Source organism: Miscanthus floridulus, chromosome 6 (assembly GCF_019320115.1).
Source record: "Miscanthus floridulus cultivar M001 chromosome 6, ASM1932011v1, whole genome shotgun sequence".
Taxonomy (NCBI): domain Eukaryota; kingdom Viridiplantae; phylum Streptophyta; class Magnoliopsida; order Poales; family Poaceae; genus Miscanthus; species Miscanthus floridulus.
Genome location: NC_089585.1, coordinates 73,991,982 through 74,064,070, shown reverse-complemented (window position 1 = coordinate 74,064,070; position 72,089 = coordinate 73,991,982). Strand labels below are relative to the sequence as shown.

The following is a 72,089-nucleotide window of genomic DNA, read 5'->3' as shown; positions in this document are numbered from 1 at the left end:
ATCAGGCCTAGTACTGCTACTGCTAGCACCATCATTTCTAGGGGCAAGTTGGTGACGAGGAACTCCTTTGGGTCCGGTGGACTTATGGGGCGTCATCTTGGCACGAGCCATACTGTAGGAAACCAATTTAATCCAAGTAAGACCATTTGATCAAAATCCAAAGAGTAGCTAAGATGGATTACATTCCCAAACCAGTCTCACTACTTAACTCCAGACTAAGAGGTGAAGGAAGTAACGAGTGAATTATTCATGATGCATGAATCGTTCTTACGAACAAAAACATCAAAGTTTATAATGCACATAAACAACATTTATTTTTATATAGGGCATAGCATAATTACTACTCCACCACACAAAACATTTTAATCAAATAGGGAATGGTGAGAAAGAATTAAGATAAGTCAGAAGCAATTTGGACCAAATTATCAAGTTAAATTTAGTCATCCCAATTCATTTTGAAGTTTTCGTAAAACAATACAGCAAAACCTTGTAACAAACGCTCTGATACCATTCTGTGGCAGAACCTCCTAAGTTATAGGGCCCACATGCACCTGTCACTGTCCGACGACCTTTGACATTTATGCATATGTTTCCAATAACTTAAAAAGACTGTCGGGTGTCCTCGGGGAACCCCGAATCATCCACGATTTCCGAGCAGGATCACGTTACAGAGTCAATGCAGTATTACAACATTTATTCAAATATCAAAACCAGAGTAAAAACAGCGGAAGTCTTACAATAACATAGTTTACAAACCAGTTGTTTCAAACCTTACAAACTAAGTTCCATAATTATTACAAACCATAGTAGTAGTGGAGTGGCATAATTAACATATACTTAACACACAAAATAAATATCCTGCCCAAGGATCACACATTTAATTCTCATCGTCAGAACGAACGATAGTCATGCAGCACGATCCAAAATAGATCTGCTCATGAGGCTCACCTGCAACAAGGGGTCAACGAACCCTGAGTACAAAGGTACTCAACAAGACTTATCCGAAATCTAAACTGATAAACTCAGTAATGCAGGCTCAGGGATTCAAGGTATAGCTTTAATAATGATCAAAGTTCTTTTGCGTGAAAGGTCTTTTAACAACATTCTTTATATAGAAAACTTCTCTAGAATTATATACAAAGCTGACACGATCCGCACTGAGATCATGAAACTTCATATCCAACATCTTCACAAGCCTTATTTAAGTTCTGGTTATTAATTCTACGATGATGAACAGTGAGTTGAGTCTCCATAACCGAGGAGCAATGACGATTCGAACCGATTAAGCCCAGCTGGGGATTCTAGACCACACGACATATGCAGGTCCCCGACTCACATATATCAACCTACCCTCGGATCCTCTAAAACAAGAATGGGTTCGCGCCACCCGAGAATACAGCACACCTCAAATCCGGCCACATTCCAGCCACGAGGGTACACGCTATTCCCGCCATCTCTCCACTCCCAGTGCACGAGTAGCCATTCTCGTAATAGAATTGCCAAGTTCAGGCTTACCGGAGTATGTGGTTAGTACTACAAATTCTCATCTCATGCAATTCAACAACGGACGTGCCTTAATCGACACAGGCGGAAAGAACCCGCTCACAAGACCTCCATGTCTTGTGGCTCACACTCACCGAGTCCGCCCGGTCTAGATTTATTACTCCACATTCCCATATCACATGTTAACATAGTTAACCAGTGTTCCATTTGTAACTTGCAGGTGGCAGGTAGTTACCCGACCTTCATCGTTCTACGCATGGCTAAGCAAAACTAGGCATATACGAGTTTAAAACTGGTAATATGGTAAATCTGGAATAACAAGGGTGGTAATGCAACAATTAGGCTTTTACTTAACTCCTAATCACTTAATGCAGTAACGGAAAGCAAAAGCGAAATTAATTTATAAAACACAAGGTAGGGTTGTATGCATCCGGGGCTTGCCTTCGTTGACGGAAAAGTCCGATTCCTGCGACGTTACACAAGTATTTGACCCGACCTCAACAGACGGATTAACCTCTTCAACAGCTTGATTAACTACCACGTTTTCACCTTCGTTCACTATACGTAATAACAATGCCATGTTTAATATGATGCAGAATTCGAAACATGATGCTCGATGAGGGATGAAAAATTAATAATTTGAATATAACTTTCCTTCGCGGTACAGTTGCAAGTCAAACAACTAATTCTTTTTCGTAAACACATACATCAACTGCCAAGGATCATTAACAACAAATGACCCAAGGTCATCACTCAATCCAAAATTTCAAACAAAACCTAAATCACTAAAGGTTACTATTTGCTTTTATGAATTAATTATTTAATTCAAAATTATGAAATAAATCAACTTATTCTAATTGAGCCCAAAATTTTAGTACATGTTCATTACATGTTAACTAAGTGGCAAAACAAATTTCATAATTTTTGGATAAATAAATAAGCCTAGAAAAATCCTGGAAATCCATTTATGAATAAATTGAGAAATTTTTATCACATTTAAAACTTACTGAAAAACATTATTTCATATTTTTATTAAATACTATACATCTCAGAGAAGTCACACAAAAATTTTCATAATTTTTGGAGCTCTAAATAAATCTACACAAAAATAACAAAAACATACACTATTCATTCAAATCTGAAAATAGAAAAATCCATTTGAACGCTGAGTCACTGACATCGGACCCCACCTGTCATCTTCTACCTCCCGCGTGTTGACCACGACGACGACGGCGCTGACCGGCACAAACTCACCGACGGTGAGCCCAAAGGCGACGGTCAAGGTACCAAAATGACCACATCATCACGGCGCATCGACTGAAGGCACTAGCTAGACGAATTACTACGAGTTACGAGCTTGGCGTCGGCCATGGCGGATGCGGTGGCTCGGCGACGTTACGCCGACGAAACGAAGCCGAAAACGGGGAAATAGAGGGCATGGGAAGATCCAGTAGCTCACCACGAACATGTTCAAGCAAGAATTAAGGCCGGAGAAGCAACGGTGAAGCGGGGCGGCGTTCACAGCGATCACGGCGGTGTGAGCAATAACGACGGCGGTGTTCCAGTGGCTGTGGTGGACAAAACGAGCAATCAACAAGATATTAAGCACCATGGCATCACGGAGAAGCTGAAACAATGCTTCCCGAGATTAGAAGCTCACCGTAGAGTACTGGCCACGACGGCGCTCACTCGACGGGGACTCTGCCGGCCGCGAGGAAGAAGAGCGTGGTCAGCGAGTTCTCGGTGAAATCAGCCGACCACAGTTGGCTGGGTGGATGCGCAAGAGAAAGACGGAATTGGAACGGCCTTTACCAAGACGACCGCGGCGCTAGGGAGACGGTGCGGGCTCGCCGGAGCTATGGCGGTGGTGTCGGGAGAACAGAGCAAGAGAATGGGGCCAACGGCGACGGCCTAGGCTAAATAGAGCAGCTCAGAAGCGCAAGGAAGCTGCGCTGTGGCCTTCACTGCGCCAGCGTGACGCCAAAGACGGCCACGACCGCGCCTGGAAGCAAACCGAAGGTCGCCGCCGGTGTAGCCTGAGCGGTGAGTACTGTTCACAGAAATTACAAGTTTGCCATTCGCCAAATTTCACAAATTACTCTCAAATTTTCATAACAACTCAAAAATCTCCAAAAATAAAAGTTGTTCAAAATCAAAAGTTCTACAACTTTGCTTTTATAACCATCTCCTAATTCGGTCTAGATTTTGAAATGAACTTTTGAATTTAAATAGGGAAATTTACCGAATTACGCCTTTTTGATTTACTCAAAAATTTTCTAAACAACTTGAAAAACTCCAAAAACAAACTTTGTATAACTTGCCAAGCTCTACACTTTTGCTTTTGGGCCCAACCCCAAAATATGCTTAGATTTTGAAATGGATTTTCAGGGTAGGGTTTACATGTTGAAACGCGGGGTTTTCTCGAAAAATTCAAAACCCAGTCAAACTTTGAACTTGAGTCAAACAATACAATTCAACACTCATTACACAAATGTAAACTTGTTTTAGTAAATACACATCAAAGTTTTCACCAAATGCCAAATGCTTTGCAATGCATATGATGACATGTCAGATTTTAACATTTAAACACCCGAGGTGTTACACCGAGTCCACCCGGTCTAGATTTATTACTTCCCATGCTCATATCTCATGATAACATAACTAACCAAAGATCCATTTAAAACTCTCAGGTGACAGGTAATCACCCGGCTAAGCAGGACTAAGCATAACTAGTCATTTATGAATTAAAACTGGTAACAAGGTAGATATGGAAAAACAAGGTTGGTAATGCACCAATTAGGTTTCCACTTGACTCCTAATCACTTAATGCGGTATATAAATGCAAAAGCGATAAAATTTGTAAAATATAAGGTAGGGTTAAATGCATCCGGGGCTTGCCTTCGTTGATGGAAAAGTTAGGTTCCTACGATGTTCCACAATTATCCGATCCGACCTTAATAGACGGATTAACCTCCTCCACAACTTGATTAACTACAACGTGTTCACCTTCGTTCACTACACGTAGTAACAATGCCATGTTTAACATGATGCGGGATACGAAACATGATGCTTGATGATGGATGCAAAATTAACAATTCGAATACAACTTTCTTTCGTGGTACAGTTGTAAGTCAAACTAAGGCCCCGTTTGGCAGGGCTTCACTTCACTAGTGAAGCCATTTTTTTGGCTTCAGCTCCACGAATAGTTCCACCGGTGGAGCTAAAGCGGTTTTGGTAAACCGTTTGGCAAAATGGCTTCCCTGTGAGAGTATGTTTTTAGGGGACTGGAGGAGGAGCCAGGAGAAGCCACTTTTTTTATCTCCATCCCACCCCAAATCACTATGAGAGCATGTTTTTAGGGGCTTCACAAGTGAAGCTATTTTACTTTACCCCGTTTGGTAGAAAACGACTCCAAACGGCTCCTGAAGCCGGTGGAGAAGCCCTGCCAAATGGGGCCTAACTAAAACTTTTTCGTAACACATACATCAATTGCCAAGGATCATTATCAACTAATGACCCAAGGTCATCACTCAATCCAAAATTTCAAACAAAACCTAAATCATTAAAGGTTACTATTTGCTTTTATGAATTAATTATTTAATTCAAAATTATGAAATAAATCAACTTATTCTAATTGAGCTCAAAATTTTTGTAAATGTTTATCCCATGATAACTAAGTGGCAAAACAATTTTCATAATTTTTGGATAATTAATTAAGCCTAGAAAAATCATGGAAACTCATTTAGTAATTAATTGAGCAATTTTCATCACATTCAAAAAGTACTGAAAAACAATATTTCATATTTTTCTTAAATAATATACATCATAGAGAGGTCACACAAAAATTTTCATAATTTTTAGAACTCTAAATAATTCTACACAAAAATAACAAAAACTATCACTATTCACTCAAATCTGAAAAATAGAAAAATCCATTTTCAAACCACTAAGTCACTGACAAGGTGACCCCACATGTCATCTTCAACCTCCCGCGTTTGACTACGGCGACGACGGCGCTGACCGACGTAATCTCGCCGCCGATGAGACCAACAGCGACGACGAAGATACCAACACGTTCACCATGACTAGGCGCATCGATTTTTGGCACTACTAAGATTAATTACGACACGATACAAGCACTCCGCCAGCCATGGCGGACACGGTGGCTCGGCGACACTACACCGGTGACAGGAGCCCGATAGCGATTAAATAAATGGCACAGGAAGGTCCAACAGCTCACCCCGAATGCGATGGAGCAAAGAGTGAGGTCAGAGGATCAACGGAGATGTTGGTCGACGTCCACGGTGATCACGGCGGCGCAAACAACGACGACGGCGGTGAACCGGTGACTGTGATGGACAAATTGACCAAGCAATGAGGTATTTAGCACCACGGCATCGAGATGAAACTATAGGTACACTAAGCAAGAGCCAAGACTCACCGGAGAGCGCTGGCCGCGGTGAAACGGGATCACCGGTGAGGTTGCCGGCCGTGAGGAAGAAAGGTTCACACAGCAGGTTCCCGGCGGAATCAGGTGACCCAAGCTGGCTGGATGGATGCGCAAGAAGGAGACGGAGCTAGAACCGGCTTGGCTGCGACGGTGGAGCACTACGGCGATGGTGCGGGCTCGCCGAAGTTGAGCTATGGCGACGGGAAGAACAGAGCAAGGGAAAGGAAGAACGGCGACGACACCAGGGCTTTATAGGGCGGCCAAGGAAGCAAGAGGAAAACACGTCACGGCCTTCTCCACGCCAGCGCGAAGCCAAGGGCGGCCACAGGCGTGACTGGAAGCCAGGAGAAGCACGCCGGCGGTGGGGCGGTCGCCATGGCACTGTTCCACTTATTTACAAAATTGCCATTCGTTTTCAAAGCCAAATTACTCCCAAATTTGTATAACAACTCAAAACTCTCCAAAAATAAAAGTTGCTCAAAATTCAAAGTTCTACAACTTTGCTTTTATAACCACCCCCTAATTCGGTCTACATTTTGAAATGCAAATTTGAATTCAAATAGGGGACATTTAAAGAACTTCGCCTTTTCAAATTACTTCAAATTTTTTATAACAACTTTGAAAACTCCAAAAACAAACTTTGTATAACTTGACAAGCTCTACACTTTTGCTTTTAGGCTCAATCCCAAAATATGCTTAGATTTTGAAATGAGTTTTTAGGGTAGGATTTAAATACTAAAAATCAGGGTTTTCTTGAAAATTCAAATCCAAACCAAATTTTGAACTTGATTCAAACAATACAATTCAACACATACCACATAAAGGTAAACTTGTTTTAGTGTATGCATATCAAAATTTTCACTAAAGGCCAAATGCTTTGCAATGCATATGATGACATGGCAGGTTTTAGTATTTAAACACCCGAGGTGTTACAGTACATCCCCTGCGACTCCAACCGAGGGTGGCACGGGGAGTGGTTCTATATCAGGAACCTAGTGGAGGTGTCATTCCCGATGTTCACTGGCGAAAGGCCGGAGTGGCGGGAAAGTTGGTCGTGGGGCCCTTCCTGTCGGGAGAAGAAGAAGGTGGAGATCATCGAGGCGGAGCTCCAGAAGCTCATGCAGCGTGGCCTTGAAGGGGTGCGGGTGTTCCACACTCTCTACCGTCATTGGGTCGCTCCGTTGGCGGAGAGGGCGCGACCGATGTGGATGTACGGTGGCCCGACGGACCTTGATCATGCGTCGCTGGAGGAGCTGTCGAATGACGAGGTCTGGAGTCACCTCGACCGGGTGCTGCAGCTGAAGCCCAAAGAGTAGGTCGATGGAAAGCTCGGACCTCTCAATGCCTTGGTGGTGTCCAAACTGGTATGTTCCCCTCTCTTTTACTCCGTGTTCTATTCCCCTTTGCTTTCTTGCTTTTTTGATTTTGAGTCGCCTATTTTGTAGGGACTTGAAGCTTATAAGTCCTGGTCGCACCTTCCAAAGGGGTCGGAGGGTGTAGCTCGACAGGCCGCCTAGAAGGAGGCGGCGGATGCCAAGAAGAAGAAGAAAGCCGAGGAGGCTCGGCGGAAGTATGAGAAGGAGAAGGAGATCACCCGATCGCGTGAAGGCCGGGGAAAATAGGAGCGACGTCGAGTCAGAGCTCGAGTCCGAGGACCCCACAGAGGTGGGGATGACATGATTTTCTCCAAGGAGGAGGAAAGCCGAGAGGTCGTTGCGACCTCGTCGGAGCGTTATGATCCTACGGCCATGTCCGCTGGTGGTGAGCAGGAGGTAGAGGGGCGCGGCGATGTTCCCGTGCTGAGGAAGCATGCTATGAGCGCGGACGCCGCTGGCGAACAGGAGGCGAAGCGGACGCGGTCACTGCGCCCTTCGGTGGTGTCTCCGGTCTTGTCCCCACCTGCCGCAGGCGCGGTCGAGCAAGCTAGGCGGTTAGAGGAGCGGGCTTGCACCTGTGCGTCATCGGGGCCGGCACCAGCGCGCGACTCACAGCGGGAGGATGCCCTGCCTGTTGCTCTGGTCGGTGTGCCCTAAGCCAAAGGTCATGGTGACTCACGGGCCAGGCAGGAGCCGGTTGGGTTGACTCCGCCCCCGGCTGAAGTGAGAGGGCGCGGGTCGTAGCCCGGGAGCGGTCCTCGCCATGCGGGCCCGTCGATGTCGGGTCTTGGTTTCAGAGTCGTACCGCTTACCTCCCAGTATGTTTTTCTTTGTTTCTTTTCGATCTTGCTGTTGAGTCTTTTTTAGAGTATGACTAACCTGTACTTTTTGACAGCGGCTGGACGCTGACGGGGTTGAGCATCGCCCCAACTCCCGTGCAGGAGGTTTGGAGGCCCACCTTGCAGCGCGCCGTGGCGAGCGGCGGGGAGAACAGGGTGGTGGCGGCAAGTCCTTCCCTTCCGGGGGTGGTGCTCTCCGGGTCGGTTGCTAGCATGGCGGCAGCGGGGGGCGACGGTGTTGGCGGCGATCCCGGTGGTGACGGCGGAGGCTACGTCGGAGGTGTCCCTCGCGGCCCCTCCTCCACCGGCTATGGCAGAAGAGGAGTGGGAGACCGGGCTTCCTGCCTCGCCAGGCGGGGGACTGCACGGCTCACCTTCCCGGTCCTGTTTTCAGGAAGGATCTTGACTTGGGTTGCAAACTGCTTTAGTTGCATTTACATCCATGTGACTATGTGAGCAAATATGGACGTGACGCGTGTAAATTGGCAAACAAAAAGCCTATGAAAATGACAGCAATGGTCCAAGTTGATTCAACAGTTGATCAATTTCATTTCGTTTATTTACGCACGAGTGGTTGGTTTCCATCTTTTTCCAAACTTTTCCTCACTTCCACTGCATTATTTTGATCCTGGTTGTGTGGCTTAATCTAGGCCACCAGTGTCAATCCAACAGCCAAAGCCATGTCATAAGGTGGGCAGCTGACCATATATACTCATAAAACCCACTTTCTACGGAGCCCTTTAAACTAATTGGATTATAGATGAGATAATAATCTAGATTATGGATTACAATAACATATACTGTTTGGATTTCTTGGTAACAAATGTTAATTATTGTTAGTTGGAGTACAAATGACCTATACTTTCCAAAAATCAAGTTAGAGAAAGATTATCGGTAATGCTATGCGTCTTACGTTGACGCGAGCACAAATCGTCAGACACTCCCACAGGCCCACCGCCTCGTGCTTGCGCTTTTACCCCGCCACTCGCTCTGTCCGTGAGTATATTAAAAAAATCACCCATCCTTATCCCTTCTGCTTCCTCATCCCTTGCCGCAGCGCCTTGCGGCTGCCCCGTCTTGAACGCGAACGCACACCCCCCCTCGCTGCTGCCGCACGCCCCATCCGTCGCTGCTCGCTTGCCCTCGTCACACGCGCCTCTCGCCCCCTCCCATCGCGCGCTGGTGCTGGTTGTGCTCGCTCTGCCCGTCGCACGCCGCTCGCCTAGCCAAGCCAAGCTCGGTGCTTGTGACGCTGGTGCTCGCGCGCGCCGCTGGTGCTGGATGCTAGTGGTGCTCGTGTGCCGCCGGCTTCCACAATGATGGTCCAAATTGACCGGCACTCCTCTTTTCCTATGTTGTAAATATATGTTTCAAGTGTTTTAAATTTTTCAGAGGTATGTTGCAGTTGTTTCACATGAATGTTTCAAAAGTAGATCGGGGATGTTACATGTGTTGCATAGTTTGCAAGTGTTTGTTCAAAATGTTTCATCTATTCCAGACGTATGTTGCAAGCATTTTGACTTGTATGTTGCATATGTTTCACACATATGTTGCAATAGTATGTTCTAAATATTTCATATGTTTCACTCTTCCATTGCAGCCAGTGTTTTCGTGTTGCAAGTTGTAAGTGTTCTTTCTGGATGTTGCATATGTTTTCACACATATATTGCAAGTGTGTGTTCCAGATGTTTCATTCGTGTCTTCCGGTGCAGACGGGGCGGATTGCGAGTGAGTCGTATGGACGTGACGACGGCGCGATGCGCATGCGGGCAGGACGAATTAGCAGACGGGGTGCAGGTTGTGCATGTGCGCGAGGAAAACGACCGTCCGATGGAATCCTATCCGTCGACGTCCTGACGTAGCACGTCCCAAAGATTATATGATTATTATAATTTGGTGGCCATATTTTATAATCTGACTATAATTCAGTTATGATCCAAACACATGATTCGGACAATACTTTATAAGCACATGGATAACACATATCCTCATTATTGGCTGTCAACCTGCCATAATGAAAAAAAACGCAACTTCCTACTAGCTCAATCCTGAAAAATACCTGCGTACTAGCTCCTATCGAGTGTACAAATTACCATATACTATTTTGACAAAGATTGTTCAAGTCTATCCGATCCAACAATTCCCAACGTTTAATAATAATAAAAGAAAACATTTTATTAATTCATAATCATTATTTTGCTAGGAACCACTTGTGTCCTCTTGAAAAAGCACGCAGTCTAAACTAAATAAATAAAAAATCTATCATTCTAAAATTTATCCATCCTAAAAACTAGATCGTCATTGATGTGTCCATGAGAAAAACATTGTGACCACTTGTATCAATTGTTGCGATACATACCCAAACATGTGAAAAATTTACCAAAAGATAAATTAAAACATGAGGAACCCAAATAAAATACTTAGAGCTTATGAAAAGGATCTTTGAGCACACCAAATTTGGATTTTGCACTAGGAAAGATGGGCAAAATTCCAGAAAAATCCAAAAAATTCCCGAGGGAGATTATATGATATCTAAATGCATTAAATTATTTTGTACTCATAAAACACGACATTTAACCGACATGAATGCAATAACCCCTCATATTAAATTGTAAAAAATTTATAAAATTTATTTATTCTCCATAAATTGTTAACATTTAAATAAATCTTAGGAGAATTTTAGAAAAATATTAGTGTCGTTTATTTTACTTAGGGTTTTCTATTCACAACCCAAATAGAATTTTTAGGGTGTGATATTGAACAAAGAAAATACAATCATCGTAGAGCTGACTAATGCTAATACCAAACCAACTGCTATTGAGCGCTGCAAAGAATGTTCAAATTGTAGTCCATCTTATCTTGGTAAAAAATATCATTAGCTGATAGATGAGCTTGTGATATTTTTTACCAATATAAGAAGACTACAATTTGACCATCTCAAGCCAAACCTAGTGAAATAAAAAATATAAGTAGTAAAGAAAGTTTAAAGCCTTTTGAAAAGAGTATAGTGCCTACATCTAGTTCTTCTACATTAAAAAACAACAGCAAAAACAGAACAAAAAAACTAAGATTAGTGTTTGAAAAGCCATCGAAGCTAAAGGCCAGAGCAAGCATCCAAACAAAAAGGTGAAATATAATTTTTTGGCTAAGTGCCAATAACTAAAGAATACCTTAGATTCTAGTTTTCTCTCTCGAAAACGCAGGAGAACTACGCTTCATTATACTAAGAAGAAAAAAGAGGAAGAAACACCGAACAGCACACACTACACCACTCCAAATTACAAAGACTTACCGTAGATTCTAGTTAGCCTACCAATTCAAAGCAAGCCAATCATCTCCTAAAAAAGCAATTTGGTAATCAGAATCCGTGATGGAATAATTCGCATACATCAACACCATATTATCCAAATGGATCATATATGTCATGCGCGCCTTATTTCAACATGTCTTATTTTTCTGCACTATGATATTCTTATAATCCTTGGACGTCGTCTCCTCCTAGTTATTTTATCTAGATGCCAGACAATTCAGAAGCCTTATAAATAATAACTATTTTCATCAAACAAATTGGTCAATGAATTAAAAGAAGTTCAAGGTGATTAGACAAGTATGTTATGTCAAGAAAGATCAAATTTAAAGGAAAAATAGATTTGACACATGAAGAAAAGTTGATAATTGGATAAATATTGGCTAGATCTATTAATCAAATTGTCCCCCAATGATGAGCACACTTCAAAAGAAACATATTTGAATAATAATCAAGGTTGGCTAGAGCGCAAAACAGAAGCAAGATCGTCAAAGCTGTAGAAACCACCTTGGCTGGTTTGAAAACTGGCTTAGCCAATTTTTCTAGAAAAGTTGACAAGAATAACAAATACAGGAACAAAGCGAGGCCAAGCTTTGAAGATCTTTTGACCAAGTACAAGAATAAAGAAGCTAACTAGGAGCAGAAGGATCATCCAAGCAAGAAGAATTTGAAACCATTGTCGATATATCGAGAGCATCTAGACCATAAATTACGAGGTAATCATGTTGCTGCCCCTTACCCTATTTCTAGACTGATTTCTCCGTGCACTTGGTCATATCCTTGCAATTACTCATCTTGGGCAACCATATCTTATTCAATATCCAATCTCATATTCAAACTCAACAATCATTGTTGTTTTTCCCCAGCAGTGTCGAAAGTGAACCCGTCCTCCTTCCTCTTCGAGAGCTCCGAGCGGATCTAGCCGCCCCCCTCCCTCCCTCTTCTGGCGAGCTTGCCGGAGCCGGCTAGGGGGGGGGGGGGGCTCGGGGCTCCTAGTAGATAGTTTGTAGTACTTAGAGGTAGTTTCTAGTACCTAGAGTGACCCGGATGGGTAAGTCCTGTCTTGGAGATGCAGCCGCGCCGTCGTTGTCATGGTCTTCCTCGCCATCTTCCTCGGCTCCGACGACGTCGCCTCCAAGGTTAGTGGAAATAAAATAAACACGATCTTCTACTATGCGGTTCTCCTCTTCTCCATCTCCGACTCCACCTCCACCTGCCATCACTGAGATCTGCTTCCCTCCGATCCACAACCTTCGCCGCCCGCGTTCTTCGCTACATAGCAGCCTCCGGTTCTAGTGCCCCCTTCTTCAGCTAGGCAGCTCCCCTCCTGGTGTTGGTCTAACAGCTCCGCCTCCACATGGGATCCTGGTTCGAGCTTCTTCTTCAACCTCCAACGACGGCATCAACTGCATCCTTCAGTCGCCGGTGTGCTACTGATCCGTTGGCTCAACCGACCCACCTTTAACCGACGCTTTGCGCGGTCAGTCCACCCGGGGGCAGGCGTCCACGATACCCCTGCCCCCCCCCCCCCCCAACTCGAGTTTGGTCTAGCTCCGCCACTATCCTGACCAAAGAGAGTACAAATCATCCACATGCGCAAATCCGATTGAATTATGCACATATATCATGTCTTATAAAATTTTAGATTCCCACAATTACTCATACGGTCATACCATTTTTTTTACGGACACATATACGTATCCAGACACACGTGTGTAAAGGAAACTCGTGTTGTTCGGAACCGTGTGCGGAAGGTGCACGTTGCAAACCTTTATTTGCCGTCGATGAGGCATGGTCCTTAGAGAAAACCGTAAAGAGCACGATCATGCAGCCCCGTCAATGAGTCACGGTCCCAAGACCTACGAGAAGATTTCTAGAGCACAAATTTTGAAGGTACGGCATTGCAGTTAGCAGTTAGCACGGTGTGTGCACGCTTCGGTTTCCATGGCGTCTCTTCCGTTTTACCAGCTGAGAGCTGAACCGGCCAACCCATACCCACTCGCGCCACCTTTCCCGGATCAACTCCCTCCACTCTCCATTCCATGCACGTACCGCACCCAGTGCCCCCCGACTATCCATTCCTTGTCTCTCAGAGCCATGCCCGTGCCCATGCATAGCCTGTGTCGTAACTGCTCCATCGATCTTCGCCGCCGCACCTGCCCATCTCAGACAGAGTCTGCACTACCACTAGTGCTAAATCAACAGCAGTTATTAACAGTGGTGATAGGGTAGGCAGAGAGAGACCCCCTGGCCTGATCACCTTCCAGATCGAGCTCCCAATTCCACGTTCCTCCAAATCCAATGGCAAGAGCGCACCCTACCTCCTCTACGTCCAAGCACCGGCCGATCGTCGTCATGGCCTCCTCCTCCCCGGCGCTCCTCCACGCCGCGTGGATCACGGCCGTCGTCGCCGTCTGCCTCGCACTGTGCACCATCCACTCCCGCAAGTCCTCGTCATCGTCATCGCGCCGGCGCCGGGTCTCGCGTGCCGCGTCGTCGTCCAACCACCGCTGTGGGTCCAGGGAGAGCAACGGCGCCGGCAGCGTTGGCACGGCCGCAACCACGCCGGCCAAGGTGTCCCCGACGCCGAGCGACACCGCCAAGGCCAGCGGGGCTGACGTCGTTGGCCCCGTCACGGTGATCGACGTCGGGACGCACGGGCCCATCCCGCCGGCGTTCCTACCGCCGGACCCGCTCCCCCCGCGCCGGAGCCTGTCGTCGGCGAAGCACACCCGGTTCGCCGAGCGGGTCGGGAGGATACGGTCGATGCACCGCGGCGGATCGGGGGAGGCCGCCGCCGCTGCCGCGGAGGACGACGTCTTCGTGGGGTGCCACCGCGGCGGCAAGGTCGGGGAGGAAGGCACGCTGTGGACGAAGACCATCATCCTTGGGGAGCGGTGCCACGTCCCGAGCAGCAGCGACGAGGAGGACGGCGTCGATAGCGTGACGGTCAAGAAGTGGAAGAGCTATCGGCGCCCAAGGCAGCCGCGGTCGGTGCCAGTCACCAGGAGCAACTCCTTCGCCGGCGTGGGAAGCGCCGCCGCACGCAGACCTACCAACTCACGCTTCTAGCTAGCTCCCAAACGGCGGCTCGACGACGGCAGCCCTGCTGATCCTTCCTTTACGTGATGAACAGATGTGTATCCATCTGCATCTTCGATTACGCAATGCATGTGCATAGGCTGAATTCTTGATTTCCCTTTCAACGAATTCCTACATATTTCTTCCTTGATTGTTGGTTCTTAGCAAGACCTAGGGAGTACTCCCTCCGTTCACACAAGAATACAATTCTCATTTTTCGAGAAGTCAAGCCATTTGAATTTTGACTAAATTTATATAAAAAAGTACTAACATTCGTGATACAAAATATGTATCATTAGATTAGTTATCGAATATATTTTCATAATAAATTTATTTAAAGATATAAATATTAATATTATTTACTATAAACTTGGTCAAACTTATACTAGTTTGACCAATACGCTTCTCATAATTGCATTCTTTTACGAACAGATGGAGTAGTTTACAGCAAAATATGTGGCCTTAAACCAAAAAGAATTTCTTTGTTTAAGTTTAGTTTTGTTACGAGTCACACAGTACATGCATGCATGTATGCATACTTATCTTTTAATCTTATCCCTACGTATACGGTATGTCTAGCGCCCGGACGTCCAGATGACCCTATGGGGGTCCACGGGTCGCAGGGGGATTGTCGCTAAATTGCCACCGCGAGGCCCCAAGGAACGCACTCAGCAACTCCTCTTCAGAATCTTTGCGTTGAGTTACACACACATACCTGATACAGGGCTGAACAACTCGGTCGGTTACACACTTGAGTCTCCAACACATGGCTGAAACATCATTGACCATAAAATATATTCTAGACAAGAAACTACTATTAACATTAACTCTCCATTTAACTACTACCTTCAATCTAGGTTTACACCCCAATTCACTCTTTTACTCATCAGATTACACGCAGCTCATCTTGAAGAACACCCGTTCCAAGGTCTGCTAACCATTGCACTCATCGAAGCTAGTCTCGGAGAAATGTCTTGCTACCTGCAAAATAACTTAATGGCTGCACCGTGAGTACATTGCGTACTCGTAGGACTTAATTCCAACATATCATATTTGGTGGATGCAATGGGTATTATTAGGTATTTGTACGTTTGCAGAAAAGCAATGGCGATTATTAAAAGTATGACATGCTATGTTATATCATTAGAACGAAAGTATTCACATAGTAGATATATATGTCAAAGTACTCATGTTCCATCAAATACGCTATCATGGGTATAGAAAGTAGGAACAATCGAATGGTTCCGTCCTAAGGGACTTCAGGCTTTCAAACTCTGCAGAGGTGTACAACTGTATCCACACGGAGACCGGGACTAACCACCATACACCAGGTCCAGTAGTAAGGGTTGCCTCACGTTCTCCAACCTTTCCCTAATCCAGCCTGAATGCCAATGAAAGGTTCGACTAGTGCCCGGTCAATGTCCCGGACATTTCTGACTGACGCCACCTCCTTGCCAGTTTCACGAATAAACTGGTCGCAATTAGTTACTTGGCTTGTCGACCCCATCCGCGACATGTGGTCTGTACAGGTGGTTACTCGGACTTATGTATCCCAATAATCAGCCCTTAACTGCTCCACGAGCTACGTCATTTAAGATCCCACACTCACAACGACCTACCCCTCGCATGAGCGAAGTTATCAAGTGGTTTCCAAGTTTATAACTTTTAGTGATATTATTCCTTAGCCAGATTAGTGAAGTAAATCGATCAAGTTGTACCCCCATTAGTTTTAGTGAGTAATTATCCAAGTGTAGCATCCTACACACGCGAGAATGAGTTTCCTTCTCATGCTTGACTTCTACCGTTGCTAAACAACTAAGCAATGAATAATTAAGCGTTTCCATTCCCATTGTTTAGATGAAAGGCTTCTAACAGATTAAAGAGTGACTCTAAGTGTAGAGTGAACAAGTTTATTAACCAAAACTACATGTAATGCATAACTCCTAATGAAACTCGATAAGTATCCAAAATAGGGTTTATAGTAGTGGGGTGCCTGCCTGATTTGCTGATAAGGATGACTTGTACCAGTACACGATCTTTACTCGAGGCGTTCCTAAAAGAATAGGGGAGACATGACTTAGGAGATACATCGACGATCCAAGATAACGAGAAAGGACATGGGTGCATAGGTCAGCACTGGAAACTTGGGAAGGGGCATCTATTGTTACGCTATTTGGTAAAGGGTCTAAACTAGTGTTGATATTTATTAACTTGTCACTTGTTTTAGTAGCCACCTAATGTATATCTACATCTCTTAACATTACTTTACCCGGTTGTCATCCCTAGTGATGATGTCATAGATGCTTGTTGGTACTACTTAGCATTACTACTAGAATAATACTAAGTAGCTCTTTATTATTTTATGTGACTAGGAAGTATATATAGATATGAATGAAAGGGATCTGCAAGCATACAGATAATACAGTATACCATTGTAGCACTTCACCCGAGAGTATTCCAGGTATCGTTATTTATATTTTTACCATAGGGAAGGTCCGGTAAGGACATGTATTGATAACTTATGCTATTGATGGAGAAGTAAACCATAACCAATATTCTACTCACAACAGGGGTAAGTCAAGAGGTAAATGTATATATGAATGGTGCATAATAACACTACAAGAAGCTTGTTAATCCGTGACGGATTCTCAGTGACGAATTTACAAACCGTCACTAACAGACACAATCCGTGACGATAATCTTTTTTTTGTCATGGATGTGCACCAATGGATATTCCCGACCCGCTAACTCGTGACGATTTTATCCGGATCATCACAGTATATGATTTTTAATTCGTCATACTCTAGTTAGCCCAAAACAATAGGCCCACTATCAATATTTAGTGCAAAGAAAAATAGAAAATTTGATTGCAAAAAGAATCAAACACAAAAGACGATTTGTTAAGTTATTTAAACAACATCATGTTCGTGTGGATATACTTTGTTGCATGTATATGGTGCATATGGCAACACTAAAAATATTTTGCATATATATAGTGCGGATGGAAAAAAAATTGCAACACATTGGAATTGAACCCAACAACTGCAACAAAACTAGCAACATGCCTTACCATTTTTTTTTCCCGAAACTGTCGGCGTGCTGGTGTGTGCCCAACTGCCCACGGCTGTAAGTAAATAGAAAAAAATAGCTCGGTTGACGTAATTCGAACCGTGCACCAGGTGATTGAGAACAGCCAGACTTACCGCTGCACCAGTGGTTCGGAGAAGTCAAACGTGATTCTTCTTTTTCTTTGATTTGTTTATGTAGGAGCAAGTAAAATAACAAAAGATATGCTGGAGGTCAGGTTCGAACTTAAGACCTTGAAATGGAGAAAAACAAACCTTACAACCACAGCTGCTAGGACTTCTTGTCCAACCTTCCTTTACTCCTTTAGGCCTACTTTGGCAGCATGATTCCACGCGGGGATCCCAGTGTTTTCCACAGGCCAGGAAACCGCGGGGCAGCCTCTCCCGGGCCATTTTACGGTGCTCTTTGGCAGCACAACGGGTGTGGATTCGAGGCCCGCTTCCACCGGATTTCCACGGGGTAAGGAGCCCGGACTGATGACACCAGGCGTCGATCCCCGTCTCGCATCCCTCGCTCGGGCGCTGCTTCCCCGTTTCGCTCGAGGCGAGGCTCGTGAGTCGCCGCCACCTCGACCTAGCATGTGTCGTCGCTGCCACCTCGATTTCCGTCCTAGCCTCGGTCGCCTCCTCTGTCCTCGCCTCCGTCGCGTCCTCCGTCCTCGCCTCAGTCGCCTCGACGCCTCCGCCGCCGGTTGCCTCGGTTGCCCCAGCCGTCGATCGTCCACCTGCCCTGACTAGACCCGAGAAGGTACCCATTCCCCTCCTAGCTCTCGCCAGATACTACTACACTCGATTTCTTGATCGATCTGAAAGGAACTAGTGCTTACTGCAAGATCTAGGTGTTCTCTGCCTTCCCTACATGAACTTTGTGTCTAACTTGATCTAGGAGCTGTATGGGCTTTGCACTATTTGACAAATTGCAGTAGAAAATCACAAGCACTAGTGTAATCACTATGATGCATGGATTGAACTATCATAAATTGAAGTATTTTCTTTTGGAACAAAACTAGACCTACTCATCTATCTGTGTGTTAGCAGTTTCTATTACCAGTGCTATCTGACTATTAATTAAGTGGAAAACTATATTTTTTAAGCATTATGGCCTTGGTGTTTGTTTCTATATAGTTAATCCATGTTGATTTCATTACTGTCCTATTTCGTACGCTGACTACTAAATTACTATAGGTTGGGTATGTGTCTTCCCTATGTTAATCAGCACTAGATTAGTTTGCTACTCCAGTACTCATCGGTGATTATTTTGGCTGATGTATGTGAGCATGCAGCTAGTTATGTATTTGGATGAAGACAAGTAGCATTGAGCATGCAACTAGTTATGTATTTCATTTATCTTAGCATTGAGCATGTAGCTAGTTATGTATTTGGATGAAGACAAGTAGCTTTGACCATGCAGCCAGTTTTTTATCTGCTAGCTGCTCATCAAAGCAGTGGTATTCGATCTTGTTCCATGAGTTATTTACATGATTACTTGTCCTTTTGGTGGCTGCAGTAGCTGTTTTTACTCAATCTTCTTGTCATGTACGTAGTTATTTACATTTTTTTGTTTTGTTACTTGCAGGGTGCTTGCTGGTATCACTGCAATCTGATGGTTGGGGTTCATTCGTGCTATTTAGAAACAAGGTATGTTACAACTTTTACTAAGTACATTTGCTAAATATGATAGCTGCAATGGTTGGGGTCTATTATACTGTAGTAAGGTGTTGAGATGTTAGTAGTAAGGTGTTGTTGAGATGTTTCACTTCCTCCATGTATTACACTCGAAGAAAGCTGACAGGTGTAGCCTGTAACTAACTTCCCACTCCATTCCATGTTTGTGTATGATAAAAGAAAAGAAAAGCCTCCACTAGTTAGTCTGAACTGAACTACTTCCACATGTGTTAGCTTGCTGCAGCTTCATTCTTTAAACTTCTACTTTCTTATATGATACATTCATGTACAAACTTGTTGGGGAAAAGCCAAATTTGTCACAAGAGTTCACCATTTTCGTTTTATGTTATTTGTAGAGTGTCGGGGACCAATATTAGGGTACCCAAAGAGGGGAAGCTAACAACTGTCGAACGCTGACTCATTCGCACAATCAAGAGCGTGACTACACCACTTACTAGGTCACTCCTCATCCACCCACTGGGACCATGGGCCCCGCCCCAAGCTGACTCCACCTCACCCGACGTCCGGGGGCTGGCTCCACCTCGCCTGACGTCCAGGGGCTGGCTCTGCCTCGCCCGACGTCTGAGGGCAGGCTTCGCCTCGCCCGACGTCCGGGGGCTGGCTCTGCCTCACCCGACGTCCGAGGGCAGGCTCCGCCTCACCCGATGTCTAAGGGCAGGCTCCGCCTCACCCGATGTCCGGGGGCTGGTTCCGCCTCGCCCGACGTTTGGGGGCTAGCTCCACCTCACCCGAGGTCTGAGGGCAGGCTCCGTCTCGCCTGACCCCTAGGAGCTGGCTCCGCCTCGCCCGACGTCTGTGCGCTGCTCCTTTATAACTACGCGCACGGGTAAGGTAGGACACTCAAAGTCAACTACAATACCGAGGACCATACCCTGCATGCCTGTAGGAAAGTACCGTCAAGATATGACAAGACGGGCGCTTTAAGGCCCTTCTAGGCATGTCAGAGCTCGAATAGTGTTGTGGGCGCCGACATTTGTTTTACAGTATTGTGGGCGCCGCCATTGGCCCTCTGGTGCGGATCCTGACGGAACCATACGATAACTACTACGGTCCAAGAGGAGACTCACGTCCTCTATTGTGATTGACGTGCAGTCACTGCGCCGTCCGCTCCTCGTGGGGTTGCGGATGAACACCCCAGTACGTCGCGCCGCCCACCGGGGCAGGATGGGACGTGACCACTTGCTAATCAAGTCATAGCATGGCATCATCAACGGACAGACGCCTAGCATGGAGCTATCCCTAGCGCTGTCTGCCGTGTCAGCACGACTGGCTTAGAGGAAAAGGAAGACCCGACACCTTCGAGGGACCTTCTTTGCCTCTGGTTTTTCTTCTTTCTCCCATCTATAATCCCTGCTCCCCTTGGTCTATAAAAGAGAAGGCAGGGCACCCCCACTAAGGGGACCGATCAAGAGAACACACCACGCATCACATAACACACATCTGAGCAGCAACCAAGCTCTTAGCGTCCTTTTAACCTTTCCATCAGAGACTTGGGACTTGTCCCTCTCTCGCTCATTTGTAACCCCTACTATGAACCTTTCAGTGCTAATAACATGAGCAGCAGCCGCAAACTAGACATAGGGACATTCTGTCTGAACCAGTATAAACCTTGTGTCTTTTAGCACACCATCCGAGTCCAACGTGCAATAATACAAATTTACTCGTTGGTGTTTACTCAAAACACCGACAGTTGGCGCCCTAGGTAGGGGACCTTTGCGCATTCCGACATTAACATCAGGCCACGGATGGCTAGCCACAGAATCATCTAGGTCTCGGGCGCACATGTGCGCTTCGGTGACCTAAACTTCATCATCGCGGTGGGAGAAGAGTTGGCATTGGCTCACGCCGCCATCCAACCTCTCCCCTCCATCAGAGTCAACCATAAGAGGCTTGAGCATCGGTTCGGCATCTCCCTAGGACCCCAGCCGTCTAGGGAGGACCCGCGCCGCCTCACCCTCTCTCCGGAACACCAAACACGGAACACACCGATAGTGCTTCCGTTCGGTCTCCGCAACATCATGGCGACCATTAGCCACCTTGTGGCACAGCGCATGATCCCATCCCCCGCGGACAACGAGTTCATGGGGGTGATTGAACACATCACGAAATCCTTCCATGACCTCCTAGCAGAGGAGCCAGGGTCACACTCTGGCTCTGACTCTGGCAGGGGAAGCCATCACCCCTCTCATGAATGCTTCATGGCTGGTACCCTCGAGGGGCACATCAAAAGCATCCACAAGGGGGAGGCTACTCCAACAAATGACCTTGGCGATGAGGCCGAGAGAGAGACAGTGGCCCCGCCACACATGCCAGTGGAGCAGCTGATAGCCCGACACCGAGAGATCGAGGAAGCGCGACTCCAGCTCGAGTAGGAATGCATGGAGCTCGACCAGGAGATAGAGCACTTTGGAGATGGTGGGTGCACATGCGCCATGGTCCATGACATGAACAGGAGGATCATCGTAGATGATGAAGCCCTCCCTCGCTTCGCCCAGGCAAGCTAGAACATTGCTGCCACGGTGGCCTTGCTCCATGGCCTTCCAGAGGCCACGACGCCCGAGGATCATTAGGCCTACCGAGAGATTCACACATTGCTCGAGAGTACGGCAGAGCAGCGGGCCAAGAGCTCGTTGTCTCATCAATGTGAGCTCGACGCCAGCCAGTGCACGCTCTCAGAACACCCCGACAGGGATGCTTCGGTCTACCCGAAACCATGAGGAAGTAGACAGCACACCGCGGTCCTAGTGCATCAGCGTCTCGGCCGCAAGCACGATGCACGCAACACCCTCGATGCCCATAGACACGCCTACGATGACCTAAGAGAGGGAGCTAGACGTGGCTATCACCTTCGGCCGTCACATCATCAACGTTGCTTTCCCACTAAGGTACCGACCACCAACCAATATCCCAAAGTACTCTAGGGAAACAAACCCCGGACTATGGCTCGAAGACTATTGGCTTGCCTGCCAAGCCGGTGGTGTGGATAATGATGACTTCATTATCCACAACCTTCCACTATTCTTGGCCGATTTGGAACGAGCGTGGTTGGAACACCTGCCGTCCAACAGAATCTAGAGTTAGGTGGACCTGAAGGAGATCTTTGTGGGGACCTTTCAGGGCACATACAAGCACCCTAGGAACCCATGGAACCTCAAAAATTGCCAACAGAAGGCCGGTGAAACCCTCCGTGGGTACATCCGGCGCTTCTCCCGGCAGTGCAACGAGCTACCTAACATCACCGATGCTGACATTATAGGAGCTTTCCTGTTCGGGACTATCTACGAGTCTCTGGTTCATAAGCTGGGATGCATGGGCCCGTGAACCACCAAGGAAGTCCTAGACATTGCCACCAACCACGCCTCAGCATAAGAACTGGTCAGAGCGATCTTCGATCATCTCGATGGCAAGGCAAGGCGAGATGAGGGCGTCAGCGAAGGCACTTCCAATCATTCTGCCAAAAGAGAGAACAAGAAGCAATGGCATGAGGGCTCGCTTATGGCTACTGTTGACCGCAAGGGTGGTCAGAAGCCCACGGAGGGCACTCCGAACCATTTCAAAAAATTACTTAAGGGGCCATGCCCGAACCATGCCTTCCCAGTTAAGCATTTGTATAAGGACTGCAGCCTAATGAGGCAGTTCTTGTCCAGAGGCTCCAACAAAGGGGAGCAAGGGAAGGACCTTGACCCCACCATGGACAACACCAAGGGGAAGGATGGTAGCTTTCCAACACCAGATGGTTGCCTCATGATCTTCAGAGGATCGGTGGTCTACGACTCCAAACACCGTCAGAAGGTCGTGCGCCACGAAGTCTATATGACCAAACTGGCCACACCTGCCTTCCTCTGGTGGTCAGAGTCTGCCATAACCTTTGATCGGACCGACCCCCCAAAGAGCATCCCGCATCTAGAGAGATATCCGCTCGTGGTCGACCTGATCATCGGCATGAAGCAGCTCACCAAAATACTGATGGATGGAGTGAAAGGTCCTTATATGGTTTTGGTAATTGAGTGACAACCTAGGTGGACTAATTGTGTTTATGTGAGATACACAGGTGATTAGGCCACAGGTACATGTGTGTGAGCAACATATGCCATGAAGGTGAAAATAGCTTGGAGATGTTGCAAAGCTCACACTTGTGATGATGAAGGAGCTCATTGCAAATGAGACATGACATTGAGTCATGTGATCAAGGTGGAGAAGATCAAGACATGACTTGGCTTGATGGACTGGTTGCAAGCGTGAAGGGCAAGTTGGAGGCTTTGAAGCGATGGACCACGTGGCGGTGAAGCTTAAGCAAGACTTGGCGCCGATGGATGAAGGCAACAGTGAAAAGCAAGTGAAGTCAAGATCAATGAACCCATATGATCATGTGATGATATGAAGTGGATCATATCATTGTTGATTGTGTTGGTGCATGTGTTGCATCGACATTGGAGGAGATGGAATGGAATGCACAAGGCAAAGGTATAACCTAGGGCATTTCATTTCACTAGTCATAGGTGTGTAGAGAAGTTTATGACCAGGTTTATGATAGATGGTCGTACTATCAAGAGAGGCAAACTTGTTTGCATATCAGTCATCTAGTGCCACTCGAGTGATCTAACTTTGCATCATCGCTAGGATTGAGTGGTGTGGCAAGTTGAGTGGCTAATCCTTTGAAAAATGATTGTGAAAATGCTAACACACATACACATGGTGGTGTACACTTGGTGGTGTTGTCACATTTATAAAGGAGATGAAGTTGGAGTTGATGTGGATCAACTCGGCGATGGAACGGAGGCAAGAAGGGTTCAAAACTCCACCAGTGCCCTATATAGAAAAGACAAGGTCTCACAGAGTAGACCGAATGCTGGTCACGTGGTGACCGGACACTAGGGTCCTATGTCCGGTCAGTGGCAACAGAGAGCGGGCGGGTGTCAGTCTTCGACCGAATGCTAGCACTCAAAGTGACCGGATGCTGGCACGGTGTGTCTAGTCAGGCTGACATACGGTGACATAGGCGACACAAAGAAGTTGGAGAAGGACTGGACGTTGATGCTACATCCGATCGTGACTGACCGGATGTGTCCGGTCGCAACTGGAACCTTACTAGAAACGATCGGACGCTGGGGTCCTATGCCTGGTCACTTTGAGCAGCTGCGTCCGGTCATCACTGACCGTTGAGATCAAATGACTGAGGTTGAATGGAGGTGACACGTGGCGAGCATCTGTTGACTAGACGCTAGGGTCCTGCGTCTGGTCGATCTGACCGGAGCATCCGGTCATCCTGAGTTTTGCCCAATGAAGGGGTAACGGCTAGTTTAGCTCGTGGGGCTATAAATAGAAGGTGGTCTCGGCCATGGCTTGGGTTGAGCACCTCGAGGGACTTTGTGTCCATGCTTGTGAGTGCTTAGGAGCCCTCCATCTCACATATGCTTGATAGTGATCATTCGATTATGTGAGAGAGCAATTCTAGTGCGATTGTATCGTGAGGTTGCATCAAGTGGCACTAGGTGATTGAGTTGCAAGCCGGTGGTGCTTGTTACTCTTGGAGGTTGCCACCTCCTAGATGGCTTGGTGGTGGTCTCTGTTGAAGCCCACAAGAAGCTTGTGCGGTGCTCCGGAGAAGAGCTTTGTGAGGGGCATTGTGCTCGCCCCATGGGAGCCGCAAAGAGCAACTCTAGTTGAGCGTGTCATTGAGCTACCCTCACTTTTGGGGTAGGTTCTTGCAGTGCCCAACGTGTGGGCTTGGCGGGTGATGCCAATTAGCCGCCGAACCACCAAGTGAGCGGTCGACACAATGGGGACATAGCATGTTGGCAAGCACATGAACCTCGAGAGAAAATCACCATGTCAACCTTGTTCTTCCCGTTGGTTTGCAATCCCTTTACACAAGCTTGAGATTACTTTTATATACATTGTGCTTGTGTAGTTGCTCTTATAATTAGTTAGTGTGTGTAGCTCACTAGTTACCTTCTTGCTTGTGTAGCATAGAAGTAGCTCCCTTGCATGGCTAATTTGGTTTGTGTAACCTTGTTAGTCACATTGCTTAGTTTGTATAGTTAAGTATTTACGCTCTCTAATTTGGCACTGGTTGCCTTGTTATTGAGCATTGCTAGTGAGATTAGTTGGCTTTGTGCTTTTGCTTACTAGCATGTGAAGGGGCTCCCTCTTTTCTTAAAGTACTAGTGGCACAGGTTTGTGTGACCTTGCTCCTAGAATTGGTTAGGTGAGCTCTAGCTAGCCCAGCACCTTTGTTGCTTAATTAGGATCTTAGCGAGGTGCTAGAGAACATAGGTAGAGGGGTGTAGTCTTGGCTATACCGATAGTTTTAATCTCACATTTGTTTCTGTTAGCCAACGCGATTAAGTTTTAGTAACGACTATTCACCCCCCTCTAACCGCCATCTCGACCCTACATGGAGGCAGCAGCCTCAACATCATGTATGCCAAGACACTCGATGAAATGAGCATCGATCGGACACTCATCCACCCAACAGGAGCACCTTTCCATGGCATCATGCCCGAAAAGCAGGCCATGCCACTTGGGTAGATCGATCTGCCTGTTACCTTCGAGGATCCATCCAATTATAGGACGGAAACCCTCACCTTCGAGGTGGCCGAGTTCCCTAGAACCTACCACGCCATCTTGGGATGTCCATGCTACATGAAGTTCTTGGCCGTCCCCAACTATACCTACCTCAAGCTAAAGATACTGAGCCCCAGCGCGATCATCACCATCGGCACCTCCTTCCAGCACTCCTATGAGTGCGAGGTCGAGTGCTGCGATCATGCTATAGCAATCGTTGCCTCCGGAGAGCTCACCGCCATCAAGAAGGAGGTCACCAAAGAAGCGTCCGACCCTAAGAAGTCAATCAGGTCTTTCAATCCTACGAAGGGCTCTAAAGAGGTCATCATAGATCCCGACAGCCCCAATGGCAAGGTGGTGCACATTGGCACCGTGCTTTCCTCTAAATAGGAAAACACGCTCGTCAACTTCCTCTACGCCAACAAAGACTCTTTATGTGGAAACCCTCGGACATGCTAGGCATCTCGAGGGAAGTCGCTGAGCACACCTTGAAGATCCATTCAGGCTCCAAGTCGGTGAAACAGCGCCTGCATCGCTTTGACGAGGGGAAACATAGGACCATCAGCGAAGAGATCACAAAGATTTTGGTGGCCAGATTCATCAAGGAAGTGACCACCCAGAGTGGTTGGCCAATCCTGTTTTTGTGCGAAAAAGAGTGAGAAATGGAGGATGTGTGTTGACTTACGGGTCTCAACAAAGCATGCCCAAAGGATCTGTTTCCTTTGCCGCACATAGACCAGATAGTTGATTCTACCTTGGGGTGTGAAACCCTCTGCTTTCTTGATGCGTACTCTGGGTACCATCAAATTGCGATGAAAGAGTTTGACCAGCTCGCAACATCGTTCATCACCCCTTTGGATCGTTCTGCTACGTCACAATGTCGTTCGGTCTAAAGACTGCTGGGGCTACATACCAGCGTTGTATGCTCAAGTATTTCGGGGACCTCATCGGGTGGACCGTTGAGGCCTACGTGGATGACATCGTGGTCAAATCCAAGTAGGCCAACCACCTCATAGCCAATCTTGGGCAGACCTTTGCAAAACTCTGAGTAAACGACATCAAACTCAATCCCGAGATGTGCGTTTTTTGGGGTCCCGAGGGCCATGCTGCTTGGTTTCATCATCGCTAAGCGTGGCATCGAGGCCAACCCAGATATGATCTCAGCTATCATAAGGATGGGTCCGATTCCGAATATAAAGGGGGTGCAGCGAGTTATAGGGTACCTCGCCGCACTTAGTCGCTTCATCTCACGCCTCGACAAATGAGGTCTCCCCCTTTATCGACTTCTAAAGAAGGTCGATCACTTCGAATTGACGTCCGAGGCCCAGGAAGCACTTGACATGGTTAAGCAGCTCCCGACAAAGGCCCTAGTCCTAGTTCCTCCCATCGAGGGAGAACACCTTCTGCTATACATCGTGGCCACCACCCAAGTGGTCTACGCTGCCCTGGTAGTGGAGCAGGAAGAAGAGGGGCACGCCCTCAAATTACAGCACCCTATGTACTTCATCAGCGAGGTCCTATCTGACTCAAAGACCCGCTACCCCCAAATCTAGAAGCTTCTGTATGCTATCCTCGTCGCCAGGAGGAAGCTACACTGCTACTTTGAGTCACATCCAGTGACGGTTGTGATGTCCTTCCCCCTCGGTGAGGTCATCCAAAACCAGGACGCCACAGGAAGAACCACGAAATGGGTGCTCAAGCTGATGGGGCAGGGCATTATGTATGCCTCCCGAATAGCCAACAAGTCCCAAGTGTTGGCTGATTTCGTCGTGGAATGGACCGAGGTCCAAATGCCACCAGCAGTCATTGATCAAGAGTACTGGACAATGTACTTCAATGGATCGCTGATGAAGAAGGGTGCCAACATAGGTCTGGTCTTCGTGTCAACCCTTGGGGTACGCATGAGGTACATGGTCTGTCTCTATTTCCCCTCCTCCAACAATATGGCCAAATATGAGGCGCTCATCAATGGCCTACGCATTGCCATTGAGCTGGGCATCCGATGCCTTGATGTTAGAGGAGATTCCTTGCTGGTCATCGACCAGGTCATGAAGGAGTCAAACTACCACGATGTTAAGATGACCGCATACTGCCAAGAAGTCCGCCGATTGGAGGACAAATTCGATGGCCTTGAGCTCAATCACATCCTAAGGCGACTCAATGAGGTGGCTGACACACTTGCGAAAGCTACATCCAGCTGAGAGCCAGTGCCAATGTGTGTCTTCACCAGTGACCAGTACAAGCCCTTAGTTCACTATGAGGAGTTAGGATAGGGCAGTGATGGTCCATCCAATCCTAGCCTGGGGGCTAAACAACCATCGGCTACATCCGGCTCTGAAGTCATGGAGCTTGAAGAGGATCCAATGATAGAGCCTGACCCTCTGGTTGACTAGAGAAAGCTCTACCTCGAGTACGTCCTCCATGACACACTGCCGATAGATAGGACAGAGGCTCGACGGCTCACACGTTGCGCCAAGTCCTTTGTTCTTATGGAGGACAAACTCTATAAGCGACGCCACATCAAGATCTGCAGCACTGGATCCCCTTCGAATAGGGGAAGCATTTGTTGAGCAATATCCACAGTGGGGTCTATGGTCACCATGCCGCACCCTAGACCCTAGTCATAAACACATTCCGATAGGGCTTCTATTGGCCCACCATGGTAGTCGATGCTGAGCAAATCGTATGCACCTGCGAAGGGTGCCGGTACTACGCTCGGCAGACTCACCTACCAGCCCAAGCTCTCTAGACAATCCCCATCACCTAGCCGTTCATGGTCTAGGGACTTGATTTGGTTGGACTACTCAAAAAGGCGCCCGGGGGCTACACCCACTTGTTTGTCACCATTGACAAGTTTACAAAATGGATAGAAGCTCAGCCGATCTCCACAATCAAATTCGAGCAGGCCGTGCTGTTCTTCCTCAACATCATCCATCGCTTTGGAGTCCCGAACTCCATCATCATGGACAATGGCACGTAGTTCACTGGGAAGAAGTTCCTCCGATTTTGCGATGAACATCACATCCGCGTCGACTGGGCCTCCATAGCACACCCCCGAACGAATGGGCAGGTGGAATGCGCTAACAGCATGGTCCTACAAGGCCTCAAACCTAGGATCTTTAACCAATTAAACAAATTCGGTGCACGTTGGGTTGCTGAACTTCCTTTAGTACTCTAGAGCCTGAGGATGACCCCCAGTCGAGCCACTAGCTACACGCCCTTCTTCAAGGTCTACGGTACTGAGGCCATCCTCCTAACTGACCTCGACTATGGAGCACCAAGGATTAGGGCATACAACACATAGGGACCCAAGGCATCCCATGAGGATGCCATAGACTAGCTGGATGAAGCGCGCGACATCGCCCTCCTCCGTTCGGCCAAGTACCAACAGGCGTTGCGATGGTACCACAGCCGACGGGTGTGAGGCCGAGCCTTCAACATCGGGGACCTGGTCCTCAGCCTCGTATAGATCAACAAGGACTACCACAAGCTCTCACCACCATGGGAGGGACCATACGTCATTGTGGAGGTACTTCGGCCAAGCGCCTACAAGCTAAAAACCATCGACGGCGAGGTCTTCACCAATGCCTAGAACATCGAGCAGCTATGTCGCTTTTACCCCTAAATAAACGCATACTTTCTCTTATCTATTTCGTTATCGAAAACCCCTATCCTTTATGACATCCGACCCCTACAATGGCGAGGGGTCGAGTCTCACCCGAGGGCTGATATGAATGTATTTACCTTGCAAACATTCTCTATGCCAACCTCCCTTTCTCACATTAATACCTAGGAGCTAGGTTTTCGAGAACACGCTCTGAGTATAACTAGTTGGACTATGAGAAACCTACGCCCCAGCAGCTATGGTGCCTTTGCTCACCAGCATGATCAGAACTGGCTCGACCGCACTTCGAGCTTTTATGACCTTAACAATGAAAAGGGTCGAAACACGCTAATTAACCCTTCTGTAGAAAAAAGGGGGGGAAGAGCTGAAAAGTTGTTTGTTGTAACGAAATTTGAGAACTTATCCATTTTTGCACAAGTTCATCGCTTGGCTTATCTGCCCAACTAAATCTTGTGCGAGATACTCTCATCCTCTACTCCCATAGGAAAATCTTGTCTTAACAGGAAACACAAGTCGACTGGACGGCTTGGCCACTGTCGAGAAATGAGTCGATCGAACAGCTCAAAACAGCCGCCGAGAGATAAGCACCCTTACTTACATTACATATTAAATTTGCTACCGAGCCTCCAACCCCAGCAACGGAAGGGGGTCGGACATCGCTTGGGGGCTGGCAAGAGTGTCTACTCGCTAGACATTTCTCTTTGCCCAACCCCTCCTTACGTTTACAAATTGGAGGCCTAGTGTGCGAGCATAAACTTTGAGTAAAACTGGTCGAACCGCTAGGACCCTATGCCCTAGCGGCTATGGCATTTTAGTTCACTAGCGTGATCGAAGTCTTTGACTGCGCACTCCAAACCTTAGCATCCACCTTCTCAAGAAGGGTTCAGAGGGGCCTACTTGTGGAATTCCATCAAGAAGAAGTTGTTAGGTCACCCAAGCCGATCTAATGGCTTGGATCACTGCCGAGAGACAGAAACAAGAAACTAGGATGCTCGTGCAGGTTACACTGGCCCCGAACCCCACACGGACATATCCGATAAGAGCTCCTAGAACCCATCACTCGTGCCATCGAGGTAATGTTACCGACCCCTGCTATTTCTTTATGCTCATTCGTTCAATCATCATGTACATCCAAACATTGCACATGCGATTGCTGCATTGCAATGCTTCGTGTTGCGTCACGAAGTGGTACTCATCTCATTCGATATGAACAGCGACAGACTGAGGTTCGAAGGCTAGCCCGTGAAGGGCTCGAGGCCACCTCACATCAAATAGAGCTAGGGGAGAAAAACCAAGATGAGCCCCAGTGGCCTTGCCCGACCCCGCTTAGAAGCGGATAGGGATATCTCAACCTTTCTCATTTGATTCTAACCTCGAGCCAAACCCACAGAATCTCCATTGAGGAGAGGCCAACGGGCCACCTAAGCCTATCAAATGGCTCGAGCATCTATTGGGGGGCGGGTTAAGAAATAGTGGAATGCCACATGAGGGCTCTACTGACCCTGTCAGTGGATGATGGACCCAGATTCCACTCAAACATGCCCATTAGCAAGCTCATCGAGCACGACGCTCGAGCCATCGAGGCAAGTGTCGTTAGCTCAGCCCCTCTAGTTGTGAAAACTGAGGACAGGGTGACACACGAATCATGACTGACCCCTACCGAACCCCATGGGGCTTGGGGGCTTGAGCCGCTCGATCCTAGATCGGAAGGCCAAGGTTCGAAGGCTGGCTGGCGGAAGGCTCGAGGCCACCTCGTGTCGAACAAAGAGCTAGGGGGGAAAACATAGATGAGCCTCAATGGCCTATGCCCATCCCACTTAGAAGCAGACAAGGCCATCTCAACCTTCTCATTTGATCCTAGCCTCTAGCCGAGCCCATAGAATCCCCATTGAGGGGGAATCTGTTGGAAGGCGGGTTAAGGAGCAATGAAATGCCCCCGAGGGCTTTGCCGATCCCATCATAGGTGATGGCACCGGATTCCATTCAAACATGCCTGCTAGTGAGCTCGTCGAGCATGTCACTCGAGCCATCGAGACAGGTGGCGTTAACTCAACCCCTCCGGTTGCAAAAACCATGGACAGGGCGATAGTCACAAAAATGAGCCGACCCTTGACCAAATCCCCACCACACGTGGGGGCTCGAGGAAGATTGGACTTACAAGGAGACCTAACACATGGTCATAGAATAATAGCTAAGATCCTAGGGTGAGGGTATGTGTGAATACAAGAGATGTATTCTCCTAAGTTTCGTTGTCCTCCCCTTGATTTTCAGTGACATCCGACCCCAGCAACGGCAAAGGGGTGGATCTTACTCGGGGGCTAATAAAGGTATAAGTATACCTTTTCTGAAACAGTCACCGCGTTAGACCCCTTCTTCACACTAAGCCTAGTGGCAAGGTTTATGGAAACAAATGATTAATCAGGCCTAGTTGAACTACAAAACACCTACGCCTCAGTGGCTATGGTGTCTTTGCTCACTGGCGCGATCGAAGTTTTCCCCTTACACCTCGAGCCCTATGGTTTTAATGCACGGAAGGGTCAGAATACGTGAGCCTTCTCTTATCGCATACAAAAAGGGAAGGAAACAAATTTAATCAAATGAAACAAAATAGCAAAGTTATGAATTTGTTCTTGATATATAAGTATTGGCAATTGTCTAGAGTATAATGATGCTTATCCAAGATCACCCAACCTAGTTGACTAACTATCCCCTCCGGGGGAGAACTATCTCTTCAACTTTGTTCACCAGGTTCCGCGTGATAGGAGCCATCGCCTTCTCTATCTCATCCAGCTTGGAGGCTTCGTAGCTAGGCATGAAGCCAAGGCTCATTGTCTCCAAGTCGATACTATCAGCGTAGTGAGAGCCAGCGATGGCAAAGGCTTGGGTAATCCTAGAGCAAAGAGCTTCCTGCTCGAGCTGGCACACCTACGCTATGATATTTATGGCAGCACAGGCCGCAAGCGAGCTATTCCCTCCGGCCGCGCCACCTCTAGGTCATCAAAGACCACCCCGACAACAGTGCGTAGGAGATTGTGCTCATCACTCTCCACCTAAAGGATCCCCCCTCGCCTCAGCAAGCTTCGTGACTAGCCTGGTGGAGACGCTCTCGGCCTTCAGCCTTCGAGCTACCGTGGTTCCAAGATTGGCTTAGAGGGAGCTGACCACCTGTCGTGCCTCATCGTGCTCTAGGATGGCCTGGTCGTGCTCCTCACGGGCTACACCATGCTCCAAGTGGAGTCTCTCTGTAGTCTAGCATAGCTCATCTTGCTCCTTGCGTAGCCGGGCTATCGCCTCGTGTCTAGGCTTGCCCTCTGCTATAGGGCCACGGACCTCTCCTTGGCTCCTAGCTTGAGCTCCCGCTCCTTCTCCACCTTGGCGCCCTCTTCCTCATCCTACTGTGCCCTCACCGATAGATCCTGGAATGCCTTCTTAGCATCCTTCGCGTCTCAACGGGCCTCGGCCTCCCGCTGCTGAAGCCTGGCCACCTCCTCGGCTAGGGGAGTCAACTCGGCCTCCCACTATTAGGTGATAGCAAGCTGGGTGCTCACATCCCCATGCAGCCGGGCCTCTTTGGCGAGATGGTCCCATTTCTCCTTCTACTTGCGGAGGAACCAAGATTTCTTTTGGCTACGAGCGATTAGGGACTAAAAAGAAGATCAATGTCAAAACTCAAAAATACATGAAGAAAGAAGAAAGTGAGAGGAAAGGTTAAGTGGATACCTAGCCAGTAGGAATGATGACATCACACAGGATGCCCCTATACTGGTTCATGACTTCTAGCATGGCCAAGATCCCTTCGTTGAGACTCTCCCGCTCTATGCTCTCGGTAGCATCATCGAGAGAGAAGAGTATCGACGTTTGGTCTTATAGATCCATTCACTGGAGCAGCGACTCACCCCACACGAGTGTGCGGCTACCCCCCGATGTCAGGGCTAAGGGCGACCCCCTGCTGGTCCTCTCCACCACTACCATGATGCTTGGGGACCCTTTGGCCATGTCCCCCTTCGACCGGCCCACGTCGGGTGCCGTCACCGGCCGACGGCGGCACAGATCGCATCGCTTCCTCGGGCACCACCACGGCTGCATCCAGCTACGCCTAGCTCATCACAATTGCTGCCACCTCCATCTATGTCGGAGGGGCCTTGACCGATGGCATCACTCCCATAGTGATCGATGCCATGAGTGCGAGCGGCAGCTCCATCCGCTTCGACGTCAGTAGTAGAATCGCTTTTGTCACTGGTTGCTCGGTGATGTCCGAGGGCATTCCCTTAGCCTCGATGACCGTTTGTCCCACTGAGGGCATGGGTACCATCATGGGCAGCGCCTGACTGGCCGACGAGGCTAGAACACCGGCTCCACTCCCGCCCAAAGAAAGAGCAACGTCGGGCGATGGCCGACGTCTCGCCTAGAGGGCGACACTCTTCTTGGGTGCCAGCGCCAAAGAGTGGCCCCATCTTAGGACACTGCAAGAAACAAAAGGCGTGAGTCATGCTGAAAATAGAGAAAAATAGAGAAAACAGAGAAGTCAATGACTTACATCGACACCATTGGGCGTATGATATGTTTAGGGGATGAACCCCTAGGTCCTTGCTTCGCCTCCATGGGATGGGGCCATTTGGAGCCTGCCCCCTGCTCCTAGGCCAAGGGGCTCACCTCCCTTGTACTCGGGGGCGTGGTGGTGGAGCCATCCCCCTCCCTCAGCACCTTGGGTGCAGCAACAGATTCGCCCGCTCTCACTAATTCTTGAGGCACGACAGCGGGGCTGCTCCCCTCCACTGACACCTCGGGCATGGTGGCTGATCCACCCACCCCTACTTGTTTTGAGGATGGGCCCATGGTTTGGCTTGCCTCCATCGTCCTCACGGACTCACTCCCTCCTACATGAAATGGGAAGGGTCCCTGCATGGATGAGGGGATACCTGTTAGTGTATCCTCGCTCTCTAGGTTATCCCACTCGGTGTCGGTAACTACCTCTTCTTCTTCTTCCTCATCGTTGTCTTCATCATTGTCGGTTTCCTCCTTGCCCTCCCACACACGTAGCTTCTACTGCTTCTTCCTCCTCTCATCCTCCTTCGCCTTCCACTGCCGCTCAGCCATGGCACGGTTGGCCATCGTCATGGCAAAATCCTTTGGCAATGGAGCCGAAAGATCCTTAAGGACAAGCTTCTTTGGTTGGTCCCCTATCTCAATATCAGCGTCAAGAGGTTTGGAGTTCGATTCAAAAAGAGGCGTGAGGAAGGAAAACTTATGAAGACAATGTACCCTGGTTCCGACCACATTAGGGGATGCCCCAGCACCAGATATACGAAATCAAGGGCAGCGTCGGCGTCGTCCCACGGAGGCTCCATCGCCTCCTTGATGTGATGCGCCACTTCAGAGGGGAATAGTGCTCCCTCAGCAAGCACCGTCCCATCGAGTGATGCCCTAGGCACCATCATGTGTAGGGGAAGCGCGTGCCTCATTAGCAGCACCACCCTCCGCACGTGGTAGGCGCCAATGATCCCCGACCCCTTCACGCCCCTCTTCTTTAGAATTCGGACAGCGGCGAGATGGTCCTAGATTTTCTTCTTGTCTTTCTCTAGGACTCTCCACCTCCTCCATGATTTTGGGACCTCTTTGATGAGGCACCCGGTGAACTCTGGCAAGGGGGCGACTGCATCGTTCTTGATGTAGAACCAATGTGAATGCCACCTCTTATTGGAGGTCAATAGATGCATCAGTGGGTACTCACTGACCTGGTTGTTGCGTAGTTGAATGCCGGCACATCCCATTGGCACATTTAGCTCCTGCTTCTTCTCCCGCTTCTTTAGGACGGTGATGGCGAAGAAGTACCACCATAGGTCAAAGTGGGGACTAATCCCCAGGAACACCTCACATAGGGCAACGAACGCCGCAATGTGTTGGATTCCATTGGGATTAAGATGCTGCAGCTCCACCTTGTAGTAGTGCAGCAAGCTTGGAAGAAACTTATGGGTGGGGGTGGTGAATCCCCACTCATGGAAGTGAGCGAAGGATATGGCATACCCATCGGGCGGCGATGGTGCGTCCTCATCGTCGGGTAGCCACCACTCCTCGGCGGTAGTCCGAGCGTAAAGAAGGCCATGGTGAACGAGGCCCTCTAGGCGCTGAAGGGTGATTTTAGATTTGCACCATGGCTCCATTGAATGATTGGGGTAGGTGGATGCGAACTTGATGGCAACTGAGATGCGGATACGGGAGGCTTAGGTGATTGGCGGTGGAGGTTGTAGATGCAAAGGCAAGGAGGCAATGTACGAAACCCTGGGGGTGAACTGTTTGGTTTTATAGGGGCGACGGATGCAAGGAAGGCAACCGTCCGACTAGATCTCCACGCCTACCATGATTCGCCACCATGTCACCATGCGGGATATGCGCCCCCAATCCCTATCCTTTCCCTCTAAAGTCGCGTTGGACATTTCACCTCCCTGGGCAGACCAGGACTCTTTACTAGCAAAAGTATACAGGTCAAAAAGCATTCCTCCAGCCCGGCTGGGCCTAGGAGTTTTAGGGCTGGTCCATCAATGATTTTGATTGTCGTCCCAAGGCCCCTTATGACAAAATGATGGGTCCATGATTGGCCAAAACTTAGGAGCACAAGCTTCATGAGAGTCTCAGTCCATGATCGAGTCTCAACTGGGCTGACTGATCGGATCCCCATGAATGGGATGTTAGGATCCCAATTGAGCTATCCATCTAAACAAACACCAAATCTCACGACCATACCCATGGAGGGTCCAACCTCGGCGAAAAAGAAATTGCATCTTTAGGGCACGCCATGGGCGATAATGGAGGGCCAGGGTTCTCAGAATCCTCTCTTTCGAAAAACCCTCCGAAGGAGTATCCTACTCCTCCATAGGCTCGGGGGCTACACCCATTAGGTGCACTCGCACGCACCCACAGGCAAGTAAAAAATACCCCAGGCAATTCTGCTCGAATCACCCGAGGGCTTGGGGGCTACTGTTAGGGACCAATATTAGGGTACCCAAAGAGGAGGAGCTAACAACCATCAAACAATGACTCACCTGCACAATCAAGAGCATGACTACACCACTTATTGGGTCACTCCTTGTCCACCCACCGGGACCATGGGCCCCACCCCAAGCTGACTCCGCCTCGCCCGATGTCCAGGGGATGGCTTCGCCTCGCCCGACGTCCGGGGGCTGGCTCCGCCTCACCCGATATCTGAGGACAAACTCCACCTTGCTCGATGTCCTAGGGCTGGCTTAGCCTCCCTCGACGTCCAAGGGTAGGCTCCGCCTCACCTGATATCCGAGGGCTGGCTCCGCCTCGCTCGACGTTTGAGGGCAGGCTCTGCCTTGCCCAATGTCCGAGGGCTGGCTCCGCCTCGCTCGACGTCCGAGGGCAGGCTCCCCCTCGCCTAACGTCCAGGGCTTGGCTCCACCTTTCTCGACCCTCGAGGGCTAGCTCCGCCTCGCCCAACGTCTAGGGGCTAGCTCTATCTCGCCCGACGTCTGAGGGTAGCCTCCGCCTTGCCCGACGTCTAAGGGCAGACTCCACCTCACCCAACATCTAGGGGGAGACTCAGCCTCGCCTGATGTCTAAGGGCAGGCTCTGTCTCGCCTGACCCCTAGGGGCTGGCTCCGCCTCGCCCGACATCAAAGGGCAGGCTCTGCCTTGCTCGACATCTACACGCTGCTCCTTTATAACTACGCGCGCGGATAAGGCAGGATACTCAAAGTCAACCATAATACCGAGGACCATACCCTACATGCTTGCAGGAAAGTACCCTCAGGATATGACAAGACGGGCGTTTTAAGGCCCTTCCGGGCATGTTAGAGCCCGAACAGTGTTGTGGGCACCAACATTTGTTTTATAGTATTATGGGCGCCGTCATTGGCCCTTGGGCGTGGATCCTAATGGAACCATATGACAACCACTATGGTCCAAGAGGAGACTCATGTCCTCTACAATGATGGACGTGCAGTCACTACACCATTCGCTCCCCCGTGGGGTTGCGGATCAACACCTCGGTCTGTCGCACCGCCCGCTAGGGCAAGATAGGACGTGACCACTTGCTGATCAAGTCAGAGTGTGGCATCATCAATGGACAGACGCGTAGCATGGAGCTATCCCTGGTGCCATCTATCGTGTCAGCACGGCTAGCTTAGAGGAAAAGGAAGACCCGACACCTTCGAGGGACCTTCTTTGCCTCTGGTTTTTCTTCTTTCTCCCATCTGTAATCCTTGCTCCCCCTTGGTCTATAAAAGGGAAGGCAGGGCACCCCACTAAGGGGACCGATCAAGAGAACATACCACGCATCACATAACACACAGCTAAGCAACAACCAAACTCTTAGCGTCCTTTCAACCTTTTCATCAGAGACTTAGGACCTGTCCCTCTCTTGCCCGTTTGTAACCCCTACTATGAACCTTTCAGTGCTAATAACACGAGCAACAGCCGTAAACTAGACGTTGGGACATTCTGCCTGATCCAGTATAAACCTTGTGTCTTTTAGCACACCATCCAGGTACAACACGCAATAATACAAATTTACTCGTTGGTGTTTACTCGAAACACCGACACAGAGGTTTTGGTGGAAGAAATGCATGACTTGAGACAAGTGAAGTGTGGTCAAGTTTTGTAATGATTGTTGAACATTTCTGGCTTCTATGTTATATGTAGCTTTGTAGAGACTTGATTTCAGTCGGATACCTATGTGTTTTTATGTAAAAACACTTATTCCTGAGATTTTTTATTTATTTATACGATACGAGCATCGATATGTAGTGACCTTGTTATATCATTTTCTTTTTTGAATTTTCTTGATTTTTTCGTATTTTTTAAAGATGTTTCTATACTATATCAGTCAAGACTTTCCTATAATCCTAGACATGGTAGATGCACACCAGAGAAGCTGAGAGCCATCTAGAAGGACTAAAATATGTAATACATGCTTTATCTAACAACTTTATTTATGCAATACATCACATAATCTATGTCTCTGCAACTCCGTGCTTCCAAATAGCCATAGATAAATAACCCCGCATGTGAAATCTCCCCTCTGGGAAGAGAGGGGATTAGCATGTCTAGAAAAATCCCTCCCCCTCGGTTTGCTTCCCTAGAATAGTCCCCCCGAGCTGCCAAAGTAGCCCTTAGTATACATATACGAACATGTTCCTCCCGTGCGAAGAGGGCAGAGTTCAGTCACATAGAAATAAAGTCATGATGACATCATAAACATAAACTTTTTTTATAAAAATAAAAACACCAATGCTTTAGATATACTGATGCTCGGACCCTACATGTCATTTGGAAATGACCTTTTCATATGAGTTTTCAGCAGAAAAATAAATTACTTAAATACTAGAAAATCAAGAACATAAACACAAGCTTTTCTTTTTTTAATCTGTAGTCAAATTTTGTAACAAGTCTTAATCCCTCATGCTAACTCCAAATAAGATGATTCTTTTTTCTATTTTTTTCAAAAATCATGCTCTATCAAATTATTATGTTCTTATAGCTATTATTTTTGCTAAAATTTCATGTGACTTTATTTTATCAATTGAAAATTTGAATTTTAAAAAATAACAACTTCAAACAATATTTTGAAGCAGTAAACAATTTCAGTTGAAAATGTCATGAACATAAAAGTTGTCGAACTAATCAAGATCTACACCTTTTATTTTGGTCATTTATTCATCAAACAAAGTGATAGTAACATTGTTTACAAAATTTACATATCTCTGTTATAGTTTATGAAACCATACGAGAGAGATGTAAAATTTATGAACAATGTTACTATCACTTTGTCGGATGAATAAATGATCAAAATAAAAGTTGTATATCTTGATGACTTTTACAACTTTGTTGTTGATGACTTTTTCAGATGAAATCATTTACTCTTTCAAAATTTTGTTTGAAGTAGTCATTTTTTAAAATTCAAATTTTGAATTATTCAAACAAAGTCACATGAAAAGGTGGCCAAAATAAAAGTTGTAGATCTAAAAAAGTTATAGAAGTTTGTATTTGACAACTTTTTCATTTTAGATCATTTAAATTTGCATTTTCATTCTTAACTAGAAATGAAACAAAGAATGAATATAAAGATTAGAACAAAAAAAAAAATGGAATAGTTCAAGACCTAGCTCTGCCCAAACCTGAAAAAGAGCCCAGCTCAATAAGACACGCAGCCCAAATTAGACTTGGCTCATCTCGAACCGTCCGATTAAATTGACGAACGAGATCCACATACGCATCATATATAAACCTTCGACTCCCTCTCAACTCTAGCTCCATTCTCCTTTCCCCGTCGCCCCCCATGCGCAGCCGCGTCCGTACTCTGCAGCTCACGCGGCTTCCTCTATGCCTGAGAGAGAGGTGAGCTCCTCTGCCACTTCCTCTCCTCTCATTCCAGATCCAGACGCAGCTGGATGGCCCCGCTTCCTGGCCATGCCTTCCCCTACTGACGGTCAAGCGAGGAAGCAAGCGGCGGCGACGGTCCCAGACTTGGCACCTCGGCGGGTTGCCAGCTCCCCCGAGTCCTCAGCCTCTTTCCGGCGGCGTGCGGAGGAATCTGGCCGTGGGCCTCAGCCTGCTTCCGGTGGCGGCACGGAGGATCCTGGCCATGGGCCAGGGCTTCCTCCCGGCGGCGTGGAATCTGAGCTCGGCCGAGGATGTCACATGAGCCGATGAGGATCCGACGAGGGCAACTGATGGCCAGTGGATCTTCTTGTCCTAGACATCACGTTGCCATCGAGTTACAGTGTTGGGTTCCGGTCAGATCCCTGTAGTGCCGCTCTATTTCTCTCATCCTAAATTAACTCTCTCACTCTCTTCTTTCCCTAGATTCACTCTCTCTCGTGATTCTGAGCGGCGGCGGAACGAGACAGCAGCGTGAGATGCATCGCCGTGGGCAGATATGCGAGCTGGCGCGAGGCCTTGCGGTCGCAAGTAGGTCGCGCGGGGGGAGAGGTCGACGCACCGCGGCACCGGAGGTGAAGGAGGAGGTCGCGCGGGTCAGATCCAGGAGGACGTGCCGGGGCTCCCCGCCGTGCTGTGCTCTGCCGAGGGCCTCTACTTCGTGGAGCGGTAGCTGCTCCTCGCCGACGTATACTTCCAGGAGCGGCAGCTTTCCTCGCCAAGGCGCAGCTCGTGCCGTGCCAGACGCCGGAGCTCTGGCCCGTCGAGCCGCACAACAGCCTTGCCATGATACAGGTGCGGTGGATCTACTTTGCCCACTTTGCTTTGTAAGATTTCTTTTTTCCTTTGTTCAGACACGTAGATCCACCACCATGGAGATGTGAGAGCAGCATACAAACATTCGTGCAGAGCGAACTGCATGCACGATTAGAACAGAAGCAATATGCAACCATGAGTTGCACTATCCTAAACAGCTGTTAGAAAGACCGTGTACTTTCACAAATATATTTTTGATGACGATATTTAACATATTAGTGAATTGGCATATGGCTGGTGATCGGATGCAGTAGCACTAGTTTTTTTTCTTCAGTTTACAAACTAGATGTGCTAGCCCTATTGATTGCTGTTCAGAAGTTATTTGATAAAGCATTCTCATGCATGCCTTTCCTTTGTTGCTTCAAGCATTGATTTGCGATCACTGTAATTATATCTGGATCCTGGTTTTGCTCTATATAAAAAATTGTACACATCAGTTTGACTATTGTGATTCCATTGTCCTCGGAAAAGTCCTGTATTAAGACCGTCATTTTATCATATACATATGATTTACTTTTTTGGCCATTTTTTTGAATTGTAGAAGTCTTGTCCCATATTAATTCGTGGGAGAAGCATCATTAGCTCGGGCCCCCATGGCACTGGAACCATTTCTAAGGTATACAATTTTCTGGTCACATTCTCGTCTGTATGAAATTCTGTTGGGATTGAAGAAACATTTTAACTCCGCCTATGTTGTCTCAACATAGCAGGTCCCAAGTTCTGCTAAAGGAAGAGGATTATGATAGGCATGGCGAGCCAACGTTAAATTTAGCCATTCTAATGAAGATGAAACTCGAAAGAAAACCGTTGGGGCGTAACCCTCTTAGCGACGCGTCATATCGGAATCCGGGTATGGTGTTAAATGAGCAAGGGCCGGGTCGTTACCCTCGTGACGCGCCGTGTCGTGATCTGGGCACGGTGTCAAGTGAGCAAGGATCGGGTCGTCACATCCTTAGTGGCGCGCTACATCGGCGCTCGAGTGTAGTGAAAAATGAGCAAGGGTTTTCGCATCTGAGTCGACGGGTGCGAAGGGTAAGGAAGCTAGTCGAACCAACTAGGATCCGTTTAGGTAGTTGGAATGTAGGGTCGCTTACAGGTAAGTTAAGAGAATTAGTTGATACCGCGACTAGAAGGCGTGTAAATATATTATGCGTTCAAGAGACTAAATGAAAGGGCCAGAAGGTGAAGAAGGTGGACAATATAGGTTTTAAGCTTTGGTACACAGGGACAGTCGTGAATAGAAATGGAGTAGGAGTTAATTGATACTCCTCAAGAATAGTGTGGTGGGAGTGAGAATGTAAGGAGATGTCTTGAACGTAATTAGTGCGTATGCCCCCCAAGTACGCCTCGACGAGAGTGCTAAGAGACAGTTCTGAGAAGACTTACATGGCCTGATTAGAGCTGTATCTAGTAGTGAGAAGTTTTTTTTATAGGAGATCTTAATGGGCATGTAGGTACTACAAGCGCAGGTTTCGAGACAGTTCATGGAGGTTTTAGGTATGTTAGTAGGAATCAGGAGGGGGAGAAACTTCTGAACTCCGCGGTAGCTTTTGACCTGATGATAGTCAACACTTTCTTTAGAAAGAGAGAATCTCATCTAGTGACCTTTAGTAGCGGACAACACTTTAGCCAGATTGATTTTGTCCTCGCAAGAAGAAAGGACAAACGAGCATGCTTGGGTTGCAAGGTGATACTAGGGGAGTGTGTTGTTTCTCAATATAAGCTTTTGGTGGCAGACTTTTGTTTTTAGGTGCGTGCCCGTAAGGATAAACAAGCTAAGATTGAAAGAACAAAGTGGTGGAAACTGGAAGGGGAGACGTCAGAGGTATTTAGGGAAATGATTATTGAAGAGGGCTCTTGGAAGGAAGAAGATGACATAAACAACATGTGGGAGAAGATGACAACCAACATTTGGAATGTGGCCTCAGAGGTGTGTGGAGTAACCAAAGAAAGTGGAGGCCAGGCTAAAGATACTTGGTGGTGGAATGAGGAAGTCCAAAGGGCTATTAAGGAGAAGAAAGAATGCTATAGATGCTTGGACCATGACAAGAGTGTGGTCAACATAGAGAAGTACAAGGTGGCAAAGAAGACGGCAAAGTGAGTTGTGAGTGTGGCAAAGGGTAGAGCGTACGAGGATCTTTACCAACATTTGAGTACGAAGGAAGGAGAGAAGGACATTTATAGGATGGCTAGGGTTCGTGAGAGACAAGGGACTTCAACCAAGTTAAGTGCATTAAGGATGAAAGGGAGCATCTCATGGTGAAGGAGGATGAGATCCGACATCGATGGTAAGAGTATTTTGATAAATTATTCAATGGTGAGAATACGGACTGACTCTTTTGATGACACCAATAGATGCTTTGTGCGGAGAATCCAAGAATCTAAGGTCAGAGAGGCGTTGAAAAGGATGAAAGGAGGTAAGGTGATGGGACTGGATGGTATCCCAATCCAGGTGTGGAGATGCCTTGGGGACATAGCTATAGTATGGCTAACTAAGTTGTTTAACCATATTTTTTGATTGAACAAGATGTCTGACGAGTGGATGAGAAGTATATTGGTACCAATCTACAAGAATAAAGGGGATATTCAAAGTTGTACTAATTGCCGAGGAATTAAGTTGATGAGTCATACTATGAAGCTATGGGAGAGTTATCGAGCATCGCTTGAGAGCAATAACGCGGGTCTCTGAACCAATTTGGTTTCATGCCCGGAAGGTCAACCATAGAAGTCGTTTTCTTAACAAGACAAGTTATGGAGCGGTATAGGGAGAAGAAGGACCTACACATAGTTTTTATTGACTTGGAGAAGGCTTATGATAAAATATCAAGGAATGTTATGTGGTGGGCTTTGGACAAAAATAAAGTCCCAACGAAGTACGTTGGGCTCATTAAGGACATGTACAACAATGTTGTGACTAGTGTTCGAACAAGTGATGGAAGCACGGATGACTTCCCAATTACGATAGGACTACATCAAGGATCAGCTTTGAGCCCTTATCTGTTTGCCTTAATGATGGATGCGGTTATAAGGGACATACAAGGGGACATCCCTTGGTGTATGCTTTTCGTGGACTATGTAGTGCTAGTTGATGAAAGTCGGACACGAGTGAATCAGAAACTGGAGTTATGGCGGGAGACTTTGGAGTCCAAAGGTTTTAGACTCAGTAGAACTAAACCTGAGTATATGAGATGTGACTTCGTCACTACTACTCGAAAGGAGAAATATATTAGTTTGGAAGGTAAGTAGTGCCTAGGAATGATATATTTTGATATTTAGGATCAATGCTATAGAGAGATGGGAATATTGATGAAGATGTTAGCCATAGAATCAAAGCAGGGTGGATGAAGTGGCGCCAAGCATATAGTGTCCTATGTGACAAAAGGGTACCATAGAAGTTAAAAATGCATGTTTTATAGGACGACGATTAGACCTGCTATGTTGTATGGTGCAGAATGTTGGCCTATGAAAAGACGGCATGTTCAACAGATAAGTGTCGCGGAAATATGTTTGTTACGTTGGATATGCGGTCATACAAGAAGGGATCGAGTTCGGAACGATGATATACGTGATAGATTAAGGGTAGCACCAATTGAAGAAAAACTTGTCCAACACCGATTGAGATGGTTTGGACATGTTAAACGGAGACCTCTACATGCATCGGTGTATAGTGGAATCCTAAGCCAGGATAGTAACTTGAAGAGAGGCGGAGGAAGAGCGAAGTTGACTTAGGTTGAGGCAATAAAAGGAGACTTGAAATAATAGAATATACCTAAAGACTTAGCCTTAGATAGGAGTGCTTGAAAATAGCTATTCACGTGCCTGAACCTTTGATTGCTTCTGCTGGGTTTCAACTCTAGCCTATCCTAACTTGTTTGGGATTTAAAGCCTTTGTTGTTGTTTTGTAATGAAGAAACATTTTGTCAGGACTGCATATAACATTATGGTAACTAGCTGTTGCTTACTGTTTCAGCAATCTATTTATTGAATTGCTTGTCACAACAGTATTTTTTTTATGTTCTGTCATGAGTGGTATGCATGAAAGAGAATAAATAAAGCAAGACTGAATTAACAGAACACTCGTGGATTAGTTCTAGTATAAAAAATGACTAGATTAAAAAATCATTTTGATCTTTGTTGACAAACCGTACATGCAGATTCGTAGAAGTAGCAGGTCTCCAACTGAAGTTAATTTAGTGATCATCTCATCTCTTGAAACAAAGTTAAATTTCTGTTTGTTTTTATGGCAGGTTCTTTTGTGCATCAAATGCCTGTGCGGCTGTACTTGCATCTACCTTGAGTGCTTGTTTAGTTTCCAAAAAGGTTCTCAAAAGGTATTACAGTAGCCATCATATTGAATCTTGCGATACGTGTATGGAGCATTAAATGTAGACGAAAAAAAATTAATCGCACAGTTTGGTTGGAAATTGCGAGACGAACGTTTTGAGCCTAATTAGTTTATAATTAAATATTAATTATCAAATAAAAACGAAAGTGCTACAATAGTCAAATTCCCAAAATTTACGAACTAAACACGCATTGAATTTAAGCAATTGGAAACTGAGCAGCTGGAAACATTAGTTAGATGAGTCAGATGTTGATATCGAGGATTTGATAATTGCCATATCTTTGGACCTCAATATTTGTCATTTTGTGACCGTCCATTAGCAATGTTCTTGATGTAACAAACTGATGGCGTTCACTGCTGGATTGAATTCTTATTATTCAACTGAAAATGAGCTTTGTCTATATGGACATGTTTGTTGTATGTGACATAAAAATGGGCTGTATGTTGTATGTGCTATAATATTTGAAAAAAAATTGAAAAATGGGGTGAAACCTGAATGTAAATAGGCTGAAAGCAGGCTAAAAAGTGGCCCACCTTTGATGTTGGGCTATTAATAAATGGGCTGGGATGTTGATATCATCACCCACGTCATCATCCACTTCATCACCTAAATGGAGTTAAAATTTCTCTGAGTAGTAGGGAGCCTGATGATAAAATCCATACTTATCTTCTCCCATTTTCAACTTGGAATAGAGAGTGGCTGAAGCAATCTTGCCTTCATGTGCACAGCTTTGACTCGACAACACGTGTCACACCTAGCCACATAAGCGGTTATCTCTTTCTTCATTTTGGTCCACCAAAAGCGAGGCTTCAAATCATGATACATTTTGTTACTACCAGGATGAATAGATAATTTAGAGTAATGGGCTTCGGATATGATTTGATTTCTAAGCTCTCTATCCTTCGGAACCACCAACCTATCATTGAACCATAACACGTCATTCTCATCTACCCGAAAATGTTTGGTTTCTTGCTCTTTCATCTTACGCTTGATGTGGAACACACCAGAATCTGTCTTGTGCAGCTCGATAATTCGACTCTGTAGAGTATAACTGACAGTGATGTTTTGAAGGACGGCAGGATGTAGGAGTTTTGACAAATGGAAGTCACTTTCAATCAAAGAGTGGCAATGAGATTTCCTGCTTAAGGCATCCGCAACGACGTTTGCCTTGCCAGGATGATAGTGCACTTGGAGGTTATAATCCTTGATCAACTCGAGCCATCTTCTCTGACGCATATTCAACTCAGGTTGAGTGAAGATGTACTTAAGACTTTTATGATCAGTATAGATGTTGCACACATTGCCGAGCAAATTATGTCTCTAGGCCTTCAAAGCATGAACAATTGCAGCGAGTTTCAAGTCATGCGTCGGATAGTTCACCTCATGCTTTTGAAGTTGGCGAGAGGTATAAGCAATGACTCTATCCTCTTGCATAAGAACACCTCCTAAACCTATATCTGATGCATCGCAGAACACATCGAAAAGGTTTCTCGATATCCGGTTGGGCCAAAACCGGAGCCGAAGTTAGAAGAGTTCGCAGGGTGTGGAAAGCCGCATCACACTCGGAAGTCCAAACAAACTTCATGTCTTTTTGCAGCAACCGAGTCATAGGCTTGGCTATTTTAGAGAAATCCGGGATGAAGCTACGATAATAGCCAGCCAATCCCAGAAAACTCTAAACCTCGTGCACCGAGATGGGAGCCTTCCAGTCCAACACTTCTTGCACCTTGGTGGGATCCACCATAATTCCACCATCAGACAACACGTGTCTGAGAAAAGGTACCTCACGAAGCTAGAATTCACATTTGCTGAACTTTGCATAAAGCTGGTGTTCCTGCAATCTAGTGAGAACCACTCGTAAATGTTCAACATGATCTTCATTCTCAGAATAAACCAGGATATCATCTATAAATACCACCACAAATTTGTCCAACTTGGACATAAACACCGAATTCATCAAATACATGAAGTGTGCGGGGGCATTGGTCAATCCAAAAGACATAACAAGGTACTCATACAGATCGTATCTTGTAGAGAATGCAGTTTTTGGAACATCCTCAGGCCGAATTTTGATTTGATGATAACCAGATCTCAAATCAATCTTGGAAAAGACTTTTGCTTTAGACAACTAATCAAATAAGATATCTATGCGTGGCAGAGGGTACTTATTCTTGATTGTAACTGCATTCAAAGGCCTATAATCTACACATATGCGTAGGGATTGATCCTTCTTCTTCACAAAGATAGCTGGGCACCCCCACGGAGATGAACTAGGACGGATAAGACTTTTCTTTAGAAGTTCATTCAACTGAGTCTTAAGTTCGGCTAGTTCATTGGGAGGCATTCTATAATGCCTTCTAGAGATGGGCGCTGTACCGGGTAGCAACTCTATCTTGAACTCCACGTCTCGATCCGGGGGCAATTCGGGCAAATCATCGGGAAAAACATCCAGAAAATCACACACGATAGGGATATCTGCCATAGACTTTGCTTGCACTGCATTAGCTGTACAAGAAAGATTGATGTCCCTAGGTAGCTGTACTAGAAAACCCTCCTGATTACTAGGATCTCTGAGCATGACTACTTTAGTCGATGTATCAATAAGCACTCCATGTCTGCTCATCCAGTTCATTCCCAATATCACGTCGATACCCAGCCCCGGTAAAACTACCAGATCAACCTGATAACTTCGCCCCTCTATCTCAAATTGTACGTCCCCAACTACAAGCTTGGTTGGGATAGTACCACTAGCAGCCCTAATACAATAACCCTCACCCTCAACAGTGTATGTTTTCTGCATAAACTTGGATGCAAATGCAGGACTAATGAAAGAATGCGAAGCACCCAAATTAAATAGTACAACTGCAGGGTGTTGATCCACCAGAAACTTATCAGCCGTTACCACCTCTCCTGGTGGAATATCAGCAATATTAGTGTGGTTCACCTGTCCCTGACGACTACCTTGGTAGTTATTCTTCTTAGGGTAAGGACACTTCCTCGACCAGTGGCCTGGCTTGTTGCAGTTCTAGCACGACATGTTGTTTGGTGGAACATTGGAACTGCCTTGACTGGTAGTGCCCTTGGGAAGAGCAACTGTAAAGGCCTTGCGAAATCCAGTCCTGCCTGGATTCTTCTACGGTGGGTGGAATTTAGCAGCTGATGTTGGAGGGCGGAATGGAGCTCTTTGGATGACTGGAGCCTTGGATTGTGAGGCACCCGCCTCATAGGCCCTCTTACGATTCTTCGAAGCAGCATATACAACATTGTTATTCTCTTGCGATAAAGCATCACTCACAAACTCATTAAAATGAGCACACTTGCAATTTTCCATGGTCTTCATCAATTTGGGGCTAAGTCCCTGCTTGAAACTAGCGATCTTTTTGGCATCCGTGTCAACAAACTCAGTAGCATACCTTGCAAGGTTATTGAAAGCCTGCAGGTATTCGTTCAAGCTCTTGTTCCCCTGGGTTAGCTTCATGAACTTCGTATGCTTAATTGCCATGAGACCAGGAGAAATATAATTTCCCCTGAAAGCAGACTTGAACTGGTCCCAAGTGATTTGGACATTAGCGGGCATAGTGGACCGATGATGACTCCACCAAATACTAGCTGGCCCATGCAATTGGTGAGATGCATACTCAGTCTTCAGCACCTCAGTCAAGCGAAGCAGACGAAACTTCTGCTCGAGAGTGTTCAACCACTCATCAGCTTGTAGGGGCTCCTCAGCCTCCTTGAAGATCGGGGGTTTTGTGTCAAGGAAATCTTTGAAGTCGCTATACTGATTTGGTTCTGGTCCTTGACGTGCACCACGACCATCACGATTTGTAATCGTGCGGAGAGCCTCGGCCATAGTGCGCTGTCCTTCCGCAAGAATTGCCATCGATTCCATTGGTGTGGGTGGTGGTGGCGGTGGAAGGTCATTATCATCACTAGCCGCACCAGTGGAACGAGTGCGAGGCATCTGCAACAATACGCAACCAGTAATTATTGGTGATGTTAGCACATTGGAGAGGAACAATGTAATTACGCCAAACTAAATTTACTGGAGAGAATAAAAACTTCATACAATAAACAGAGGCAATAATTCATTCTCCAATCACCACATCATCAATTAGATTACTAGCGCCATACGCAGTGCATTCCAACATGACAAGTTTTAAACTTAACCAACAAGATACGCATCCCGACGGGAGCGGATTAAAGTACATTACATGCCAAGTTCGAATTAAAAAGTAATCCAACATCAGTCATAGTACTAAGTCCATTACACCAATGACTGCCAAAAGCTTAAACTAGTGAGACTTGCTAACTAACTACTCATCGAAGTGATCGCTGTCCACATCGGAGATGCCTTGGACTTCTTCCGGATCTTCCTCTTCTTCTTCATTTGCAGGTTCAGCTGCATTGTCATCCATCTGCACGTCCTCTTCTTCGTCATCGGCCTCAATCACTTGAGGTCCACCCACATTAGGATACCTTGGTATGGGGTGAGGAATAGGAAACAGACGATTGTTCAGTTGATGGTGCTCAACCTGAAGCTCTTCAAGCTGCTCTTGGAACTCATGCTCCCTTTGGAAAGCATTGTGGTTAGCCATGATCCAGCCCTGACGTCTTTCTTTTGCTAACTCTAAAGCTGTATCTCTATGATGGGTCACACGATCTAACTCTTGTGCTGCCTCATCTCTCTCTATGGTGAGGTTCATAAGCTGGTTATGAAGCTCGTCTCTCTCGCGTGCTGTTTGACCCCACTGCTGCAGGCGATAATTTGCAATACCTCGAATCTTATCTACTTCTTGCTGAGCTCGCCCACATGCATCCGCCCTACGGCGATACTTGCAGGCACGCAACCTGAACTTGTGCTGGGCTGCCATTGCCTTGCTAGCTTCTTCTAGCACACTAGAAAGGGTGTCTTGCCTGACTCGACAAAGCTTCAAGACCGCCATCATAGCACTCATTCCAGCATTGTCGCTCTGAACACGTTCACCACGGCCTCGAACCAAGGCCTGACCAACTTCTTGAGTCCACTCAGCCTCAGTAGGAGCCACTCGGGGAATGGATGAAGCTGGTCCACCCACTAACTCATCCCCGAAGCTCTGTGCTATATCCATAAGCACATCAAGGGCTGCAACTTGAGCGGCTTCCCATGGGCTTTGCCCATCAGTCTCAATTCTCCACCCATGCCACAACGGCCTTGTGGGGTTTTGCAGCACTATAAAGGTCACAACGTACCAAGGTACGTCTCCCAATGGTACCGCCTGCCTCCACGTGTAGCGGGGTGCCTCTGGGTACCCAACTGAACTGAGCACTCTCCAGAGCAAGGTGGGCGTACCGAATTGGTCCAAAAAGGTGCTGCTACCAGTAGGAAACACGGGCGCGGCCATCTGTATCAAAAAGGGATTCAACTCACGTGAGAGGATTATTTTGCATGAGAGATTGAACTTAATACTTGGGATAAGCAATTATAAGGGAGGGAGTAATGCAATATAAATGACATGAGTGAATATGATGCATGCTCATTCCGTACATCCTCACAAACCTAAGAAAATTTAAACTTTAGCGGAATATACGGTGGCATACATACGTCTCTCAATTAGCGATAACTAGTCGATCTACACGGTGCGTTGTTAGCGTACCTGTAGAAAACTTCATTGCAGCCCCAACCCAACAAGATATAATGCTAATAACAACAGTAGTAACTAAGATACTTTCCATATATACATCCCCAGATATATATACTTTGGTATCCAAACTACCCGACAGATGTACCCACAATTAAGTACCTTCATATATACATGTATGCAACATGTAAATACTCCAGTAACCACAACTAACTCTCCCCTAGACCGACGGTTGGACGGTCATGCTCTCACAACTCACACTTACCTTAGCGTAGAGGCAATTGATCCATACATTACCATTCAAACGAACGGCACCCATGCAATATCATGCCGCATGGACGACGAAATAGAAACAATCAATTTCCCCCAAGTTAGTAATTATATATAAGCCACCTAGAAGTCCTTAATTGGGCTACAAAGGATGTGATCACCAGTAGACCATAAATTTTCTTTATTTTTAAACACTTATATATAACTATAAGTTGGAAAAACCGTTTTCACAACAAAAACTTTTGTTTTAAATACCCGTATGACATGTTTAGTGTTGAATCTAGCTCTGATGCCAGCTGTCATAGAACCGACCAATTTATAAGAGCACAAGTACAAAAACAATCGCAGAAACGATCAAATTCTTGCACTTGAGCCCATATAAACCCGGTAGTCAACTGAAATCTCGAAGGATTTCAAACCAACTTGCATACAACCAAGATCACAATAATTCAACATAACATATCATACGTTACAACATTTCATAGACGGTTTGCAAATAGATTACATCACCTCAGAGTCATCGTTATTACAAAACAAGTGTTGTAAAGTACGCGGAAGCAAATAGTTTGACTTACACACTCGAGTTCAAATACAAATACTGGTTTGCTGATCACAACCTGCAAAAGCATTTAGATAAGAGAAACAGAGATCATGCCCATGATCTAGTCTTCGTCACCCGTCGGGTGGAGATAATACTTATAGAATCCTTGATATAGAAGGTCATCTGCAACAAGAGGGAATAAACCCTAAGTACGAGAATGTACTCAGCTAGACTTACCCACCGGAAACCAAAACAAATGCCACCAAGGATCATGCATAGCTTAATTTAGTGGATCTGACTAACACTTTCTTTTTACGGAAAAGCATAAGTAATAATGTTCAACTCTTAACCTGAACTAGCAGTGACTTTTAGCCATTAACCTATCATCTATGTTAGCATATGTACTAAGCAATCATTTGATTAAGATGCAAACATTAATAACCATATCAGGTATAAATCGTGGCAATATTATCATCATCATCCATTTAACCATATCGTTAAATTAATTGAATCTACGTTGCCGCTGCTCAGTCAAGTTCTCACTATCCGGGAGAGACAGCGATTCGAATTGATTCCTATCCAGCTGGAGGGGTATTCCTAACACAAACCTTGCTTCCCCCGTTAGGGTTGCAAACAAGTCACCGTTGGTACAATTCAGGAGTCGTGAGTCCAAACAGTGTGGCAAAATCAGAGAACCACTCTGCCATGAGTGCTCGGTGACTTAACCTGCCCTTGGGCTTACGGCAATGGCTCCCCGCACATCCTTACTTCCATCTAGATTGTGGACCCCTGCTCGTGTCCTCGGCCTGAATCGAGCTACTAGGCTTCGTGGTCGGAACGACTTATCCGGCCAGCTAAGTGCTAGGCTACGTTCAACATGACATAAGGATGTACAGCGTATCGGTCCTTAAATGACATAGACAGAGTCACTATGTCCAAACCTACACAAGACTCCGCCCGATCTTAATTCATTATTAACATGGTTCTTTTCTACGATAGCAAATATAGCCAACCGTGATCCACCTCATCCTAAAGCTCATAGGTGACAGGAAATCACCTGACTTCTACCGCACTAAGCATGGCTAAGCATTTAACCCATTCCTAAACTTAAATAGGATTCCAGTGCGATATCTGGACAAGAATGGATATATAATGCAACAATTGGTTCCAACCAATTTCTATACTTAATGCATCATCAACGAATAAAAGGTACTCAAGGTATTTGTAAAAACATGGGAGACTTAATATGCTCCGGGGCTTGCCTTTCAGGAAAGAGGAAGGTTGGTGGTCAGGGCACTCGGGCAATTCCTCCTCGGCGGCTGCTTCGTCGATTTCCTGCACCTCGGGCTCCTCCTCCTGGTTGGCTCCCTTGAACTCTAGCAGCGTCACTCCCTCCGGCACACCTATTGTATGAATGCGCAAGATAAATATCATGGATGCACATGAATAAAATTAGGGATGCTCGGGGAATGCACATGCTTAGTGTAGTCCGCATCTTCCGACTTAGGCTCTATTCAAATCACTTTACTTACCAAGTTTATACAATCTAATGTACAATTGCTCATCTTCAGTTAAGGACCTAGCACCTGCACCTAAGCATGTTCTCAAGTTAGGCTAGCATCTAAACAATCAACAAGAACATTGCAACAAGGCATACACACAAACATTCATATTTCAGCGAAATAGAGACTATACAGCGGTACGGTAAACTAACCATAACTGAAGATCTACAATTCCAAATGACATGCAACAAGACAATTTGGAAAGCTTATGAAATTACCTACAATTCATTTTTAGACCTTAAGGCATGATTCCAACTTTTACTAGATCGAATTTACAGAACCACATAATCAGGTCTAATAAGACAGAGAGCAAGCAAAATAGTGATCTGACTTTGAACAACTGTAGCTCCTAAACTACTGGGCCAAATGCTACCAAATTTTGACAGGAGCTAGATACATAAGTTATCTACAACTTTTGTATTCACCACATTCCCAGCAAACCAAATTATCATGGGAAACTTTGTAAAGTCCCCAGAACTGTCTCGAAAGACATATTGCAGAAAAATAATTATTAACTTATGTTGCAAACATATAATTGGACAAAAATAACTTTACTCACTCATCACACATGTCATAAGAACACCAGAAAGTAAGGTGTTCACCATCATTCCATTTCTTTTAATGCCTTTCTTAATTGATTTAATTAATTAAGAGAAATAACAAACATATATGAGAACTACACCATTTAATCTACAAAAATTACAGTAGGTACTACATGCTCCAAGTAGACCACTATAAAAATTTCACATCATTTGAGCAAGTAAAAATTTCACAGAACTACACCATTTTGTAAAAATGATAAGACATAATGGCTTAAAATGACATAATTAGAAAACCTTAGTGAAAAGTGTCAAGCAACAGATTTTATATTTTTCCTAGCTGGAGATACAAATTTTACAAAACTGCATCCAAATCTGAAAATTTGAACTAGTTTTTGAATACGCAGTCACTGGCACGCGGGGTCCACATGTCAGCAGGGCCCGCATGTCAGTGGAGGGCTCAGTTGGTTGCGTCACCACCGTCGCCATCCCCGAGCCCAACCGCGTTGAGGGATGTATGGAGCACGGCAAATGGCCCCTCAGAGCATGGATGATGGCGGCCATGGCGGGCAGCGAGGACGCCCAACGACACACCGGCCAACTCTAGCCATGGTATCACCCAGCGAAAGGCGCTAGAGTCACCTAGAGACCTAACTCAGAGATTACCTAAGGTAAGGGTGGCTAGGGTAGCGCCGGTGAGCTTGGCCGCATGCACAGTCACATGGTGGCGCCCCGAGCATCACGGCGGCATTTCTGTTTCAGCTCAACGGCGGCGAATCCGAGGACTACGTCTTTGAGGTAGGTACTATGGCTCATAAGGGTCCTCATGCACGCGCTAGAAGAGGCAGGAAATGTTCAAGGCGGTCGGCCACGACGAGCTCGTGCTCGCGGCCATGGCGGACACGGTGAGGTGCACCGGGGCGTTCCCAGGCACACGCTCGGTAGAGTCTAGAGCTATTCCTACCAGAGCATCAGCAAGCTAGCACGGTGCTGGACCAGAGGAAAAGGCAGCTCGTGGTGCGGTGGAGTGCCATGGCCATGTGAACCGCAAGCACGGCGTGCTCCAGTGAAGTTTCCGACGGCGGAAATCGAAATGTGCCTTACCAACGGTTCAAGGGAGTAGAGCGAGAGGTCCAGGAGGTGGAGTGGAAGAAGATGCGGTGATGACCGAGACGGATTGGCCAACAGCACGGCGTCGACGGCGAGCTGCGGTGGCAACGCGAGCGGCGTCGGCAATGGCGAGCAGTGGCGTCGGGAGAGAGAGCGAGTGGGAGTCAGAGCGCGTGCGGGCGAGCAGAGAGGCAGCAGGTGTCCTCCTCTTCACGCCGGCCAGTGCGCCGTGCGATCAGGACCAGCCGAGTGCATGGCGTCCACGCGGTGGCAAGGCTCTGCTGCCGGTCGTGACTGTAGCGAATCTGAAACTCCGATTCAATTACAAGTGAACCGACTGATAGGCGATTTTCAATGCTACATAACTCCTAAACCGTGATGATTCGGCTCATGGCTTAGTTGACAAAGTTGGAGTACTAAGTGAGATCTTCAACTTTGCCAATTAGAGCTCGAGCTGGTTCGGCTTGGTTTGGGAGCTACAACGTGAACAAGTCAGGTATATGAAACTGAGAGCCAGCCTTCACACTTAGAAAATTTCTAAGTGTTGAATACAACCCCAAAACTGACTTGTGGGGCCTTTTTGAGCATGTTGTGCACATTTTCATGACTTGGCTTCTAAACAAAGTTTGTTCCTTATAAAATTTGCTACAACTTTGCTTTAGGTTGCTCAGACATGCAAACACTCTAAGCTACACTTTTTAAACAGTCAAACTCAGGAGCTCTAGGGGTCCATAATGGTCAAACCATGACTTGGAAACCTAATTAGGCAAAATGATCAGCATGAACATTGTTCCTAATGACATTCTAAGTATAACTAGGGTTCTTAGGAGAATAATTAGCCACACCACACATTGGCCACACCAAAATCTGGTATCACAAGCATTGAAACAAGGAAGAACAAGTGAAATGTTGCCTTTGTTCCAAAGCCATATTTCACATGTTTCATGATTTTGTTGCATAGTACTAACTAACCATGTTTCACTAAAGTGAATTGCACATGTTGCACTTGAGTGTTGCACACTATTCATTTCATAAAACAAACACACATGAAATATAACAATATGTTGCAATGTTTCTAAAACATGTTTCATGCAATATAAGCTCATGAATGGATGCATGATGCTCATGTTCATGAAATGCAAGTACAAATGTGGAAGCCAAACACCTAGGTGTTACAGGCGACGCGTATCTAGGATGTGGCGTCTTAGGCCTGAGCACGCCCGCACCTCCCTACCACGTGCAACTGCCTCCCTACCGTGCCTCGGTGCCCTCCAGAGCGGACGTCCGAGCCTCCGCACTCCTCCCCCACTCACTCTCGCCCTCGGTGCCATGCGCGCGTGCGCTAGAGCACGACCGCCATTAATGTCGAGCAGTGGAGCTCCATGGCCGCCGCCATTTCCTGGCCTCTGAGCTCCCTTGCATCCCACCGTGTGCACCACAGCCTTCATCATCGTGCGTCGCAGCCGACGCACCACTCCTCTTCGCCTGGAGCAACCAGCTACCACCGCCACCATTGACGGCCATGCAAGCTCGCTACCACCGCTGCTCCTGCCTCCTCCAACTTCCCTTCGCCCAACCAACAGCCACACCTCATTTCCCTTGTTGTGCCTCGCCTTCCGCGCTCCTCATCGTGGCTGCTCGCTGCCATTTCCCCCACCATCGCTAGAGATGCACCTATACGCACCACGCATGCACGTGGCCAGGCCACCTTGGGCTGTCTTCGGCTGAGCTGAGCAGCCCAGTGGATGCGTGCGGGCCCCCTAGCACTCCATCGCATGTCGACCCTCCCTCCACCACCGGCTAGCCAGACCACCGGAGGCCGCCGCTGCTGCTGCTGCCGCTTGCTTCCATGGCCAGGAAGCCGTGAGCCACCTTGGGCGATGCCGAGCTATCCCATAGGTGCATGCTGGTCCCCTGCTGCTCCACCGCCACTCCCCCACCATCGGCGAGCCTCCTTAGGCTGGCACCGACGACCCTCCTCCTCCTCTATTCTGACCTGAGTCAGGGACCTCGCGCAACAATTGAAGAAAACACAGGGGGTGAAATGAAGATCCGTGACTCATGGGAATAGTACAGAGAGGGACCTGTTCGTTGGAATCTAGTTTCGTGGAAGTTGAGGGGCCTCTATGCAATTGTGTTTTCCTTTGTTGCATTTATTTGGCTGAAACTTTGGAAAATCATAAAAAATTGTAGAAAAGTCATAAAATAGCAAATGAGGACTTTTTGGAATCCTTGTGAGTAGATATATCAAGTAGAGTCATAATATGATATATGTTAGTACAAAGTTTCTGATGTTTTTATTTATTCTTATAAAGTGCTTTTAGAAATCCTTTTTAGTTATCAGATGCATATCGTGAGTTATAGAAGTCCAAAAATGGTAGTTCTAGCTGTGTTAACCTTGTGATAACACACTCTAGCTAATAAAAATATTAAACATGCTAGTTGTGTACTGATTTTATAATGTTTTGATTTAATCTTTTTAAATGGGCAATTTTAGCTTGTTTTGTTTGTTATTCTCATATCTAATGTTGTAGTGCTCCAACTGCTGTGAAATTTTTATGGTAGCCTCTTGATTCTATGTGTGTTCTATGGTAAAAATTTCATGGTCATTGGATGCAGTATTATTGATTTATTAATTTAACTTTTTTATTGCTTGATAAATGGTTTTAAATAAGTTATAATTTTTATGTAGGTGTAAAAATGGAAAATGTGGTTCCACTACCTTTGTATGATGTTGTGCTACCATAATAACATATAATATGTCTACGTGTTTATAGAAAATGATGATTTTTAGATTTATCTTGTTTTTACATTTTTCTTGCAATAACAAATTGTCTTTTTCATGGTAATTAAATTATAAAACCTGAGCATGTGAAATTTGTGCAGCAGTCATGTTTTGATAACATCTACCACTCATAAAAATCTTAGCCCTAAACTAGTTGTTCTCATATGGCACTAAAAATAGCATATATATTGCATTATATACATAGAGGACGAAAGTTTGCTAATAGATCTATGTAGTTATTGTCCTATGATGCTTCTCATAGCTATTAGTGTATGCTATGATTGTTTGAATATGGTTACAAGCTGTTTAGAGTAGCATGTATGTCAAGAACATGTTAGTTTGTAGCAACTAAATAAGAGATGAATGTGGTATGCCTCAGCTGTCTAGACTGTAGGTACAGTTTTGGTTGTGCAATTAGTTTTGTGATACAAATTATCTTTTCTATGATTATGGTGAATACCAAAGTTGTAGGTAACTTCATAATATTGCTTGTGTTAAATGTTTATGACCATAGGCCTAATTGTTTAGGAATTATCAATTTTAGAAGTTTGCTGTCAGGTTTTTGCATGCTCTCTATATAGATCTGAATGATTGTGTTGTTTGATTTAGCTAAGCTTTGAATCATGCCTTGGAGATAATAGAATAAGTGTAGTTATTTTCATGAGCTTTCTAGATTGTTAAATATCACCCCTTTTGGTGGTCTAAATCTCCAGTTATGAGCTTGTGAAGTGGAGTGACAGATTCTATCCTAATCTAGACAGAGATGTCTTCTTTATGATGTTTGACCTGGTTAAATTTGGAACTAGCTTGTGATGTTTATAAAAAAGTTGTGAATGGTTTGCTAAGATTTCTAAAAGGTCTAGAACCACCTTGTTGTGAAAGCTAGAACTCAACTTATTGCTGTCTGAAGTTGCATGTCAGATTGTGTCCATATTTTGGATAGAATTATTACTTTGTATATTTAAGGCCAAATAACTATTGAATCTCCTAAAGATGATAATAAGAAAGTTTTATATAACTTAATAATATTTCTATAAAGTTAAGTATCATGCTTGTTGGATGATTAAAACTCCAGTTATATATTTCTGAATTTAATGTCAGTTTTCTATCCTTATCGGTACTGATCTGAGATATTGGCATATTTGGTCATGTTAACCTATGAGTTAGCTTTTGGAATGAATAACAAAGTTGTAGGCAATTTCATTAGCGTTCCAGAAAGTCCAAGATCACTTTTATTGAATGATTTTAACTAAAGTTATGGTTGAAACATGCGACTGTTGTACTGCTGTCCAAATTATGTGTATGCACTTAAGTTGATTTCCCATTCTTGATGTTGCTGGTGCATGCTCTAAATTATGTAGCCCTAGTTACTTGGTTGAATGACTTGCTCTCTAGTGCTTAAATAAATATGATGTGATCATTCTTCATTTCCGTGCACTTGCATCTTGCATCTCATCTAGGTACGCTAGATGAACCACGTGAAGGAAGTGATGTTGGAGCCGAACCCGAAGATGGAATTGGGTGAATCCAGAAGACGGAAGGACTAAGCAAGTGCTGAGATGGGAGATGCTCGCCAAGAAAGTGTCATCTAACAAACATTGACCTAGTGTTGGATCCTAGGCAAGCCCTGGAGCATTCTAAGCCTCCTATGTTTTTACAAATATCACTTGAGTCCTTTATGTTTGATACATTAGGTTATAAGAGTTGATTGGAACCACTTGATGCATAGAACTACCTTGTCCAGAAAGATACCTTGAACCATATGTAGGTCTAGGATCGAATGTATGCTTAGCAATGCTTAGACCGGTAGAAGTCAGGTGATTTCCTGTCACCTGCGAGATATAGGTAGATATCAAAGTACGGTTGGCTATATTTGCTATCATGGAAAAGAACCATGGGGTAATATAACTGGAGGCTGGGCGGAGTCTATGTGTAGGTTGACTCATGTGATTCTGTCTGTGTCGATTAAGGACCGTACCGTTGTTGGCGCTTCTGACAAGATTGAACGCATGCCTCTCACTTAGCTGGCCAGATAACTCATTCCGACCGTGAAGCCGAGTAGCTCAACTCAGGTCGGGCCCCGTTCTATAAAAGTACGCACTCTGGATGGTAGTAAGGATATGTGGGAAGCCAGATGTGAGCCCAAGGGCATGGTAGTCCTGATCGTCCTGGCAGCTGGTTGTCCCTGATTGTGCGAGTCTAGTCGAACCCGCGAAATATGTACCTGAGTTGTACCAAAGGTGACCTAAGGCTACTATGGCTGGTAGACCTAGGTTTGTGTTAGGAATAAATTCCCAGCTGGTTGAAATTGATTTGAATCGCCGTCTCTCCCGAATAGTGAGAAACTTGGCTAGTCCTGACATCATAGTAACTAGATTATGGAATATGATGTTTATGATGAACATGGAATTATTACACCGGCTATGGTTACTATTGTTATGCTACTAAATGCTATACCACATGTTTGGCATAGGTTAGTTGCTAATCTAGAGATGAATAGCTATAATTAACTTGATGATCGAATTATAAAATGTATAGCTGAATTAGTGGCTTTTTATGCAAAATGTTGTTAAGCTAGCTCCACTTATAAAGCCTTGCATAATCCTTGGTGTCACTTTATTTCTAGTTTATGACAGGTAAGTCTAGCTGAGTACATTCGAGTACTCAGGGTTTATCCCACCATGTTGTAGGCGAAGTTCTTGGCCTGAGGAAGATGATGGCTAACCACCGGTGGGCCCAGTGACTCCATATTTATTTCTTATCTATATGCTTTTATCCGAGGATGTCACTTGTGCTAGCAATATATTTGGAACTTATATTAATGTCATCATTCGAAAGCTATGTTGTTTTCCTTTAACTAATTTTGAAACCCAAACTTGTACTATTATTTGTGAACCCATTGGTAATATTATTTTCGCTGCAACTCTGTGTATGTGATGTATATTTGCTTAATCACGCAATCTTGGTTGTGATGTTGATTTACCGAGGTCCTTCATGACACTCGGTGGACTACCGGGTTTATATAAGTGAGAGTATGCACGTGTCAACATGTTTAATGGGGATAGCCGTACTTGATCTTGTATAAATTGGGCGGTTCCGTCACAAGAGCTAGATAGGTTTTTGGGTTCTATCTCTTCCCATGAACCACTTGAGATTAAGGCTTAAGATTGAGCAAAAGGAACTTAACTCCAATGTTGATAATCACAAGAGGCTATGATCCATGATAAGAGATTGAGCACACGTTGCTTTCCATCCTTAAAGATAAATATCAACGTCCTTGCAAGAATTCATATGAATGCATGAGAATGCCATTGAGAGGGATTCTTGCGATTGTTCATGCATAGAGCCTTGATCTTACCTTTTTGTTGAATGCAATGTCACCACACTCCATCATCCATACATGCATGAAAGATTGAGATTAGGGTTTGTGAGAAATTTTCAACTAAATGAGATGAGAGCTCATGAGCTAACCATGATCATGAGATGAGGATGAGTTGAGCTTGATGAGATGAGGATCTTAGATTGCATGTCTTCACTCCATCTTCCAACTTCATCTCCAATCTTCATTTTCTCTCTCTAGTTCTTCCTTGTTCTTGCTCTTTTAGAGAGAGGGGGTGAGAAATGGGAAAATGGGTTGAGTTGGGAATTACTTCAGCTGATGATCCCATTTTCTATTTCATGCATATGACATGTGGGGCCAAGGGTTGAGTGGAGGACAGCTCAATCCCCACTCACTACATGTAGTTGAGATACTGGCGGATGGTCCGGTATGACATATGATCGTTTGGTATTCTCTGCTGATTGAGAGATAGATCCAAACACTTGGGATTTGGCATTGAGCCTATTAACTTTATTCCAAAGGTCAATAACCTGATCTCTAACAATCTGAGCCACTATGGTACATCTTTCAGATTGCGAGTCACCTTATGGGTTAGGAAGGCAAATCCTAAACCCTCGGATCAAACTGACTTGAATAAACTACGGAGATGCAATTCTTAAGGTGGTGGAGAACCGACATAGCAAGGAGGCTGATAGGTGGGACGCATAGGGTTCGGGCAGCCTGCATGTGGGGCCGGCCTACCCCACATGTCAGTGACATGTGCTCCGCTTTAGTGGAGAGCCTCCTGGAGTCTTCTAGAGTCTTCCCACGCAGTTTACACGGCAGAATTCCATAAATTCCTTTGACGAATAGGTCTTCCTTGGTGGTTTTCCGATTAAATCCTGCTAGAAACACAGATTCACCAAAACTCATGGAATTTGTTAGTTTAAACCCCTAAGTCTACAGTGGTGATCCATTTTAGCCATTTATGCAAGTTATATTGATGGTTTGTAATGAATGTTAACTACCATCAATAGTCCCATCAAGAAGAGACCACACACCGAGGAGCAACATAGTCGTTAGGCCTCTCATGAGTGGGTGGTGCCACCTAAGAAAAGGAAGACACCTCACACTAGGAGATCCAAGAGGGCCACTTCGCCTGGCACCATTGATGATGATGAATGGGCCATGCTCGAACGGGAGGAGGAGAATAGCCCCTCAGACATGGCAAAGGTCTAGCGAGTAGGTCCGAGCGGGAGGACTCCCCGTTCGATGAATTCGAGGTGGATTACAACGATGATGAGTACGAGGAAGATGGGGTCCATCCAATCAACTTGGAAAATCATCCCAAGAGGAACTATTCTTGGGAAAGCACCAAGAAATACTGGCAGGCTTGTAAAGAGAAGCACTACCAATGGGACAGTGACACCCTTTCTGCCTACTTCCACTCCTAGGTCCAATATCGGCTCTTCTAGGGTGAGTTCATCAGTAGGCCAATGTAAGTCAGTCAGTGGATCAACTTGGCCTATTTGGATGGCTTCCCATGCATCAAGGACTTGTTCCAAAAGTTTCAGGTCATGGGTCTTCATAAGGTGATGGAGTTCAGTCACAACTGGAATGAGTTTGCTATCCATCAGTTCTACGCCACTCTTGAGTTTAACATGGAGGATGAGCTTCTGACTTGGATGACAGGCAAGAAAATCTTCACTACTTCATTCTAGGAGTTTGCTACTCTCATTGCTCTTAACTATGAGGAGATGAAGACTGGAAAATCTATGGGGGATCTTTCGCCAATGCAAGAGCATGAGACCTATGTCTTTTATTTAGATGGGAAACATAATCACAGAGCTAGCAAGGACTTTAGGAGGTATCCTTCCCTGATCTTCAGCATGTTGAGGCATACCATCATGCCCAAGGTTGGAAATTCCAATGCTGTTCGCATCCCTTACTATGAGGCAATTCAAGCTATCATGTCCGAGGACAAGTTGAACATTGTTTAGTGGATGGCGCTAGGATGGTAGAGTGTAGGCTTGATAGGAGAGGTGCCTTATCTTCTAGCCAAACATCATGGCATTGATCTGTCACAAGACTGGCTTCTTAGGTATTGATGGCATGGTGCACAGGCATTTCGCCCATTCATGAACAAGAAGGAGGCCTTAGAACAAAAGGATTTGCCTCTGCCCGAGGTTCCACCACCGCCAGTTGTAGCTACAGTTAGAGAGGGTGCTAGTGTATGGACGCCACTAGAGGATTACTTCATCCCATACTTTGAGCGTCTCAGCCATCAGTTCTAGGAGTCGATTGCTCCACTCTTCTAGGGGTTGGATGCAAGGTTCACCAGGTAGGAGCAATTCCTCAAGGACAACTTTGTTGATCCAATGACTGCCACTGTGAATAGCTTGGCTGATCGGGTGGGGAGGATGGCCACTAGAGAAGAGATGGGTCAGCTCCGCTCTGAGGTTACTTCATAGGTTCAAGCTACCGGGCAGCTCAAGCAGTCCTTCGACACTCTATACCACCATGTCTATCACTGTTGCCCGAAGCCAATGGCTGACAATGTGATTGGCACACTTCCTTCTCCTTTTACTTACGTGTACTCCATTTGCAACAATTCCATTCTCTTATAAAACTATTCTGATTTCTACTGATCATGTAGAGCCCACTCCACTCCAGATGTGTCCTTTGCTTCTGGCCACTTAGGGAGTTGTTGCTTCTCCTATAGGATCTTCAAGTATGCTTGTACTTCCTGTGGCCATGTCTGTCAACACCTTTACCTTCCGATTATTATGGGTTCTATTTATTGCTCACGCATATCTTTGTGCAGGTGGACAACCAATGATGATATCTCTAGGAGCCTTCCCTCTGTCATCGTTCCTGTAGACACCACCGCCCCAGCAGCCCAGTCAGACTTTGCCTGACTAGTGATTTTCGTCATGCCTTGCCATCATCATGCTCCAAAGTTGCTTTTGCTCTGGTCCGTTATGGGAGCATCTATCAGATACTTTGAACCATGATTTGCTTCGCCACCTAGTTGTGTTGGGCGCACTTGGATTGTGATGTACTTGATAGTATGGTTTGTTCTGTGCGTCATCCATCGAGGTGACGAACTTGATATCCTATTTGAATTCCTCTAGTTGGACACCTGAACTTGCTTAATATTTTGACCCCTTGTCAATGCTTGATGGTTGTTGCTTTGGTTTGGATCCTTGTATATATAATTATCTATAGGTGGGAGATAAGGCCTAAATATAGAGGAGACTCTGCCAAAATTTCCACCGATCCAGCAATGGTGAGTGAAGGGAACCTGATTAGGAACTCTGAAGGATCTAGATAAGGATGTCGGGACTATCCTAATGTTCTCAACATTCTCTGCACGACACGCTTGGTCTAGAAGGGCATCTTACCACAACCTAGTATTCCTCACTCGGGTAAAACTATAACTATCACTCCCAACCCTATACCAAACACAAACTAAATCCTAAATTTTCTTTTTAAAAACAAAAACCTTCTGGACATTTTCTTTGTATCATAGAGTATTGGGGAAAAGAGGCTAGATTTAACTATAGAAGAGAGTTAAGATAACTTAGGGTTTGCCTAAAGCATAGAGCAAAATTTTTTTAAAGTTGAAAGCTCAAGTGCATATTGAATGGGTGGAACGATGCCTTGTATGAGGACTGTAGGTGTAAGTCTATCAACTGCTCTGATACCCGGCCTATGGGGGTCCACGGGTCATGGGGGGTTGTCACTAAATTGCCACCGCGAGGCCCCCAAGAGCGCACTTAGCAACTCCTCTTCAGGATCTTTGCGTTGAGTTACACACACATACCTGATACAAGGCATGCCGAACAACTCGGTCGGTTACACACTTGAGTCACCAACACATGGCTGAAACATCATTGACCATAAAATATATTCTAGACAAGAAACTACTATTAACATTAACTCTCCATTTAACTACTGCCTTCAATCTAGGTTTACACCTCAATTCACTCTTTTACTCATCGGATTACACGCAACTCATCTTGGAGAACACCCGTTCCAAGGTCTGCTAACCGTTGCACTCATTGGAGCGAGTCTTAGAGGAATGTCTTGCTACCTGCAAAACAACTTAACGGCTGCACCGTGAGTACATTGCGTACTCGCAGGACTTAATTCCAACATATCATATTTGGTGGATGCAATGGGTATTATTTGGTATTTGTACGTTTGCAGAAAAACAATAGCGTTTATTAAAAGTATGGCATGCTATGTTATATCATTAGAATGAAAGTATTCACATAGTAGATATATAAATCAAAGTACTCATGTTCCATCAAATATGCTACCATGTGAATAGAAAGTAGGAACAACCAAATGGTTCATCTCGGGGGACTTTAGGCTTTCAAACTCTGTAGAGGTGTACACCTGTATCCACACGAAGACCAGGCTAACCACCATACACTGGGTTCGGTAGTAATGGTTGCCTCACGTCCTCCAACATTTCCCTAATCCATCCCGAATGTCCGACGAAAGGATCAACTAGTGCCCAATCAATGTCTCGGACATTCCTAACTGACGCCACCCCCTTGCCAGTTTCATGGATAAACCAGTCGCAATTAGTTACTTGGCTTGTTGACCCCATCCATGACATGTGGTCTATATGGGTGGTTACTCAGACTCACGTATCGCAATAATCGATCCTTAACTGCTCCACGAGCTACGTCATTTTAGATCCCGCACTCACAACGACCTACCCCTCGCATGAGCAAAGTTATCAAGTGGTGTCCAAGTTTATAACTTTTAGTGATATTATTCCTTAGCCAGATTAGTGAAGTAAGTCAAGTTGTACCCCCATTAGGTTTAGTGAGTAATTATCCAAGTGTGTAGCATCCTACATGTGCGAGAATGAGTTCCCTTCTCATGCTCGACTTCTACCGTTGCTAAACAACTAAGCAATAAGCAATTAAGCATTTCCATTCCCATTGTTTAGATGAAAGGCTTCTAATAGATTAAAGAGTGACTCTAAGTGTAGAGTGAACAAGTTTATTAACTAAAACTACATGTAATGCATAACTCATAATGAAACTTGATAAGTATCCAAAATAGGGTTTATATGTCGGCCCCTCATTTCTGAGAGTCCTAGGTGCATCTGTACTTGCGCTAAGATCACGCACAAGTATGCACAAAATCAACAGAATTGGTTCACTGCAAGAAAAAAGGTTCCAAGCTTTATTGATATTTAAAAAGGTTCTACAACAGTAGCCTTAAGGGCTTAGTCATAGGCTTACAGAGCTAGCGGAAACTACTGCCATGGAGCAACATTTATCCATGCTGGTCTCTAGTACGATGATATTCTACAGCGTAGCGACAACCTATTCCATAGGCAAGCTTGAGCACAGTCGAAACCCAAGCTTTGATGTCATCTCCTATGATTGGACTCTTCGCGTAACTCCTAATCCTCGTGGTGTGCTTCCTCATCATAGTCTTGATCTTCCTTAGTGCCAAAGTCTCTGAGTCAACAACGGGTGAGTACTTACGTACTCAGCAAGCCCTAACCATAGGGTGGAAATAGAGGTGTGGTGGTGGTTATAATTAAGTGTTGGGTCCTAGTGAGCATTACAATTCTAGCTAGTTCCTAGGTTAGTATCAAGTCAAATTTTTACTAGTTTCATTGCACATAAAAGTAAAGCTAATCATAGATCCCATTCTAGCATCTGCCAATTCCAAGTATGTGGCTATTCGAATAGGTTTTAAGTAACTCTACAGAGGTGTACACATTTCCCCACATGATAGGCACAATTCCTCCCATGACCATTGGTTGAAATAGGCTTAATGAGACCCCCACTTGGGTGCTACCCTAGACTTCCATATAACTTTACCATGGCTTCTCAGGGGTTGGAAAACACACTAAACCTGCATGGTTGGCCGATACCTTGTAGGTGCGGTGTTGTTGGTGCGAACTCGTTGTGTCCTTTCCTGTTGGCGAGCACGTTGCATTAGAAACTTGCGTTTTCTTTCTCCTTCGCTTTTGTTGCGCTCTTCTTCCAATAGGATAGTGCGATTCATTAGGGTGTTGAAATCCAGGTAGATGTGGGTAATTATCTGTTCTCTCAGAGCTGCATTAAATCATTTCCTAAAACATCTCTGCTTCTTGTCGGTGTTAACTTCATCAGTGCATAGCGTGCTAACTTCATGAATTTCTAAATGTACCGATTCACTGTCATCAGTCCTTGTCTTAGGGAACAAAATTCTTTAGCCTTTATCTCCATAATTCCTTTAGGGATGTGATATTCATGAAATGCTTCTACAAATTCTTGCCATGTGATAGCGTCTAGCTCATTAGCTGCATCTTGATAATTCTCCCATCATTCACCGGCTGCTTCTACCAGTTGATGGGTGGCTAAATTAACCTTCTCTTCATCCATGGCTCTTACTACATTTAAATTTTTGGTTATGGCGTACAACCAATCATCTGCTGAAAGGGGGTCTTCTTCTGCACTATCAAAAGTTGGTGGATGGAGTCTCATAAATGCTGCCATTTTTCCTTGTCCATTGCCATTGTCTGGTCTCCTTGCAAGATTTTCCAATAATCATGTCTGTCAATCCATAACTTCTGCTAGAGTCGATGGGGGTGGCGGTGGTTCTTCTCCTTGTACCGTATCATTTCCAATATTTTGTTAACTTCATCTTCACCTTCTTCATGTACTTCTTCTATAATTAGGATATTATTTTCCTATGGTTGATCATTCCCATGCCTTTGATTATGATGCCCATGATTGCCTCTATTTTGCCTTCCTCGAGGGGGTGGTGCAACTTGTTCCTTTGCTTCATGAACCTGCCTTTCAGCGGCCCTTTCACGGCGTTCACGAATCCTATCAGATATTCTTTCCATCTGTTGCTATGGAGCAACAAGGATGATAAGATATCCTCTAGGTGTTTGTTAGAAAAAAGCAAACAAACAAAAACACACAAACATAAACACATAATATATTACATCACAAGACAGTTACATATATATGATACAAGGGCGCATCATACACATCAACTGCTAGGATGAAGACTACGCGACGACTCGTACTCTAGGACATCAAAGCATACTAGATGTACTCCTACTACTCGAGGTACTAGACACTACTACTAGGTGCAGACACTACAGCTAGGTGCTACTGCTTAGATTATTTATTTTATAAGAGCTGCAATCTCATGAAGGTCCCGACTCAAGGTTCACTTGCACATCCCTTAGCATCCTACCCTTAGAGGGACTTGAGGTGGTCTAGCTGCATTTGCATCCCTAGCGATTTTCTCTTGGTGTTCGTTCTTTAGTAGGCTCTCCTTCTCTTCCCTAAATGTTTCCTTTGTTGCGGACGTTCAAGGGCCTTCTGTAACTCCTGCTCGTATTGTTCCTTTTCTTCTCTCATGGTTGACAGTTGTGAGTTTTTCATGAGTAGCTCTATTCTCAGTGCTCGTGCTTTCGCTTCAGCTACCTTGAGTTTAGTGGTCTGTATCTTCAACTCTTGTTCTTGATGCTCATAGAGTATGTTGAGTGCATGTAGATACTTGGATGTGGTCATCAAAGGGTATACCAGTGACTATGGTTCAACTTTTTCCATTGCCTTGGTCTTCTTATGCCAAATAAGAGAAGTCTGATCCATTACCAGGAAAAGTCTTGCATGGGTGTTGTTGATCTTTGCTTCATAATCCTGATAGATATCCATGAGAGCTCATCGTGCTGCAATATGGCATGTCTCACTTAATTCTTTTCCAATTGCTGGGATGCATCTAATCCTAGAACCAGTGCTTAATGAATGCTCGGTAATATGCAGGTGCACTTCGCACTTGGACATTCTGTCCTCCTCATACTCACTACCATAGTACAAGGGGCGATTGGTAACTCCATGGTACTGAAGTGTCTCCTAGAGGAGTTGTGGGAATCCTCCAATGGTCAAGTAGTCCGAACGGATCCATGTGTCATCCATGGCTGCAAAATTTCACCACATGGGTTAGAAAATATTTTGCAACACAAAAGAGAAGCGACAATAGGATAAGTTTGTTCATTATAGTATTACCAGGTGGGGTGTTATTATTCCTACTATATCTACCGTTATTATACATGTTCCAAACCTAGGGCTTCGTCCTACGATCAAGCTCGGCTCTGATACCACTCTATCAGCCACCTCATTTATGAGAGTCCTAGGTGCATCTGTACTTGCGCTAGGATCACACAAAAGTACGCACAAAATCAATAGAATTGGTTGACTGCTAGAAAAAAAGGTTCTGAGTTTTATTGATATCTAGAAAGGGTTCTACAACAGTAGCCTTAAGGGCTTAGTCATAGGCTTATAGAGCTAGAAGAAACTACTACCATGGAGCGGCGTTTATTCATGCTGGTCTCTAGTATGATGATATTCTACAGCGTAGCGACAACCTATTCCACAGGCAAGCTTGAGTGCAGTCGAAACCCTAGCTTCGATGTCATCTCCTACGATTGGACTCTTCGCGTAACTCCTAATCCTTATGGTGTGCTTCCTCATCATAGTCTTGATCTACCTCAGTGCCAAAGTCTATGAGTCAACAACGGGTGAGTACTTACGTACTCAGCAAGCCCTAACCATAGGGTGGAAATAGAGGTGTGGTGGTGGTTATAATTAAGGGTTGGGTCCTAGTGGAGCATTACCATTCTAGCTAGTTCCTAGGTTAGTGTAAGTCATATTTTTACTAGTTTCAATGCACATAAAAGTAAAGCTAATCATAGTATCCCATCCTAGCATCTGCCCATTCCAAGGATGTGGCTATTCGAATAGGTTTTAAGTAACTCTGCAGAGGTGTACACATTTCCCCACATGATAGACATAATTCCTCCCATGATCAGTGGTTGAAATGGGCCTAACGAGACCCCATACTAGCTTGGGTGCTACCCTAGACTTCCATACAACTTTACCGCAGCTTCTCAGGGGTTGGAAAACACACTAAACTCGGGAGGATACCTTATCATCCCATCTCATAATCCCAAATGATACCACATCATCCCTTAATATAATCTCGGATGATACCATATCATCCCAACATAACAGTGCCGATGATACCAAATCATCAAAATAAATAATAATAAAATGGGCTCGAATGCGGCCAAGGTCAAGGGGGTTAACGTGGATGATCACATAGCAACCACGCCAACTGGACCATGGAAGTTCACATAGCATCCGTGTTAGCTCTTGATATTCCACTGCCAACACCAGCCTCCTAGTAGATATTATACTTCTATCTAATGGGGTGTGAGATCAAGTCTACCCATATAGATATGTGGATGTATGTAACATCACACTAGGCAAGACAGACTATGAACCGGTCCTTATGTGACCGAGGCAAGCATCTCCCTGAGAATCCTATCCAGGCATCCCCACCAAGATAACTTATCCCGCATAAGATATCATCGCTCGCCCCCTATCGGTGTTTACTTTTAGGTTTACCAAGTTTTAAGTTCCATTAATGATTATCCCTAAGTTCATCTATATTGTGGAGCTCATAAATCAACAGGGTAACCATTTATCATTATTCAACATTAATCATTTCACCATAACCGAGCTCATAATCCAGGATAATAACTAAGCAAGTTATTCATTTAGATATAGATAAAGCAACATGGTAGAGGAAGAGGGAGCTAGGACTTGCCATCGTTGTTGGCTACTTCCTGCACGTTCTCATAGTCACGGTCTTCGCTCTCCTGGTAGTCACCATCGTTTGTCGACATAGCTATTAAATAAGACTACCGCTGGACACAAAATAAAAGAAGGAAAGCAAACATAGAACAATATGGTGGTACCAGGATGAATGCATAGAGCTAGATTTTAGATGAGTTTGAGAAGTGGTTTCACCTAAAAAGGAGCTAGGATGCAAAAGTTATGCATTTTATAAGTTTATTGCTATGGCTAATTAATTAGGTGGAGTTTTACATGTATTTTCTGGTGCATGATAATGGGTGCAAACTATATGGTTAAATTCCCTAATGCATCTAGTTTATTCACAAAATTTTTGGGAATTTTTCTAAGCTAGGAAAGTGGATTTTTAACCTTCTGTGTACACCATCCGGGTGTACCTAGCAATTTCTAATGCGTACCCAGAGCTGGTGTGTGTGGAGTGTGCATGTGTATGAAAGGTGGGGCCAAGGCGGTGATGGCGTTAGGGCTATGGCCCCTGTGTCAGAGAAAGAAAGAGGGGGAGGGAGGCGATGGAAAGTGACGGGGTAACGGCAACGCCGTTATAGCCCGGTCCCACATGTCAGTGAGAGAAAGGGGAGAGGAGGCAGATGACGGTGAACGGAGTGGCCACGCCAGCGATGGAGATAGGGGAGAGGGGCTCGGTAGCAGGCTCCTAAGGTGGCGGTGGTGGCTCATCGGACCTAGAGGCCCTAAACCTATCAACTAACTATGTGTACGTGTGTGCGAGTGCACGGTGAGTGCATGGGTGGTGGTGTAGTGCTTGGTGGAGCCTCGCCGCTATGGCTGATGACCATGGCGGCTCGGCAGAGGTACATACACAATGATAGGGTAACACAGAAGGAGTGGGTAGAAAATAGATGGTCAGGGAGGTGAAGGGAGGGCTCTAGAACTCACCAGTTACTCCAATCATTCAGCAAAGCAACGAGGAGGGAGGAAGAGGGGAGCTGCTCTAATGGTGACGATGGCTCCTAAATTGGGGAAAATCGAGACTAAGCTCGGAAGAGAGATGGAGAGAGGAAATGGAGAGAGAAAGGAGGTGTTCTAGCTCCAAGCGAAGCTCAGAGAGGTGATGGTGATGCCAGAGCGCCACTAGTCGGGCATATTTATAGGACGACCATGGCGGTTCGATGGCGCTAGATATTTTTGCCCGCCGAGCTTATCCCTTGCCCGCGCACGTGGTCAAACCCACAATGGTGGTTCACCATAGTGCGAGATCATCCATGTGCGTGGCTGAGGGTGAGCTCGAGCTTATCCACAGTGGTATGACGGGGTGTGTTCGCCGCCACGTGTTCACGGTGTGTCAGTGAGTGTGGGAGGGGAGAGAGAGGGGAGTGGGGCCAGGATGGTTTGAGAAGGTGTCCTCGTGCTTATCCGCTCGCCGGGGCGAGGCGGTGGTTGTAGGGTTGAGGAGCTCGGGCGGCGACGTGGGATTCTCGTCGCTGTTAAGGTAGAAGGCGATGATGATAGGCGGGCCCTAGTTGTTAGTGAGAGGGAGAGAGGGGGAGAAGGGAGGGCACGGCGCGAGCTGGGCTAAGCACGAGCTAGGCCGGCCCGTGCAGGGAGGAGGGAG

General features: G+C 45.9%; 3 protein-coding genes and 1 long non-coding RNA gene across 6 annotated transcripts; all 4 read left to right on the top strand.

Annotated features, from left to right (window-relative positions):
- Window positions 1-13,584: 13,584 nt before the first annotated feature.
- On the top strand, window positions 13,585-14,769 carry LOC136458384 (uncharacterized). Its single transcript, XM_066458324.1, has one exon. The coding sequence runs from the start codon at window positions 13,777-13,779 to the stop codon at window positions 14,545-14,547; it is 771 nt and encodes a 256-aa protein (XP_066314421.1). The 5' UTR covers window positions 13,585-13,776; the 3' UTR covers window positions 14,548-14,769.
- Window positions 14,770-25,973: 11,204 nt separating this feature from the next.
- On the top strand, window positions 25,974-26,285 carry LOC136460704 (uncharacterized). Its single transcript, XM_066460303.1, has one exon. The coding sequence runs from the start codon at window positions 25,974-25,976 to the stop codon at window positions 26,283-26,285; it is 312 nt and encodes a 103-aa protein (XP_066316400.1).
- Window positions 26,286-27,523: 1,238 nt separating this feature from the next.
- LOC136460703 (uncharacterized) lies at window positions 27,524-28,096 on the top strand. The gene has a single exon (XM_066460301.1). It carries the CDS (start codon window positions 27,524-27,526, stop codon window positions 28,094-28,096), a length of 573 nt encoding a protein of 190 aa, XP_066316398.1.
- An 11,701-nt stretch (window positions 28,097-39,797) lies between these two features.
- On the top strand, window positions 39,798-45,446 carry LOC136456146 (uncharacterized). 3 transcript variants are annotated; one of them, XR_010759356.1, is made up of 3 exons: window positions 39,798-40,713; window positions 41,276-41,350; window positions 44,982-45,446. It is a non-coding gene; the product is annotated as an uncharacterized lncRNA (long non-coding RNA). The 3 variants fall into 3 exon arrangements; XR_010759354.1 differs by lacking the exon at window positions 44,982-45,446 and adding an exon at window positions 41,445-44,739; XR_010759355.1 differs by lacking the exon at window positions 44,982-45,446 and adding an exon at window positions 41,442-44,739.
- The last annotated feature ends 26,643 nt before the right edge of the window (window positions 45,447-72,089 follow it).

Excerpts from the sequence above, each read along its gene's own strand:
- LOC136460703 (XM_066460301.1), top strand. The coding sequence starts at position 27,524 with ATGTCCTTCCCCCTCGGTGAGGTCATCCAAAACCAGGACGCCACAGGA.
- LOC136458384 (XM_066458324.1), top strand. The coding sequence starts at position 13,777 with ATGGCAAGAGCGCACCCTACCTCCTCTACGTCCAAGCACCGGCCGATC.
- LOC136460704 (XM_066460303.1), top strand. The coding sequence starts at position 25,974 with ATGAAGTTCTTGGCCGTCCCCAACTATACCTACCTCAAGCTAAAGATA.